This window comes from Ovis aries, chromosome 5 (assembly GCF_016772045.2).
Source record: "Ovis aries strain OAR_USU_Benz2616 breed Rambouillet chromosome 5, ARS-UI_Ramb_v3.0, whole genome shotgun sequence".
Lineage (NCBI taxonomy): Eukaryota > Metazoa > Chordata > Mammalia > Artiodactyla > Bovidae > Ovis > Ovis aries.
This window is the reverse complement of record NC_056058.1, coordinates 95,841,804-95,913,892: the sequence shown is the minus strand read 5'-3', so window position 1 is coordinate 95,913,892 and position 72,089 is coordinate 95,841,804. Positions and strand designations below refer to the sequence as shown.

The following is a 72,089-nucleotide window of genomic DNA, read 5'->3' as shown; positions in this document are numbered from 1 at the left end:
TAAATTAGAAAAATGTGCTCCTGCCTCAAGACACTTTAATGCCGTCTGCCAAAAATTGGCTAAAATGACATGCGTCACGTCAATGAGGGAAATACTGCTCCATGGAGTTGCGTAATGCAAAACTTCCACAACCAAGATCTGTAGCCCTGACCAGGAGCTGGAGACACGCGCTCTTGCCCTGGTGCTGTTGTTCTGTAAGATGCTAGGTATCCCTGACCTAACCTTTGTACTGCTCCAAATGCAGGCTCACCAACATCATCAACAGATGTCTAAGAAGTACCCACTTTGTACATATGGCTGAACAAGAAAAGACGATCTTTGCTCCAAATCAAATTTTCTCCATCTGATTGAAAAATAAAACACAGGGATCCTCAAGTTCTTTGAAAGGATAGAGCAACATTTTGAGCATTGAAAAAGGCTAAATGGTAAGAACTACCAGCCCTAAAATAATTTTACTACTGTCTAAAATTTTCTTTAATAAGTTCCATTGTATTCTCTTAAGAAATCCTTCATAAAACAAACATTATTTAATTAGGAGCATTGTATATCAATTCATGTGATGAAATAATCATATACAATGAGTTGCACAGAAATTTTCATATCCCATTAAATCTTGCAAGTACTTGAAAAGTATCTTGGAAGCTCGCTAGTAGGTGTCTGAGCAAATCCGTACTTCCCTCACATGTCTTCTTTTACAGTTATCACATGACTGTCAGTTTTACACATTGACATTTTGTTTGAATAAAGGGTTTTATTGTTTTTAAATGTTTGAAAGTCAATGCATTGATTGATATTATAATTTCTCTCTTGGCATGTACATGCTGAGTAAATGTTATACCCTAAGACAAGCGGAAAGAGTCATAGGGGCAAGGGCATTTGAAAAAAAAAAATGAAACCCAAGGAAAATGTGAAATTCATCAATTCCGTCATTAGAGGGAGTGCAAGGCAAGCATGGAACTCAGATTCCAAGCACTTACGGAAAATAGAAAAAAAAAAATGAGTATACAATTCCAATGAGATGAGTTGATGAAAGAGCTTCCCTTTCTATCTGCAAACTTGGTGTTTTTTGTATGCTGGAGCTGGCCCTGCAAAAGAAAGTTTCTTCTCCTAGAAGAAACTACATTCAGCATAAATCTTGGAGATTATCAAGAACTATACATTTGGCACAGACTTTATGAAGCTAGGAAGGATACAACTGTACTAGCAAGAAGTATACAAAGTGTATAAACTTAAGCACAGAGGATTTTGGGGGCAGTAAAATTCTGTATGATTCTCTAGTGGGGGATACATGTCACTATACATTTATCAAAACCCATAGAATGTAACCAGCAAAAGTGAACTCTATTGTAAACTACAGACTTTGGGTGATAATAATATGGTCATTTAGGTTATCAGTTGTAACAAATGCACTACTCTGGTGGGGAATATTGATGACAGAAAAGGCTATGCATGTGTCAGGGCAAGGAATATGTGAGAAATCTTGGTACCTTCTCCTTAATTTTACTGTGAACCTAAAATTGCTCCAAAAAATAAAATCTACTTTAAAAATTTGTGTTAGTTTTTCAGTCATGTGTCCTACTTTGCGACCTATGGACTGTAGCCTGCCACACTTCTCTGTCCATGGTATTTTCCAGGCAAGAATACTGGAATGGGTTGCCATGCCCTCCTCCAGGGGATCTTCCTGAGGATCAAACCCAGGTCTCCCACATGGCAGGCACACTGTTTATGGTTTGAGCCACCAGGGAAGCTTCTCAGTAAACTCAGTACCATACATGGATTATAAATTTGCTATTTGACCTAGAGACCTATGAATGACTCACTCCGAACCATTTCTCCTTCATTAAGATTGAGAACAGATCTTCATCAGGAGAGCTGGCAAGGTAATACAATGCAATCAATTACCTAAAAAATGCAAGTTAGAGTTTTACCCCCATCTAGATGGACAGTGGCCATAATATTGCCCTCTATTTACAGAACTCTCAAGAGCTGTAGGGTTTTTTAAAGCCTCAAAAGATCTTGACATGGGTAACCTGATTAAAAGACACTTACTTCTTGGAAGAAAAGTGATGACCAACCTAGATAGTATATTTAAAAGCAGAGACATTACTTTGCCGACTAAGGTCCATCTAGTCAAGGCTATGGTTTTTCCAGTGGTCATGTATGGATGTGAGAGTTGGACTGTGAAGAAGGCTGAGCACCAAAGAATTGATGCTTTTGAACTGTGGTGTTGGAGAAGACTCTTGAGAGTCCTTTGGACTGCAAGGAGATCCAACCAGTCCATTCTGAAGGAGATCAACCCTGGGATTTCTTTGGAAGGAATGATGCTAAAGCTGAAGCTCCAGTACTGTGGCCACCTCATGCGAAGAGTTGATTCATTGGAAAAGACTCTGATGCTGGGAGGTACTGGGGGCAGGAGGAGAAGGGGATGACAGAGGATGAGATGGCTGGATGGCATCACGGACTCTATGGACATGAGTCTGAGTGAATTCTGGGAGTTGGTGATGGACAGGGAGGCCTGGTGTGCTGTGATTCATGGGGTCACAAAGAGTCAGACAGGACTGAGCGACTGAACTGAACTGAACTGGACTGAACCTGATGTGGTCATCAAAATTATCCTAAAACATATGCAAATATCCATCACACGAATGAGAAAATCAGCCTCAGAAAGCTGTGATTTTCCCAAAGTTATGTCAACTGTATGTTGGTTCAACTCTTTTGTTCTTAGACAGATGTCAGAATTGGATTCTTATTCCACTACATCAGAGGGAGAAAGACACACAAAAAAAATCCAAGCCTGGGTTGATTCTTTGCAAATTTGGTAACAGAGAGGGTGGATGCCCTTCTTCCAAGGCAAATCCCTTACATCTTCATTTTAGATCCTATCCCTTCCTACTTCCCAGGAATTATAGTTAATCAATGATATCCTATTCTCATTTGTCTTCAATATCTTCTTTTGTTCCTGGATTTTTTTTCCTCCAATATATATGTGACTATCCCAAATCTCTCAAATCTCAAACAAATTAACCAAACTTTTCTTCACCCTATGCTCTACTTAGACTGTATTCTATCCTTCTCTACTCAGACTTTCAAGTTCAGTTCAGTTCAGTTCAGTCGCTCAGTTGTGTCCGACTTTTTGTGACCCATGAATTGCAGCACACCAGGCCTCTCTGTCCATCACCAACTCCCAGAGTTCACTCAGACTCATGTCCATCGAGTAGTGATGCCATCCAGCCATCTCATCCTGTCGTCCCCTTCTCCTCCTGCCCCCAATCCCTCCCAGCATCAGAGTATTTTCCAATGAGTCAACTCTTCACATGAGGTGGCCAAAGTACTGGAGTTTCAGCTTTAGCATCATTCCTTCAAAGGAACACCCAGGGCTGATCTCCTTCAGAATGGACTGGTTGGATCTCCCTGCAGTCCAAGGGACTCTCAAGAGTCTTCTCCAACACCACAGTTCAAAAGCATCAATTCTTCAGCTTTCTTCACAGTCCAACTCTCACATCCATACATGACCACAGGAAAAACCATAGCCTTGACTAGACAGACCTTTCTTGGCAAAGTCATGTCTCTGCTTTTGAATATGCTATCTAGGTTGGTCATAACTTTCCTTCCAAGGAGTAAGTGTCTTTTAATTTCATGGCTGCAATCACCATCTGCAGTGATTTTGGAGCCCCCAAAAATAAAGTCTGACACTGTTTCCACTGTTTCCCCATCTATTTCCCATGAAGTGATGGGACCAGATGCCATGATCTTCATTTTCTGAATGTTGAGCTTTAAGCCAAACTTCTCACTCTCCTTTCACTTTCATCAAGAGGCTTTTTAGTTCCTCTTCACTTTCTGCCATAAGGGTGGTGTCAGACTTCTCAAAGACAGTCTCTAATAATTCACTTTATGACCTCTTTTTTTGTCCTTCAGCCTAAGCCACTGTACCTTCTACTCCTTTCATGCCATTTTAATTATACCAATTTAACCAGTGACATTTCTATTAATAATCCAAATGAGAATTTCTCCATTACGAATTACTGGACATCTTAGCTGCATTTTACAACATTGATTGCAACCATTTTCTTGGCACTCTTTCCTTCCTTGGCTTTTGGGCTGGGGAAACATGGAATGAAAGAGGAACGGAAAGCTTTCAAGACAAAAACAACAATGTATGTAAAGACTTTAAGGCACAAGGGAAGTGATCCAAAGAACTAAAGGGCAGTCATTGTGATTGGAATATGTTAGTGAGAGGAAGCATAGCTGAAGATGGGCTGTGGATAGAAGCTATGATCATGCAGGTCATTTTTAAAATTTTAGATTTTACCCTAAAAAGAAAGACTAAAGGATATGATGGAAGGATATGATCCGATTTGTTCTTTAACCACTCTGGCTATACTCAAGAGAAAACATTGCACAGAGGAGGCATGGGCTTCCCTGACAGCTTAGTTGGTAAAGAATCTGCCTGCAATTCAGGAGACTCTAGTTTAATTCTTGGGTCAGGAAGATCTGATGGATAGGGATAGGCTACCTACTCCAGTATTCTTGGGCTTCCCTTGTGGCTCAGCTGGTGAAGAATCTGCTTGCAATGCGGGAGACCTGGGTTCAATCCGTGGGTTGGAAAGATCCCCTGGAGAAGGGAAAGGCTACCCACTTCAGTATTCTGGCCTGGAGAATTCCATGGACTGTATAGTCCATGGGGTCACAAAAAGTCGGACACGAGTGAGCGACTTTCACTTTGATGGAGGAGGCTAATCTTTCATATGACAGAGGATGATGATTCAAAGTGGACTTGTGGTTGTAAAGCTATAGAGAAATAACTAGATGCCACTTTATTCTAGTTTTAGTGTGATTTTTTGACCACTCTGTTTTTTCTGTGACTCCCAATTTACCACTCCTAAAATACTGATGTCATCCAAAATGGAGTTTGTATACAGCTGAACGTTTTCATTTTATTATTCACTATTGTTTCTAAATCAGTATCACCTATATAGCTTCCAAAATAAAATGTCCAGACTCAGTTTCTTGTAACATTTGTCATATGCAGTGGCCATGAGATCATGCCTCTCAGATCTCTGACAGCAAGGAGTATAACTTCCTTAGTTCACCGAGGGGCCTGGCGGCTTCTCACTGAAGCCATCACATTTGTACTGAGGCCATCACATTTGTACTGAGGCCATGCTGAAGGCCAGGCATTTCCCTAATTCATTAATTTCTTCTACACTTAACCCTATTGTGCCGTCTGTTTCTTGGCAACCCAAACTAACCCTAGGGGTACCAATAGTAAACCCAGATAAAGACAGTAAGATCAAGAACTGGGTGGTTGCCTCCTACCTGGCAGCTGAATTGGATGCCGTCCAGGTTAGTAGGGGGTCACAGTTCGTTGTTAACACAAGGTCTGGGCAGGTCATTCCAGTGGCTATTCTCTTGCTATCTGCACATGTCCTGCTTGACCAATCCCTGCTTCACTCATATGACTATCCAGTTCACTTAAGTACAGGGCTTAATCAACAACAACCTATGTGCTTGCCCATTCCCCAGCCTCTGGTTTCCCTGGTAACTGGTGAGCCAACCTGAGGTCAGTTCCCCCAAGAAATGGTAGCCTCTTTGTCCCCCAAGTAATGAAGATAGTTGCCATGTCCTGCCTGCTGTTGGCAATATGCACGGTGGGATGTCTCTCCAGGAGGACCGTTTGTTTTGGACTTGCAAGACCTGATTTCCAATAAGTCACTGATGTCTCTGTTACTATGTCTGAGCCCTTTCTTCAGTCCTGAGGTGGGCAGCTGCAAGGCTTCCAGGCCTGTGGGGTACAGCCCAATACACAAGGTGACAATATAAATGTTAAAACTTCAATAATAGTAATGTGGGGAAATACCCCAGAGGAGGAGAATGCCATGCTATGTGCAATGATGGGCATTCTAAAACACCAACCGTAATCCCTGCTAAGTTTTTCCAACACACTATGGAAGGATAATGAGAGACTGAGGGCTGTTAAAAAGCCATTAATGGCTAAAAGGGAAAGCACTATGTCCTCTCTAATAACCCACAGGAGGCTCTTTTCTCAGATAGAGGAAGGGCAGGCATAACTGAACAATAAGCTGAAGACCTAATTGTTAGTCTCAGAGTCCAAGAGATATTTGAGTGCTCAGCCAAAGCAGGTATGTTATGTAAAAGTCAAGTTCCTGGTGGGGAAATGTGGGACACTTAAGATAGGACCATCTGAATGGATGCCCCTCAGGCTGTTGTCCCTGAAACCTATGGATTTACATTAATGAACATTCTGTAGAGACCTCTCCCTCATAAAGCATTACCAGCTCCCCTCAGAAACATTCTGTTTGATCCACCAGAGAGAGAACCACAAGAGTTAAAGCTGAGCAGAACTTGACTGGAAACATAATGGATCCAATAAAAGACAAAAATAAACGATATGCCTAAAGAGTAGCAAGAAATAGTATTTACCAGCAGGAGCTAAGGGCAAATTCCTAAGACTGATTTAAGAATACTAGATCAAGTAGAAGAGAAGATAAGACCAGATAAGGAAGAATTCATTGATTTGGGGATGTTTCTTTGGACACAGAATTTAGCATCTTAGCAATGTCTCCAGGGAACGGCCAGTTCACTGCCAGGATGGCTTGTAGAGGCCTGGTAAAAATAATGGCCGCTGTCAAGAAAGTGGAAATGTCTGACTCATCCTAAAGGAGAACAGAGAAAGAAATAGGCTGGGAGAAGTGGAATAATATGTGAGGCCAGAAAAACTCGCACAGGACTTTGATCCATGGGAGGGCTCAGGGTACACTCACCAAGGCCATCAGGACTGTGCTGGTGAGAAGGGCACTCCCTTGACAGACCAGGTATGGTGGTAAGGAAGGCATTCACATAACGGGGCTAGTTAATGGGATTCTGATATAATTGAAGGCAGGTGTTACGATGCTCAACTGCCAAACCCAGGAGGCTACGATTATCATGAGGATCAGCAAGGTCAGAAGGGCAACCAAGGTCGCTGGACCTTCAGAGAATTGAGACAGTTAAGAGTGAGTGGTGCCCCAATCTGCAAAATTGATAGCCAGCCCACCTACTTGCTGCCTTCCGTCTGTCACTGGGGGATGGGGAGGTAAGCAAGAATGGAGGAGCAGGACTCTACACTGAAAGTGATGACTCTAATAAAAAGCCACAATCCTTTGCTCATTTTCCAGACCTGAGCTATTTTCCAGATCCAGAATAGGAAGCCAGTGGCTGGGGTGGCAGCCAAGGACCTAGGAAGAAGACCCTGCCTTCCACACTGTGATGACCCTCTCAGCCCTTCCCCTAAAGGGATATAGAGCCTTATAGGGTGAGTGAATGTCCTAGAGAAGAAAAGACACTTGCTGATGACCTGAGAGAAGGCAAGCTAGTAACAAGGCTAGAAGTGCTAAGGAAGGTTTTAAGGAAAAAGTGCACTGACTCAGTAGGACTAAATCTCATCTACTGTTTGTCATTTGGGGCTTCCCTGGTGGCTCAGATAGTAAAGAATCTGCCTGCAGTGCCAGAGGCGCAGGTTTGACCTCTGGGTCAGGAAGATCCCCTAGAGAAGGGAATGGCAACCCACTCCAGTATTCTTGCCTGGAGAATCCCACGGACAGAGGAGCCAGGCGGGCTACAGCCCATGGGGTCACAAAGAGTCAGACATGACTGAGCATGCACATCACCATCATCATATAACCCATGGACCAAAGAATACATCAAAAGAAAAGCAGTAGGGACTCCCCTGGTGGTCCAGTGGCCAAGACTTAGCTTTCCAATGCAGGAGGTGTGAGTTCAATCCCTGGTCGGGGAGCTAAGATCCTACATACTTAGTGGCCAAGAAACCAAAAAGCAAAACAAAGAAACAATGTTGTAACAAATCCAATTTAAAAATGGTCCATATTTTTAAAAAAAATCTTTAAAAGTGAGAAATAATAAAATACTACTGAAATAATGAAAATGAAAATGCAATATATCAAAATTATGAGATACAGCTATTGCCTACATAAATTTTCCCTTGTCTCCATATGTGATAATTTTATTTATGCGTATTCATTTAGCATCTAGAATATAAGCTCTATGAGGCAACAATCTCATTTTTTTCTCCACTGCACATGTAGTCCCTAGAATAATGCCCAGTCCCAATTAAAGAAATATATGTACCTGAGGGCTCCCCAGGTGGCCCAGAGTGGTAAAGAACCCGCCTGCCAATGCAGGAGATGTAAGAGACGTGATCCCTGGGTCGGGAAGATCCCCTGGAGGGCACGGCAACCCACTCCAGTATTCTTCCCTGGACAATCCCATGGACAGAGGGGTCTGGTCAGCTATGGTTCATAGGTTGCAGAGTCAGACACAATCGAAGCAATTTACCACACACATGCATGTAACATTAAAGGGTAATAAAAATACTCAAAGTCATTTAAAGAAATTGAACAAGCCAACTTTTTATATATATAATTTTTTCAAACTGGAAATTCTTAAAGTGAAAGTGAAGTGAAGTTGCTCAGCCGTGTCCGACTCTTTGCGACCCCGTGGACTGTAGCCTACTAGGCTCCTCCATCCATGGGATTCTCCAGGCAAGAATGAATACTGGAGTGGGTTGCCATTTCCTTCTCCAGGAGATCTTCCCAACCCAGAGATCGAACCCAGGTCTCCCACATTGCAGGCAGATGCTTTACCCTCTGAGCCACCAGGGAAGCCCTTAAATATACACCAAAATTCTTATATACACCAGGCGAAATTCTTAATTATACACCAAAAAAGAGAAAACAGTATAATGAACTTATCCATGTGTGCATAGTTGTGTCCAACTCTTGCCACCCTGTGGACTGTAGACCTCCAGATTCCACTGTCCATGGAATTTCCCAGGCAAGAATACTGGAGTGGGTTATCTGGTGGGCTATAGTCCATAGGTTTCAGAGTCCGATACGACTGACTTGACTTTGTACACACATACACACAAATACTTATATGAGTCCCATCACTCAGAAGCAACTACAACAAAAACTTATTTCATATCCTTCCAGAATTTTCTAGACATATATAAAGATATTTGTATTCTTTTTTTACAACAATGGACTAACACTATCCACATCAGCTTGTAGGCTGCATTTCCTCAACTAACAATATATTGGCAAGTTATTTAAGTGCAACCAAATGAAAATTTACATCAATTACTAGTGGTTGTATAGTATTCTATTATATAGATTTACCCTAATTTATTTAACTAATCTCTACCAATGGACATGTAGTTATTTCTGGGTTTTATAAAATTAATTTTTATTATAAAAAATGCAATAATTCACATATACCCACACATCATACTTACTTGACTATATTTTAAGGATAAATTTCTACAGGTAGAATGACTGGCTTAAAAGGCATGCACATCTAAATGTTGGCTACAAAATGACAAATTCTAGAAATAATATACAAATCTCATAGCACATTAAGCTAGTTTTTTTTAAGCTATTATCTTGATCTTGGAATCAAATATATGTTAATACTTGTATGTCTACTACATGCATAATTTGTCCCTTTTACTCCAATAATTGTTCAAATAACACTTTTTCCTTGCAGCGTCTTTGTGCATGTTCAGTTACTAAGTGGTGTCCACCTCTTTGTGACCCCATGGACTTGTAGCTTGCCAGGTCCTTCTGTCCATGGGATTTTCCGGGCAACAATACTGGTGTGAAGTGAAGTGAAAGTTGCTCAGTAGTGTCCAACTCTTTGTGACCCCATGGACTATACAGTTCGTGGAATTCTCCAGGCCAGAATGCTGAAGGGGGTAGTCCTTCCCTTTTCCAGGGGATCTTCCCAACCCAGGGATCAAACCCAGGTCTCTCGCACTGCAGGCAGATTCTCTACCAGGTGAGCCACCAGTGAAGCTCTGCAGCATCTCAGTAGTCCATTAACAAAATACTGATAACAACTGTGCATTTTAAGATTTGCCTAATATTTATAAGCCAGTTGTTGGTTTTTCAAATTGTTAATGAATCAACTACTCTACCAATAATGATTAACAGTTGAATAGAATGAATCTAAGCAAGCACTTATTTCACTTACTGTCACCCTGCTTACTTAACTTATATGCAGAGTACATCATGAGAAACGCTGGACTGGAAGAAACACAAGCTGAATTGCTGGGAGAAATATCAATAACCTCAGATATGCAGATGACACCACCCTTATGGCAGAAAGTGAAGAGGAGCTAAAAGCCTCTTGATGAAAGTGAAAGTGGAAAGTGAAAAAGTTGGCTTAAAGCTCAACATTCAGAAAACAAAGATCATGGCATCTGGTCCCATCACTTCATGGGAAATAGATGGGGAAACAGTGGAAAGTGTTAAGACTTTATTTTGGGGGGCTCCAAAATCACTGCAGATGGTGACTGCAGCCATGAAATTAAAAGACACTTACTCCTTGGAAGAAAAGTTATGACCAACCTAGATAGCATATTCAAAAGCAGAGACATTACTTTGCCGACTAAGGTCCATCTAGTCAAGGCTATGGTTTTTCCTGTGGTCATGTATGGATGTGAGAGTTGGACTGTGAAGAAGGCTGAGTGCCAAAGAATTGATGCTTTTGAACTGTGGTGTTGGAGAAGACTCTTGAGAGTCCCTTGGACTGCAAGGAGATCCAACCAATCCATTCTGAAGGAGATTAGCAATGGGATTTCTTTGGAAGGAATGATGCTGAAGCTGAAACTTCAGTTCTTTGGCCACCTCATGCGATGAGTTGACTCATTGGAAAAGACTCTGATGCTGGGAGGGATTGGGAGCAGGAGGAGAAGGGGACGACAGTGGATGAGATGGCTAGATGGCATCACTGACTCGATGGACATGAGTCTGAGTGAACACGGGGAGTTGGTGATGGGCAGGGAGGCCTGGCGTGCTGTGATTCATGGGGTCACAAAGAGTCAGACACGACTGAGCAACTGAACTGAACTGAACTGAAGCAAGCACTTATTTTGAAAATGCCTTAAAACTTGAGCAGATTATTTGACATTAAAATTACCTACTCAAGGTTAAAGTATTCTTTCTCCTCTCCTACAAATCCCTGTAGCTAATTTGAAAGGTAGGTACTCTGGGAATTAAATTCCAAGTCTAACACAGTTACTCCGAAATAGTGTTCGTTTGAGCCTCAATTTGTCCAATGACAAGATACAAATAACAGCACTTGTATAACAGCTGCATAACAGAAAAATGAGATAGATGTCAGATAATTACTGGAGTCCCCCATACTAGTTCCAGGCACTTTATACTACTATAAACTTCATAAAAGATCAATTGGCAACATCCATTGGATCACTGGAAAAGTAAGAGAGTTCCAGAAAAATATCTACATCTGCTTTTCTGACTATGCCAAAGCCTTTGACTGTGTGGGTCATCACAAACTATGGAAAATTCTTCAAGAGATGGGAATATCAGACCACCTGACTGCCTCCTGAGAAATCTGTATGCAGGTCAGGAAGCAACAGTTAGAACTGCACATGGAACAACAGACTGGTTCCAAATTGGGAAAGAAGTACATCAAGACTGTATATTGTCACCCTGCTTATTTAACTTGTATGCAGAATACATCATGAGAAACGCAAGGCTGGATGAAGCACAAGCTGGAATCAAGATTGCCGGGAAAAATATCAATAACCTCAGATATGCAGGTGACACTACCCTTATGGCAGAAAGTGAAGAGGAACTAAAGAGCCTCTTGATGAAAGTGAAAGAGGAGAGTGAAAAAAGCTGGCTTAAAACTCAACATTCAGAAAACTAAGATCATGGCATATGGTCCCATCACTTCATGGGAAATAGATGGGGAAACAATGGAAATAGTGACAGACTTTATTTTGGGGGGCTCCAAAATCACTGCAGATGGTGACTGCAGCCATGAAATTAAAAGACATTTGCTCCTTGGAAGACAAACTATGACAAACCTAGACAGCATATTGAAAAGCAGAGACATTACTTTGCCAACAGAGGTCCGTCTAGTCAAAGCTATGGGTGTTTTTTTTTTTTTTCCAGTAGTCATATATGGATGTGAGAGTTGGACCAGAAAGAAGGCTGAGTGCCAAAGAATTGATGCTTTTGAACTGTGCTGTTGGAGAAGACTCCAACCAGTCCATCCTAAAGGAAATCAGTTCTGAATATTCATTGGAAGGACTGATGCTGAAGCTGAAACTCCAATACTTTGGCCATCTGATGCAAAGAACTGACTCATTGGAAAAGACCCTGATGCTGGGAAAGATTGAGGGTAGGAGGAGAAGGGGACAACAGAGGATGAGATGGTTGGATGGCATCACTGACTCAATGGTCATGAGTTTGAGTAAACTCTGGGAGTTGGTGATGGACAGGGAGGCCTGTCGTGCTACAGTCCATGGGGTCTCAAAGGGTCGGACATGACTAAGCAACTGAACTGAAATGAACTGAATAATGGAACAAGTTAAAATCACAGACTACTTGATAGGATACAATAAAAAGAACACATCCTTACTTCTGGGTTTCTGTGATATTCCTGCCATGTATACAAAATCTAAATCAAATAATAGGAAACATCAGATGTACCCACATTGCGAAGTATTCTACCAAATAACTGGTCTCTAAAGGTCATGAAATTCAAAGACAACTGAGATTCAACACTGAAGGAGATTAAAGAGAAATGACAGCTAAATGTAACATGTGGGCCTTGACTGCATTTTTTACTGTGAAACATATTACTTGGACTACTGCCAAAACATGAATGGGTAAGCAACTAGCTGGAAGTAATGTAGCAATGTTAATTTCCTGGTTTTGATGATTATGTGGCATTTGGGTTCGAACATGTCCTTGCTTTTCCATTTACCCATTAAATATTGGAGTTAACATGCGTCATGTCAGTAACTTACTTTCAAATAGTTCATGCCAAGAAATTTCACTGTACTTGTAAATTTTACACATATTTAAAATTATTTCCAAGGGAAAAAAAAACTTAAGGGTATGATTTTTTTTTTCATCTAAGCCTTAAAATTATAGTTGAATGAGTCGGCACCTCAGACAGACAAGACTGATTATGTTGTCTTGAGTATTCCTGGTCAAATAACCAAACAAATTCTAAAAATGATGTGCACAATTTAATACGCCACTTTATGGAATTTGACGGTGCACAGCTGCAGCTGTTTCCTCGTTCAGATATCTATCACTGACACTGATGCATTTCTAATCTCCTCCTTTAGGGAACGCAATCTGCGTGGTGGACACCAGTAGCTGTCTACATAGTATCCATTACTCCTTTCTAACAAAATCCCCCTCTTGCTCAGGCAGAGAGATTGGTTCAGCTAATCCAATTAGATCATGGTAGTTGCCTAGCCTCAAAAATTGGTGCAGGAATTAGCTTGTGACCTACTATGGGCCAGTAAGTCCTGGAGCAACAACAAAGACTTCCTGTAATTTTTCATATGCTTAGTTACATGGAGCCTAGAACCTCAAGGCTCAAGAGGCATTTTTGCCACCTTGAGGCAAGTCAGCCTAAGCAAAAGCCCATCATACTAACAGCGACAAAGCCAAGGAAAGCACAGTAAATTGAGCTGTGTCCACTGAGTTAACCGAAACCTATCCTGCCCTTGACTATTACTTTGTGAGCCAATTTAAACGAGTGGGATTGAACTAAATTTTCTGTTACTTGCTTCCAAAAGTATGCTAATTTATACAGTCTTCAATTTCAGGTTTGAAAAGTGGCAAACACTGGCCAATCTTTTTAGGTAATTTCTTATTTTGTTCTCCCAAAGCCTAGTATGAGTAGAGGGAGAAAATAAGAAAGAGAAGGCAATTAGTCTATTAGTTGAAAAGAGGTCTAAGGTTAGATGGGCGTTTGCACATATATTTAGAAGGGGGATAAGTATTTTATTTCTTTAAGAAACATGTATATGGCAGTATATGTTTGGCACCATTTAAAGGTTTCATCATATTAACTTACTTGATTCATGTAACAAATTTATGAGGACCTGTTATACCTTTCATTCCCATTTTCAATTGAAGAAACTGAGGCATGTATAAGTTAAGTAATGGGCCTAAGGTCACACAGCTAGCAAGTTGCAGAATCGGGATTCAAATCATTAAGTATATTAATACTGGAGAAGAACAAAAAATCATCCAATGAGCACATTTCAGTTTTATATGTCTGTTACAGGATATGGCATGTAGTTAATTCATTTGGAAACATAAAATTTGCATCAAGAAACTAGATATTTCTCAACTATCAGAAAAAGAATAAATGGAACTATTAGTCATTTATCTAAAAAAAAAGATAATTACCAGATGTCTATGTTTATTTAAAATCAACACATGAGTAGACAGTACCACAAACTCAGTAATTAAGAAGTACTACAATAGAAAAGTCTATTAAAAATAGAAAAAGACTTTTGGACTCTGAGGGAGAGGGAGAGAGTAGGATGATTTGGGAGAATGGCATTGAAACATGTATAATATCATGTAAGAAACGAATCACCAGTCTATGTTTGATGTAGGATACAGGATGCTTGGGGCTGGTGCATGGGGATGATCCAGAGGGATGGTGCGGGGTGGGAGGTGGGAGGGGGGTTCATGTTTGGGAACTCGTGTACACCGTGGTGGATTCATGTCAATGTATGGCAAAAACAATACAGTATTGTAAAGTAAACTAAAGTAAAAATAAAAATTAAAAAAATAATAATAAATAAAATAAAATAAACAAAAAAATAGAAAAAGAAAAACCTCTCTTTTTAAAAATAGAGAGTGTGTGAGTTATATAGTGGGAAATCTGAATAATTACAGTTGTTAACTTGGAAACAGTACCAGATACAATTTTCTTTTTTGTCTATTACATTGGATATCTTTGCTCATTCAAATCTGCCTAATTGACACCTGAACTTCATGTCTCATCACCTTGACCCACTTAATCTGTACTTCCCATAGAAGGATGGTCTAAAGAATCTTCTCCAGGCTTGAAGGGGGAGGAAAACAAGAAGGTGGACCCCCAACCTGAGGCTAAAGAAAGTCTTGTGTTGCCCAACAGTTTGTATACAACTTAGGGGAGCTGCTTGTCTCTCCTTAAATAAATCCTCCCAGAATTTTCCCTTTCAAAGCTGTCCACCTTTTTTTTTTCCTTTAATTCTTTATTTACTTTAATATAAAATGACATTTATAATAAAATTCAATAAAAGCTCAGCAAACAGAAAGACTTAAGCCAACAAATGTGACCTAATTTACTAATGAGGTCACGTTTTCTTCATTTGCCAGTTTATCCTGTTTTATTTAAAAAAAAATAAAATAAAATAGAAAACTATCCCCAAAAAACTCTTTTCAATTTTTACAGTTAAGATTTTACAAATATGTCCATCATATTTGAAGTAGGTATAGAGAAGAGGCCTAAAATTAGAACACAGAGAAAAGGAGTAGGAAGGCATCTCCCTTCAACCCATCATGACTGAAGTGCTTAATGGTGCCTTTAATTATTCAGATGCTGCAATGTCTAAATTTTAAAAGGACAAACACAATATTGAGCACACAGGAAGGTTAACAGCACAATTTTAAATATTTTTGCTCGCTACAAGGAAACTGATCAGAAACAAATCACCAGGGAAACGTCCCTGTACAGTGTTTAAGCTGCCTGGCTCATTCCAAACAGTCCCCAAAGCTCAGCTAAATTGTAAGAAAGCAATCAACATTACTGTTAAACTGTTCTGTTGCTCTTGTAGTTAGCATCTTTGTTTTATCTAAGTCAGATGTTATGGAATTTGGGGGTTTTTTGGTTTGTTTTTCCATTTCTGTATGTCAGAAAACATGTCTCTATATTCCCCAAACTCAATAGACATGAGTTTGAGCAAGCTCCAGGAGTTGGTGATGGACAGGGAAGGCTGGCTGCTGCAGTCCATGGGGTCGCAAGGAGTCGGCCACAGCTGAGCAACTGGACAACAGCAAATATTCCCCATAGTATGTTGAATATGGGCTTCCCTGGCGGCTCAGGGGGTTAAGCGTCTGCCTGCAATGCAGGAGACCCGGGGTGAACATATGTTGAATCTAGCAGCTACTAAACGATCCCTCTTGAATAAATGAATTGAAAAGGCCAGGTGTCAGAGGAGTCCAGAGCAGAGGTCGGAACCCATCAGCCTTAACCGGCCGGCCGCTCGGCGGCGCCGCCTACCGGCGAACGCTGGTTGGCAGCCCGACCCGGAGCCTGACACTTTCCTGACGAATGACCGTCGCCTGGTTTCACTAACGGCGGGTTACTTGAGTTGCGAGTTCCTCAGAGTTGCGTCAACCTGTGGCCCTCTCTTCTCACAGTCTGGCCAAAGTGCATCTCCAAGTGTTCTTTTTGTGACGTAGAAGGACTATCAGCTAAACTCAAAGGGACTGGGTTTTAGTCCCAACTCATATGCTGACTTATGTGAAAGTTGCTCAGTTGTGTCCGACTCTTTGCGACCCCATGGACATACAGCCCATGGAATTCTCCAGGCCAGGATACTGAGTGGGTAGCCTTTCCCTTCTCCAGGGGATCTTCCCAACCCAGGGATCGAACCTGGGTGTCCTGCACTGCAAGCGAATTCTTTACCAGCTGAGCCACAAGGGAAGCCCTGACTTACTATGTAATCACGGACAAATTAACTTCTCAGAGTTAAGTAATTTCTTCGTCTCTTAAGTACCAGTTTGTTCCTTCAAGCCAAAGGTTGAACTGTTAAGAAACATTAGGAAACGACTTCCAACATGGTCCATATCCATGCTTTCTTTGATCACATATCGGGTGTATATGTGTCTAACATTTTAAATTACTTGCCCACATTTTAAGTTGACTGGAATTTTTTTAGTAGATTCTCAAAAATATAGAGATTCTGATTCTGTAACACAATTTTATTAGACTTATTATAGGTTTATCATTGTGTCTTTGCTTTTATAATGTGTTGCTAGTCACAGCCATGACTTATTTAATAGTGATTTAACTGAGCAGGAATGCAACTTCAACTTTAGATTCCTGTGGGAAAATGCAATGTGTTTATAATGCATTTTCCAGAAGAGAACTGGGGAAAAATGAGGATTACCCTGTGATTTTGTTATATTATAAACTCACATGCTCCCTAAACTAGCTTTTACTTTGTTTGTATAATTAGTTTTGATCTCAGAGTTTATGAGTTTGCTGATATGATAAAATTTAGATTGTAGCTAAGGTTGCTAATATTTTCTTAAAAGTAAGTTTGGTTGCTAACTGTGGAATATAAATAGCTGAAATTTGTATTAGGGCCAACTGAATTTGGTTCTGTTTTCTTTCAGCTGCTTGTCTTTAACATTAGAAAATAAAGAGGAAAAAAGCCAAAAATCTTAGGAATGTATCTGAAGTTAGTTTTCAAATGCCATTCAAACAAATTGGGGAAAGTGAAAATAGGCATAAAGGAGTAACAGAGATACGTGGAAAATTCTGCAGGAGAATTTTACTTTTAAATTTATTGCATGATTTAAATATGTATAAAGTTTGCTTGTATGTAGATTTCTGATACACATTAAATAACAAACATCAGATATATATGAGATCTTTAAATAAGTTGCAAATATATGATTAATGCAGTGGTGTTTTTATGCTGAAAATAGGCTGCCCTCTTGAAATTAGTTAAGATAATATCATCTTCCAAACTAGAATATGCTTTTATTAAATGAGTATTGGTTATCTGGATAAGTAACACCTTGAAATAACATTTTGTAATGCTAATGCTAGTGAATCTGGATAGTCTACGAAAATCCTTTCATGGAAACAAAAAAATAAATATAACTCATACAAAATAAACTTTAGTCTGCATGACATTTTTTTAATTAATTTATTTTTTAATTGAAGGATAATTGCTTTACAGAATTTTGTTGTTTTCTGTCAAACCTCAACATGAATCAGCCATAAAAAACTGAACTCAAAGGGTAAGAATTCCTTTGTCTTTGGTTCTGCCTTTTCAGAAAAATGAGTTCGCCGGTATGATGGTTGACTTTATGTATCAAATTGACTGGGTCACAGGATGCCAGATATTCGGTCAAACATTTTTCTGGGTGTTTTCTGTGAGAGTGCTTTTGAATGAGGTTAACATTTACATCAATGGCCTGAGTAAAGCCCTCCCTAATACGGGTGTGTCAGGGTAGGTTGAGGGGGCAGGAGGAGGGTTCATCCAACCCACTGAAGGCCTGTTAACAGAAAGGGTGATCCTCCCTGAGAAAAACATCATTCCTCCTGCCTGAATGCCTTCAAGCTGGGACTCAACTTTTTCCAGCTTCAGACTCAAAGTGAAACCTCAGGTCTTCCTAAGTCTGAAGCCTGCCAGACTTCTATTTCTCTCAGTTCAGTTCAGTCACTCAGTCATGTCCAACTCTTTACAACCCCATGGACTGCAGCATGCCAGGCCTCCCTGTCCATCATCACCTCCCGGAGTTACTTAAACTCATGTCCATTGACTCAGTGATGCCGTCCAACCATCTCATCCCCTGTCGTCCCTTTCTCATCCTGCCTTCCGTTTTTCCCAGCACCAGGGTCTTTTCCAATGAGTCTGTTCTTCGCATCAGGTGGCCAAAGTATTGGAGTTTCAGCTTCAGCATCAGTCCTTCCAATGAATATTCAGGACTGATTTCCTTTAGGATGGACTGGTTGGCTCTCCTTGCAGTCCAAGGGACCCTCAAGAGTCTTCTCCAACAGCACAGTTCAAAAGCATCAATTCTTCAGTGATTAGCTGTTTCTCTGCTGCTGCTGCTCCTGCTAAGTCACATCAGTCATGTCCAACTCTGTGCAGCCCCATAGACGGCAGCCCACCAGGCTCCTCCATCCCTGGGATTCTCCAGGCAAGAACACTGGAGCGGGTTGCCATTTCCTTCTTCAATGCATGAAAGTGAAAAGTGAAAGTGAAGTCGCTCAGTCGTGTCCGTCTCTTAGCGACCCCATGGACTGCAGCCCACCAGGCTCTGCAACAAGAGAAGCCACAGAAGAAGCCAACACACCACGACTAGAGAGAGACTCAGTTCTCTGCAGCTGGAGAAAGCACAGCCATCAAGACCCAGAGCAGCTAAAAATAAACAAATAAAATGAAATAATAATTTTTAAAAATCACTGGTTGTAATCCAGTACACACGCGCACACACACACACACACACACACATATACATAAGAGAACATATTTTTAAAAATTAATAAATCAGCTTCTTCACACTATCCCTATCTCTGAAAACCTAGTTGTTCCTCAACTCACAAAATAAAGGTGCTCAGAACCAAGGCTGCAGAGCAAATCCTAGGTTCAAGGTGGGCTCACATGGAATATACGCCCCCTATGGCCTCTCTGAAACGCAGCTTCAATCAGCTACCTCTTCTGTCCTTGTCCTCCACCCTTTATCTTTCCACTCCACCCTAACCCCACTGACATCACTAAATTTCAGAATTCTCCACATCATACAGTCTCTAGGGAACAGATGATGGTAAGCATATTCCAATTTAAATTTCTGATTCAAATTCATTAGTACTGGTGGCCTCACCCACTTTGTTGAGGATTAACCAGCAAGTGTAGACCATAGAGAGAAATGATTAATGAGCTATGCCTGCCATGGGTGAGGGAGAAAGTAGAGGCTGCGAAAGTCATGCCCTCACCACCTGTGCTCCAGACACTTAAGCTGACAGCCTTTCAAATAAACATGGAGAAAAGTGTTGCAGGGTAATTTTTTGAGATAATCATTTCTTCTGTTCCTACCCCTACATAATACTCTCAGAAGAAATATGATTTTTATTTCATTGTGGTTACCCAGACCCTTAGAAATAGGAACTCCAAGCATTGCACTCTGGTTTCCTTTACTTCTAGGGACTGTTAACAGCTTTGGGTTCCAGAAGCAGAAAGAGGAGTTGTCTGGCACAAAGAAGGCATGTCCTTTTTAGGCTTTTGTTTGGCTCACTAAGGCTGGGTAATCCCGGTGGAGAGAGGGAAGTGTGACAGTGCTTGTAGTGGTTTTGAAAATGGCTCATTCTGGAAAAGGAAGGATAGTTTCTGGGAGGACTCGTGAAGGGGGACTATCCAATTTTCATATCCAGGGAGCATGCACAAACCCCTGCTCCCAGTTCCAGAGACCAGGAAGGATAGAGGCCTTTTGGACATCTCCAGGACCCTGACTCAGAGTCCTAAGACTCTCCTTCACAGAGAATAGGGTCTCTGTGGTTAAGCCTGAGTCAGTACCGAAAACTGATGTCAGGCATCTGAATACCTCAAGAGCAACAGGGCCTGAATAATGGGAGAGACACAGCTTTCCTAGGAGCATCCCTTCACAGAAGGAACAGTAATGACAACCAACACAGTGATGGAGAATGAGAATCTTCTCCCATTTTTCAAACAAGCGCATGTTTGCACAAGTGGTCTACCGCCCTCACCCTTCAAAAAAAAGGGAGAGTTAGACTAAAGTTCACAATTTAAACCATGACGAATTCATATTTAAGCTATGACAAAATGTTATATATTGTTACCCAAGAATTGCAGAGCAAAATCATACATAATATACAAGATTTATAAACAACAGAAAAATAGAAGAATTTAAGATAGGTTCAAATTCATGGGCATCACTAAACTTCTGCAAAGCTGGGAGGAGGAATCAGAAGATATTAGCGATCCATGACGGGGATAAAGGAGCAGAACTGAGGCGATAATAGTTTAAGCCAGTTGTCCAAGATCATGTAGCTCGTATGAGAGGGCCTAATACTAACCAAGGTCTTCTGATTCCTGTGAGACTAGAAGAGCCAAGATGATTCGATATTAAACATAATTCATACTATAGTGTTTTGAACTCAGTAGGGGACAAGAGATAAGGTGGCTGCAAGCACTCCAAGGGCCCCTAAGCGTGTTAGGGAGGAAAGAGTAGCGAGTCATCAGGAACACGGTGGTGCAGGCGTAACGTCCTGTGGTGTGCATTGCAGCTGACTGAGAAACTGTATATGGATGGTCAGATATAATCAGGCAGATCTGAATTCTTATCCCTGCCTTTTTTTCTTTGCCTTTTAAAAACTTTTGCTACATATTGAGATATAACTAGCATACATTATATTAGTTTCAAGTGTACAGCTTACTGATTTGATATCTGCAGACACTATGAAGGGGCTTTCCAGGTGGCGCTCGTGGTAAACAACCAACCAATGCAGGAGACGTAAGACACAGTAGTTGAATCCCTGGGTCAGGAAGATCCCCTGGAGGAGGCCATAGCAACCCATTCCAGTATTTTTGCCTGGAGAATCCCATAGAAAGAGGATCCCAGCTGGCTACCGTCCATAGGGTCACAAAGAAACAGACATGACTGCAGTGACTTGGGATACATGCACTATGAAGTGATCACCACAATAACTCTACTTATTTATCACCATACATAGTTAAAGAATTCTTCTCCCCTGTGTTGAGAAATTTTAAGGTTTACTCTCTTAGCAACTTTCAAATAAGCAACACTGTACTGCTGACAACTATAGTTGCCGTGTTGTACATTATATGTCAATGACTTGTTAATTCTATAATTTGAGGTTTGTGTCTTTTGACTTCCTTTTATCAATTCACCTACCCTCTACCCTCTGCCTCTGGCAACCACTTAACCATTCTCTGTAACTACAAGCTTTATTGTTTTTTAGATCCCACACACGTGTCTTCTCACTTCTTTAAGAAATGTTTCTTAAACTCTGAGTTTTAAAAAATGCCTATAATGTGACCCAGGACATGACACGTCCTTAGATCAACATACTTTGAATAGAGGTACAGTGAGATCGAATCCAAAATTTGAGAAGGAATCTGCCACAGCAGATCAAAACATCACAGCAAATTTCTTGGAGAAGGAAATTGAGGAAAATAAGTATCTATTAGGGTAAGTTTTCATAGCTTTGACTTGTGGTTTGAGTTGAAAGGGGTTGCTTTTTTAACTTTTATTTATAACTTTTTATATTTCTATGTCTACATTTTGCTATATATTGCAATATTTTCCCAATTTATATTGATTTCCAAATTTCTATGAGACCCTGATCCTACCAACCCCAGTTCTGTCATGTCCATTAAATCCAGGAACATAATCCTGAAACTTGGCAGAAATTAGCAGGTACCAAATTTCACTGTTCTCTCAGTCTTTTACTAGACTCTCACTTGCTATGTGCTGCGCTGCACTAAGGCACTTCAGTCATGTTCAACTCTTTGCAATCCTATGGACTGTAGCCACTAGACTCCTCTGTCCATGGGATTCTCCTGGTAAGAATACTAGAGTGGGTTGCCATGCCCTCCTCCAGGGGATATTCCTGACCCAGGGATAGAACCTGCATCTCTAATGTCACTTACATTGCCAAGCAGGCTCTTTACCACTAGCGCTGGGAAACCCTTTGCTTTGTATCAGTTCACTTCAGTTGCTCAGTTGTGTTCAACTCTTCGCAACCTCATGAACTGCAGCACACCAGGCCTCCCAGTCCATCAGCAACTCCCGGAGTTTACTCAAACTCATGTCCATTGAGTGGGGGATGCTATCCAACAATCTCATCCTCTGTCATCCCCTCCTACTCCTGCCTTCAATCTTTCCCAGCATCAAGGTCTTTTCCAATGAGTCATTTCTTGACATCAGGTGGCCAAAGTATTAGAGTTTCAGCTTCAACATCAGTCCCTCCAATGAACACCCAGGACTGATCTCCTTTAGGATGGACTGGTTGGATCTCCTTGCAGTCCAAGGGACCCTCAAGAGTCTTCTCCAACACCACAGTTCAAAATCACCAATTCTTCGGTGCTCAGCTTTCTTTATAGTCCAACTCTCACATCCATACATGACTACTGGAAAAACTATAGCCTTGACTAGATGAACCTTTCTTGGCAAAGTCATGTCTCTGCTTTTCAATATGCTGTCTAGGTTGCTCATAGCTTTTCTTCCAAGGAGTAAGCATCATTTAATTTCAAGGCTGCAATCACCAACTGCAGTGATTCTGGAGCCCCCCAAAATAAAATCTGTCACTGTTTCCACTGTTTCCCCATCTATTTGCCATGAAGTGATGGGACCAGATGCCACAATCTTATTTTTCTGAATGTTGAGCTTTAAGCCAATATTTTCCCCTCTCCTCTTTCAATTTCATCAAGAGGCTTTTGAGTTCCTCTTCACTTTCTGCCTTAAGGGTGATGTCATCTGCATATCTGAGGTTATTGATATTTCTCCAGGCAATCTTGATTCCAGCTTGTGCTTCTTCCAGCCCAGCATTTCTCATGATGTACTCTGCATATAAGTTAAATAAGCAGGGTAACAATATACAGCCTTGATGGACTCCTTCCCCCATTTGGAACCAGTCTATTGTTCCATGTCCAGTTCTTACTGTTGCTTCTTGACCTGCATACAGATTTCTCAAGAGGCAAGTCAGATGGTCTGGTATTTCCATCTCTTTCAGAATTTTCCACAGTTTATGGTGATCCACACAGTCGAAGGCTTTGGTATAGTCAATAAAGCAGAAATAGATGTTTTTTTCTGTAGCTCTCTTGCTTTTTCGATGATCCAAAGGATGTTGGCAAATTGATCTCTGGTTCCTCTGCCTTTTCTAAAACCAGCTTGAACATCAGGAAGTTCATGGTTCACACACTGTTGAAGCCTGGCTTGGAGAATTTTGAGCATTACTTTACTAGCATGTGAGATGAGTGCAATTGTGCGGTATTTTGAACATTCTTTGGCATTGCCTTTCTTTGGGATTGGAATGAAAACTGACCTTTTCCAGTCCTGTGGCCACTGCTGAGTTTTCCAAATTTCCTGGCATATTGAGTGCAGCACTTTCACAGCATCATCTTCTAGGATTTGAAATAGCTCAACTGGAATTCCATCACCTTCACTAGCTTTGTTCACAGTGATGCTTTCTAAGGCCCACTTGACTTCACATTCCAGCATGTCTGGCTCTAGGTGAGTGATAATACCATCGTGATCATCTAGGTCGTGAAGATCTTTTTTGTACAGTTCTTCTGTGTATTCTTGCCACTTCTTCTTAATATCTTCTACTTCTGTTAGGTCCATACCATTTCTGTCCTTTATCGAGCCCATCTTTGCATGAAATGTTCCCTTGGTATCTCTAATTTTCTTGAAGAGATTTCTAGTCTTTCCCATTCTATTGTTTTCCTTTGTGTCTTTGCACTGATAGCTGAGGAAGGCTTTCTTATCTCTGCTTGCTATTCTTTGGAACTCTGCATTCAAATGTGTATATCTTTACTTTTCTCCTTTGCTTTTCACTTCTTTTCTTTCCACAGCTATCTGTAAGGCCCTTTCAGACAGCCATTTTGCTTTTTTGCATTTCTTTTTCTTGGGGATGGTCTTGATCCCTGTCTCCTATATAATATCATGAACCTCCATCCATAGTTCATCAGGAACTCTGTCTATCAGATCTAATCCCTTGAATCTATTTCTCACTTCCATGGTATAATTGTATGGGATATGATTTAGGTCATACCTGAATGGTCTAGTCATTTTCCATACTTTCTTCAACTTAAGCCTGAATTTGGCAATAAGGAGTTCATGATCTGAGCCACAGTCAGCTCCTGGTCTTGTTTTTGCTGACTGTATAGAGCTTCTCCATCTTTGGCTGCAGAGAATATAATCAATCTGGTTTCAGTGTTGACCATCTGGTGATGTCCAAGAGTCTTCTCTTGTGTTGTTGGAAGAGGGTGTTTGCTATGACCAGTGTGTTCTCTTGCAAAACTGTATTAGCCTTTTCCCTGCTTCATTCTGTACTCCAAGGCCAAATTGCTTTCTATGTTTGTAGTCAATTTTTTTGCCATAAAAATGAAAAAAAAAAAAGCAAAGGAAAAGGAAGGGAGAAAGATTGTCTGAATGTTTTTTCTACTTCATGATATGCAATTCCAATTGCTGATCAGACTGTCCTCTGAACTTCTTATATAAGAGACTCATTTCTTATATAAAATTTTTATATCTTTAGCAAATATTCAGGCTACATTTTAAAAGATTTAAAATTGTGCTCATATTTAGTTGTACTTACATTTATTAATTATGGATATATATCACAAAACTAGGTCAATAATGGATAGATACATATATCCTCATATATTTGTGCTTTAAAATCTCTATAAAATCAATAATTACCTTTAGTGGTCTCTCAAATTATCACACACAAACAATGTAACTGAGAAACAAGGAGCCTTCCATTTGAATCACCATTTTCTACTTGACTAGTCTCATTCACATATAAAATAAATTAGAATGTGGCTGAACAGTCAGCGTGTTAATTGCTCTCTGAACAAGTATTAAATGTGTCATTATTACCTAAATAATGAAAAACTGCGGTGCGATTTCAATATGGAATAACCTGCCCTTGCCTTTTATTTCTTGAGAGATGTAGTATCACTTCAATTGCTTTCAGTCAGATGTGACATCTTCTGCACACTGATAGATGTATTATTGATAGTCATGGTCTTGATATGATGCAACAGATTATCTCTTTTATCTTTGATTAAAGCGAACTATCACATTGCAACAGCTACTCTCCCACTTGTCAGTTGCACAGGCAGCTTACCTCTTGTTCACCACGCTACTTCAACTTTAAAACGAGCGGTCAGGGAACACATTTGTGCTTCTATGTGCGTAACAAGAAATATAAACTTCCCCTCCTCTACAGTAGAACGCTGTTGGTTTGGCCTGCCTTCCTCTACTCTCGTCACAACAGCCTGATTTTCCTTTGGCGAGTCTCCTCTGCCCTGCCTTCAGTCTTTGTGATATGAATGGGGCTGATGTTAACTGTCTCTCAATCACCTCATGCCGAAGACTAGGAATATGAGTAAACTTGACCAATGAGCTTACTACATGACCCATTCACAATGAGCGGCTCAGAGTAAGGGCCGCAACCCTGTCAGTGAATCATAATCATCCTCTGGACTGTGTTGGTACAAAAAAGAGTAAAACGGCCAGTTGGACTAAGAAAGAGACCCGCATCTTGATGACAGATTTTGATTCTTTGGATTTAGCTATGACTGCCTCTGAAGACCTCCCTGGAGAAGGGAATGGCAACCCACTGTAGTATTCTTGCCTGGAGAATCCCATGGACAGAAGTGCCTAGCAGGCTACAGTCCATGGGGTCACAAAGAGTCGGACACAACTGAGTGACTCACACACACACACACACACACACACACACACACACACACACCTCTGAAGGCCTACTCTTGGACCATTCAATTACATAAACCATTCAATTCCCCTTCTTTTTAAAAAACGGATAGAGATTTTCAGTCACTTACAATCAATAGACTTGTGATTAGTATGCCCATGGCCTGATTTTTTTTTCTCCTGTTTGGAGAGTGTATTATTCAAAATAGGATAAACTCTGATTACATAACAAATGAAATCTGAAATTTCAGTTATTTAACACAATAGAGATTTAATTTTGTTTATCTCATAGTGCAATACTGGTTGTACTACCTTCTTCAATGGTATAAGTATGTTATTAATATGTGGGCACCTACTTTCCAAGGTCCTCCCAATCGAGGATGGGGGAGAAGAAGGCATCCTGGCTCCTCAGTGGCTTGGACTACATATGACAGCATCCCTGCAGCTAACAGCCCATTGTCCAGTCTGATCACCAGATATCAGACTAAGGAAGGCTGGGAAAATGCAGGTGAGCACATATGTACTCACTGAGCGGTGCTCTCTGTATCAGTCAGGGTCCTGCAGAGAAGAATAACCATAGAGACATGTCTGCATGTGTATAGAGAGAAAGAGCTTAAGAAATTGGTTCATGTGATCGTAGGTGCTGGTAAATGTGAAATCCAAAGGCCAGCAGGCTGGAATTCAGACAAGCTCTGGTGAGGTGGGGTCACCTTAGAGACTGTGGACACGTGACCCCAGGTACAGGGTCTGGGATTAGTGTTACCTTGGAGCTTGTGGAGGGGTGACCCCCAGGGGCAGGGGCTAGGAAGAGGACCTCACCCTGGAGCTTGGGGACATGTGAGCCCAGGCTCAGGGTCTGGGAGGGGTGTCACACCACAGACTGGCTATGGGACCCCAGGTACAGGGTCTGGGGGTGGTCACCCTGGAGATGTGGACATGTGAACCCTGGGCAGGATCGGGAGGAGGTCACTCTGGAGACTATGGTTGTATGTCCCCAGGTGCATGGTATGGGAAGTGGGGTCACCCTGGACACTGTGGGTGTGAGACCCCAGATACAGGGTCTTGAGGGTGCGGTCATACTCTGGAATATATTCAATAGCATGAGCCAACTGGATGTTTAAGCCAAAGGTATTTCAAGCAAAGGACTGGCGTGATTCATGATAGGCACTCTGGGTGATTCATGATGCATACTCTGTAAGTATCAAGTTCATATGTACAATCTTGAACAATAACTCTTTTTTTAAGAAAACCTCAGGTTTTGCTCTTATGTCCTTTAATTGGATCGGGCCTAAAGTCAGTTGATTATAGATGTTTCACTCCTATGTGCTAAGTCGCTTCAGTTGTATCCGACTCTTTGTGACCCTAAGGACTGTAGCCCTCCAGGCTCCTCTGTCCATGGGGATTCTCCAGGCAAGAATCCTGGAGTGTGTGGCCATGCCCTCCTCCAGGGGGATCCTCCTGACCCAGGAACTGGGTCTTATGTCTCCTGCATTTGTAAGCAGGTTCTTTACCACTAGTGCCACCTTGAAGCCCCTAATATATGTTAACTAAATTGAGGCATCATTGATACAATGGACACGAGTTTGAACAAACTCTGAGAGGTAGTGAAGGACAGAGAAGATGGTTGTGCTGCAGTCCATGGCATCACAAAGAGTCGGACACTATTTAGCAGCTGAACAACAGCAGCAGCTAGATTAAGTCTGGTTGAATCACGATATACTATAGCCTAGCTAAGTTGACATATAAAACTAACCACCACACTATCTCTGCCAAAGATCCAATGCCCTTACTTTTTATTTTCTTCTCATTACATTGCTGTGGGAATAAGTATTTCTGGTGGGCATTATAGGTATGTCCCATTATTCAACATATTCTATGTATCTCCTTCTATTCCATGAGGCTAAATATATTAACAATAATAAAAATATTCTTCTGGTCTTCAGAATGCTAATTTGATTCTGAAATCTTAGCTAAATTCTAGGTCTATATTTTTAACTGATTTCATTTACATATTTATTAATTCATTCAATTAATATTTTTGAGTTATCTACTATAATCTAATACACCGGAGGTCATCTTTTCCTGTCAGATATCTGCAGCTTCACATTGAGAAGAAATCAATAACTGTGGCAAGAATTTATGCTCTGTCACAAAATTATCCCCACACGTGAAGGCTTAAAGCAAGAAACACTATGTTTCATGGTTTCTGTGGGTTAGGAATTTCCAAGCAGCACCACTGGGGAGTCTCCTGGGAGTGCAGTCAGATGTCGACGGGGCTGTGGTCATTAGACAGTTGATCGGGACTGCAGGCCCTGCTTCCAAGGTGGCTCACTCACCTATCTGGCAGGTTGGTGCTGGCTGCAGCAGGATTCTTTCCTTGTTCTCTTCATGGGCCTCCTCACAGGGTTTCCATCACTCCATACAGTAAGCTTCCCCAGAAGGAGAGATCCAGAAGATCAAGGCAGAAGCTTCATTGCCTTTTATCACCCAGACTTGGATGTCACACACTTTCATTTCCAATGAATCTACTGGTCACACAGACCAGCCCTGAACTATGTGGGGGAAGACCACAAAGGAACACAGATTCCAGGAGGTAAGGATCCTGGGGGGCCAGCTTGGAGGTCAGCTATCACAGTGAGGCATGCCAGTCCTTTGCTTGAAATACCTTTGGTTAAAGGATCCAGTTGGCTCACGCTGTTGATTATTATGGCTCCATAATTCACATATTCAGGTCTAACTAGATCATGAGTTGATGTTTTAGTTTAATTTAGCATAGATCTAAAACTGTGTAGATCACAAAAACAGTAGAAAATTCTTAAAGAGATGGGAATATCAGACCACTTTATCTACCTATTGAGAAACTTGTATGCAGGTCAAGAAGCAACAGTTAGAATTGGACATGGAACAACAGACTGGTTCTAAATTGGGAAAGGAGTATGTCAAGTGCCGGGGTCAGGCCCCGGTGGATCCAGGGTAATTCGAAGCGAGGATGGTGTGGCGAGAGAGATATATAGATTTAGAGAGAGATAAGGAAAGAGTTTGCAGACAAGAGAATAGAGGAGAGAAAGAGGCTGAATAACTTGGTTTATGTGGAAAGCTAATAAAACCTCGAGACAAGAGGTTTGCACCATCTACATAGGCCACCAGTGCCCGCTTGAAGAGCAGAGGGTGCCCCGCCTTGGGCTCCCTCTCACGTGGGTCTTAGAAGCCGGAGTAAGTAAGTATACATGGTGAGCCTCCACGCCCCAGATGGGAATTCAGCCAGAAAAGAAGAGAAGGAGAAAAGACCACACGGGGGAAACCAGTCTTTCCAGTGACTGGCCCATCCTTTATTGTCCGGAAAACTTTTATACTTTTGGTTGTACATAGAGATCAATGGATAATACAAAGTTATGCAGCGTCAGCAGCCCTGACTCTTATCGAGACCAGGCTTTCTCTCTGCATACCTAGCTGTATACTCAAGTCTTAGGTGATTTACATCATCTTCTGGCCAGAAGGCCAATTAACATTTTACGGCCCTTTTCTGATAAGGGTCTGTCAACCAGAAAACTTATTTGCGTTAATAGTGTTGTTCTTCCCAAAGTCTGGTGCCACTCTCAGAAAGCACTAAATAAAGTTACATTCTTACATAGCAAGGACACACAATTTATAACAAAGAAAGAGGAGTACAGTGATTTATAACAAAGAGAAAATTAATTAACTAAAAAGTCTAGTGTTGCTAACATCAAAACTACCCTATTCCTTTTTCTATATCCCAATTACATGTATTAATATCCTTCAGGTGCCTAAAAGATAAAGAATATGGAGGCCTGGCAGCAGTCATTGACTCAACAGTGAAACCCATCACCAGTATAATTTTTAGCTTTTTAGAAAAGGCTCTATATCTTTAAGATGCTTTAAGCTTCATGCCTCTCACGGTTGGGGGGCTGTAAACAATCACAAGTGTAGTTAAACCTGTCAGGCAAGTTAGAGAGCCATCAAAGGGGTATGAGCTGAAACACTCCTTTCATATGCAGGAGGCTAATTGGAGCTCTAAGTTAACTTTTTCCAGAGAAAGATGGTCAGGGATAGCGCCCCTGTAATGTCAGAAGAGTGGTAAGCACAGTACAATAAGGCAGGCAGACTCTGGTTTTGGGGGTAGATGTTCGAGAAAATTCAGCAAGGCTCCCTTAAGGCCAGACTCGCCTTTGCCTGTCGGACCCCTTAACCTCATGACCTTTGCCATGGCGGGACTCCTTGTGCTGGCTCCCGGCAGTCAAGGATGTATGGTCACCCTAATTATTTAACTTATATGAAGACTACATCATGCAAAATGCTGGGCTGGATGAAGCATAAGCTGGAATCAAGATTGCCAGGAACAATACCAATAACCTCAGATATGCAGATGACACCACTCTAATGGCAGAAAATGAAGAGGAACTAAACAGCCTCTTGATGAACCTGAAAGAGAGTTAAAAAAATGGCTTAAAACTCAACATTCAGGAAACTAAGATCTTGGCATCCAGGAATATTCAGGGATGATTTCCTTTAGGATGGACTGGTTTGACCTCCTTGTAGTCCAAGGGACTCTCAAGAGTCTCCTCCAACACCACAGTTCAAAAGCATCAGTTCTTCAGTGCTCAGCCATCTTTCTGGTCCAACACTCACATCCATACATGACCACTGGAAAAACCACAGCTTTGACTAGATGAAACTCTGTTGGCAAAGTAATATCTCTGCTTTTTAATATGCTGTCTAGGCTGGGCATAACTTTTCTTCCAAGGAGCAAGTACCTTTTAATTTCATGGCTCCAGTCACTATCTGCAGTCTCAAAGAAGATATAAATGTTAACAGAACCACATTTTATTTACTTTGTTGTAATGGGTGTAAGATTGATGGGAGAAATATCAATAACCTCAGATATGCAAATGACACCACCCTCATGGCAGAAAGTAAAGGGGAACTAAAGAGCTTCTTGATGAAAGTCAAAGTGGAGAGTGAAAATGTTGGCTTAAAGCTCAACATTCAGAAAACGAAGATCATTGCATCTGGTCCCATCACTTCAAGGCAAATAGATGGGGAAACAGTGGGAACAGTGTCAGACTTTATTTTTGGGGGCTCCAAAATCACTGCAGATGGTGATTGCAGCCATGAAATTAAAAGACACTTACTCCTTGGAAGAAAAGTTATAACCAACGTAGACAGCATATTGAAAAGCAGAGACATTACTTTGCCGACTGAGGTCCGTCTAGTCAAGGCTATGGTTTTCCAGTGGTCATGTATGGATGTGAGAGTTGGACTGTGAAGAAAGCTGGGCACCAAAGAACTGATGCTTTTGAACTGTGGTGTTAGAGAAGACTCTTGAGAGTCCCTTGGACTGCAAGGAGATCCAACCAGTCCATTCTAAAGGAGATCACTCCTGGGTGTTCTTTGGAAGCAATGATGCTAAAGCTGAAACCCCAGTACTTTGGCCATCTCATGCAAAGAGTTGACTCATTGGAAAAGACTCTGATGCTGGGAGGGATTGGGGGCAGGAGGAGAAGGGGACAACAGAGGATGAGATGGCTGGATGGCATCACCCACTCGATGGACGTGAGTTTGAGTGAACTACAGAAGTTGGTGATGGACAGGGAGGCCTGGCGTGCTGCAATTCATGGGGTTACAAAGAGTTGGACGTGACTGAGCGACTGAACTGAACTGAATGGTATGGGTACAAAAGTGAAGATCACGAGCTCTTGGTCTTGGGAGCTCTGATAGAATAAAAAATTGTGGTAACTGCCACTATGGGTATAATCAGTTTAGGCCTGGGTAATGTCAGCAGTTTATTTCTAGTTCTTACATTCATCAGTTATAGTGATAAACCAGTTTTTTATGAATATCTGTCCCAGAAAACAATTTAGATAGGAAAAAATGCTTTTTTTTTAAATCCACCATATAAATTCAGTTTTCTCCTCCCAATTGTACAGGACTTCTAAGACTATTTACATTTGGACCCCAACTCTTGGATTCAGAATATATTCAAGTTCAATATTAAACCAGGTAATTGAGCTAATAATGTCACAAAAGCTTAGTTAAAGAGTTGTTCAGAATAAACTATCTATAAAAACCTGAGTTAGTTGGCCAAAGAAATATCTAAAATTTTTCAAAATTAAATAATCAATGTTGTATTACTTATATGGAAAATTGATAGCATAATAAGTTTTAATGATCTAAGTGATGGAAAATTATAATAAAATTTCTTTAAAATTTTTTCAACATTCTGATATTTCTCCATATTTGTGACTATTGTATATACTTTCAAAGGAATTAATATCAATGGAAAAATTAAAGAATGAAAGTGGAGCTCATTTATATCCTATTCTCCTTTTCTCAAAGCTTTATGCTGCTGGTTTATGTAGTCTTTGGATTAAAGGCAGAAATTTTTTTTTCTTGGATAAAAAAATTAGCTTTTCTAGTTCTTTCAGAATAAACAGAAACTGCACAGTGGTAAATTATCTCATCATCATAAACCCAAACTTCAAAAGAAAATAATAAAACCATATCCAACTAATCTAAACTGCCAAATTGAAACAAATTTCCGTTTATTTCAAATATTCAGAACAAAAACAACCAGTGCTTCAGTTAAAACCAAACATGCAGCATAATTATATGACTATATAATAATGTATCCCATCAACTCTAGCTAAACCTGAATGATCAAATCTCTAGATTTTCTTCAGAGTTCACAGCAGGCAAGAACTTCACTGACAGTATTAAATCATCCGTAGAAATCTTGCAATGACACTGTTACTTCTATACTATATCAAGCTACACTCAACTATACTTGCTTGATTTTTTTAAAATATAAATAAAAGAAAATGTAAAACTTATCCTCAAGTTTCACATGTGTTGAGAATAATACAGAAGAAAAACTTAAGTGGTAAATATTAGTTGCCTATTGAAATGTAACAGATTACCCCCAAATTTACTGCCAGTAAACAATAGTACTATCTCACTGCTGTTCCAGTTCAGGAATCTGGGCACAGCTCAACTGGACCCGTGGCTCTGGATCTCATGAGGGTCATTTCTGAAGGCTACAGTCAAGCTGTCATCCAAGTCTGCAGTCAGCTTAAAACCTGACTAGTGGTGAAACTATTTCTCAGCTCATTTCAATGACTGTTGGCAGGATTCAATTCCTCTCCAGCTATTGGCTTAAGTGCCTTAGTTTCTCATTTACTGTTGGCCAGATGCCACCCTCAATTCTTTACCCCACACGCGCCTCCACAAGGTAGCTCACAACACAACAGCTTGCTTCATCAGAGCAAGCACATAAGTAGAACCAAAGCAAGACAGAAAATACAGATTTTGCCCCTTAACCCCAAAGTGACATCCTACCTCTTTTGACTACTCTAGGTATTAGAAGAAAGCCACTGGATCCAACTCACATAAAAGAGGAGGGGATTATCCGAGTGGTGAACAGGAGGAGGTGGGGAACTTCCCTGGTGGTACAGTGGATAGCAATCTGCCTGCCAATGCAAGGGACACAGATTTGATTCCAGGTCCGGGAAGATTCCACCTGCCATGAAGCAACTAAGCCAATGGGCCTCAACCACTGAGGCCAGGTGCCACAAGTACCAAGGCCCAGGCACCCAGAGACTGTGCTCTGCAACAAGAGGAGCCCCTCAATAAGCAGCCCATGTACCGCAATGGGTAGCCTCCACTCACCCGACTAGAGAAAACCCAGACGCAGCAATGAAGACCCAGCACAACCAAAAATAGACAAGGTAAGTGTTTTTAAAAAATAGTTTAAAGAGGAGGTGGGGATTTCAAAACACTCTACCATAGGATGCTACTCAACTAGAGGGGTTGTCTGAGTTTAATAATGTCCCCAGTATTCATATCCTTCCCAGCACTTTAGAATGTGACCTTATTTAGAACCAAGGTTGTTACCCTTGAAATTGGTTATGCTAAATTTAGGTCATAGCATAGTAGAGTGACCCCTCAATCCAATGACCAATGTCCTCATAGGAAAAGAAGAGATCCAGGAAGAATGCCAGGTGACAACAGGGACAGAGATGGAGGGATGCACCTACAAGCCAAGGAATGCCAAGGATTTCCAGCAACCCCCCGCATCCAGGAGGAGGTAAGGGAGGACCCTGGGCTTCCCTGGTGGCCCAGAGGCTAAAAAACCTGCCTGCAATGCAGGAGACCCAGGGTCAATCCCTGAATATTCTCAGACCTGTGCCTCCCTTCTAACAAACGGAATATAGCGAAAGTGTGGGCTATCACTCTCACGATCACAAGACGTCATATCGGAGTTCTGCCGGAGACTCTTTCTACTCTTTCGACTTGGATGAAACCAGCTGCTGTGACTCCCACAGTTGCAAGTAAATGAACTCCATGTACAACCTGAGAGAGCCAGGAAGTGGATTCCTCCATTCAGGCCTCAAGATGAGAACCTAGGCAAGCAGAAGCCCTGACTATATACCCTTCTGAAGTGCTAAGTGGGGCCCACAACAAACACGTGCTCAGACGCCTGACCCATAGAAACTCTGAGCTAATGAGTTGTTTAAAGCGGCTGTTTGTGGTAACTTGTTTCGCAGCAATAGATAAGTAATATCCAACTTGATTCTTCTTATTTGAAGCATGATAATCCCTCATTTGTGTTGTAATCGTCATGTTGTCATTAACTTTTTAAATATTTTTTTTTTATAGAGCAGTTCCAGGTTTACAACAAAAGAGGAAGGAGATACAGAGAATTCTCACATACCTCTTGTCCCCACACAGGCATAGTCTCTGTCATTATCAACAGTACTCATCAGAATGGTATTATCCATTTTTTTATCAAGGATGAATCTACACTGACACATCATGATCACCCCAAGTCCATAGTTTATCATAAGTTTCGCTCTTGGTGTTGTGTATTCTGTGAGTTTAGACAGATGCATAATGACATACATCCATCATTTGAGTATCATACAGATTACTTTTACTGCCCTAAAAATCCTCTGTACTCCTCCATTATTTTTAATAATATATTGCTTTTAAACTATCGATTGTTTTTTGATGAATCAGTTACCTAATGCTAACATTCAACACTAAACAGTAAAATAATTCCATTTAATTAAAAAGCCTTTTGTATATTACTGTTCGTATTAAGAGATTTCTCCAAGTTGGGAGGGAAATAACTTAGAGATATTTGTATTACTTTTAGCAACGTTAATATGATACTATCTTATGCCATAGAAGATTCAATTCTCCAGTAAGTTCTCTCAGTTTAAACTACTATGAAAATTCAAACCATACCGCACATCACAATGTCACTTGGCCTTCACTGAGTAAGATATAAGTTATATAAACATAAAGGCACACTCCACGGAAATCATGGAGCCATTCCCAGTTACAAGTGTTCAACCAGATGAACCAGATTATGTTTATCTTGCTTACATTACAACTTCAGATATTATATAAGCAAAACTACAAAATATAAAAATCCTCATTGATATATATTCAAAATTTTAGACTCTCCCAGTTGCACCTCTTCTCATAAAAATAGAATAAAAACAAGTAAAAGTGATAGTAAAAGGATAAACTGAATAATGCTAGTTCAGTTCAGTTCAGTTCAGTCGCTCAGTCATGTCCAGCTCTTTGTGACCCCCATGGACTGCAGCACACCAGGCCTCCCTGTCTATCACCAACTCCCAGAGTTACTCAAACTCATGTCCGTTGAGTTGGTGATGCCATCCAACCATCTCGGCATTTGTCCTTCAACCCCAATCCCTTCTTCTCCCTCCTTCAATCTTTCCCAGCATCAGAGTCGTTTCAAATGAGTCATTTCTTCACATCACATGGACAAAGTATTAGAATTTCAGCTTCAGCGTCAGTCCTTCCAATGAATATTCTGGACTGAGTTCCTTTAGGATGGACTGGTTGGATCTCCTTGCAGTCCAAGGGACTCTCAAGAGTCTTCTCTTGAGATAACAATGCTAATATAAGTTCTTGAATAATGCTAATATAAGGTTAAATCTGCTAGTATAAATAATATGCTACATTTAGTTCATTTATCATTACTAGTTATGTAACAGGCACATCTCCCCTTTGTCACCAGCCTGGGTTGCAAAGACAGGCCCCAATCCTATCCGTAAATCATGGGTTATTGAGGCCCTCCCCAAGTCCCATTAGTTTTCAGGCACTCCATAGAGTTTAACCAGGATCCTGGAAGTATCCCCATGTGGTGTTTAGGCAAGATGCTGCACTCATACCCCTGTGATAGGGAACCCTGACCTATTCATCAGTGTAGTGCTGATGTGATAGATGGGGTTCAACCTCTGCTCCTAGGAACTCCCTTTATATGCCACAGTCAGTGCTCAGATCTTATGACCCTAAGACTCCTCCACCTTCTTGGAAATATAGACCTGGAGGCCGCTGCTGCTAAGCTGCTTCAGTCATGCCCAACTCTGTGCAACCCCATAGATGGCAGCCCACCAGGCTCCTCTGTCCATGGGATTCTCCAGGCAAGAATACTGGAGTGGGTTGCCATTTCCTTCTCCAAGGCATGCATGCATGCCAGGTCGCTTCAGTCATGCCCAACTCTGTGCAACCCCATAGATGGCAGCCCACCAGGCTCCTCTGTCCATGGGATTCTCCACGCAAGAACACTGGAGTGGGTTGCCATTTCCTTCTCCAGACCTGGAGGAGCAGGTAGGAAAGAAACACCTCCCAACCCTCAGTAGTGACTAGCTTATCACTAAGGGCAGAAGGGTCTTCTTAATGAAGCATAAAAAATAAATACTATGAAAGTTTGTTTGGTGAGAACTTCCCTCTGCAATATTACATTTCTAGTAGCACATCTCAAAGCTGACAGCCACACAATACTATCTTATGATAACGTGGTTTTTTAAAGAACCTTATAGCTCAAATATACTTTCACATTTACTTGGTAGATTTGCAGAAAAACTTGAAATATCACATTTGAATGTATTATAAAAAGAACACTTAAAGGGAAGCTGCTCTAATTCTAGGTATTTACCTAAGAGAAACAAAAACATGTCCACAAAAAGATTTGTGTAGGGCTTCTGGCTTCCAGTCCAGCATGTTCGGAGCTTGAAGTCATCAGGCCATCATAACAGCAAGCATGAAGCTGTACATGCTGAAAATCAACTCTTCAGAGATTCATCAGAGAGTTGAGGTCACAGGGCAAGCCTTGTTAAGAAGAATGGAATGATCTGGTGTGTTTCAAACGGGCTCAAAATGGGATTTTTTTTCAATTTTCACTGTGAGAACCTGGCAGAGCTTTTGGAGGTAAATCTCACAAAAGTGTGGCCGTGCCCCCAGAGGCCATAGCTCTCAGCTTTGAGCCTGCAACCATTGGTCGGTTTACAGTTCAGGGTTTCTCAGCCCATACTGATTCCCGTGGAGGCTGCAACTCATGGGTTTCTGCTCCAGTAAGCGGTGGTTCTCTGTGCCTACCTGTATGTCTCTCCAATTTTTGAGGGCACAAACACGAAGTACTGTGTACATATCATCCTCATATCATCTTTACAGGTCTTCAATTATTTCCCCCCTATTACAATGAAGAAACAAGCTTAGAAAGTTTGAACCGTACCTAAAGTCTGAAGCAAAGCCAGGCCTTGAGTCTAGGCTGAGCCAACTCCAAAGCTTGCTGTTTGAACCACCATACTGAATGGCCACACTCATTTCCAAACTCATTTCTAAGTCACCAGACTTAGAACCTGAGTAAATTAGCCACCTTCTGATGGTGGGAGTGGGGAAAGGCCTTGAGGGAAGACATGGGTGGCAGATTGTTAAGGGGAAAAGTTATTACTTGTAATCCTAGACCTATTAATACTTTAGTATATCACCTTGCCTTGATAACTTTTTGAATAAAAGAAAAGAAAAAAATCCAGATTTTTCCCTTATGTTGGAATATAGTGTTGGGCTGGGCAGGATCAAAGAACGCTGAAATTCTGTGTTGGTGGTGGTGCGAGTGTGTGCACACACAAGAGCACATGCATTTTTCTGCGAAGGAGATCCAGGACTTTAGATTCTCAAGCAGGCTTAAATCCAAATAGTTTAAGATGATCTCTAAGATCCCCCTGAACTCCAGGAGTCTGTGCACCTTTCATTTTAAGTCACAATCCTTCTTTGCCTTCATTTCCATCCATTATATAGATAATTTGTATTCCTCCCAAAATATAACATTTTAGAGGAAAAGAATAGGAATAACTTCACATTTTTGAAATATGATGCTTGAAAAGCTCTCTGGTGGATGTTTATACTGTGTCTAAAAATTACATCTACATCTTTGAACAAATGCACTGGATGGATAAATATATGGTCATTTTCCCTATCACAATTACCTAAAATATTACCTAGGTGTACTAACGTATATTCACTTTATATAGTTAGAGAAGTTCTGGACAAGAGCAGAGGAGAAGAACCCAGTGGTTCCCATTTTCACAAACATGGTCAATGTACACAAAGTTAGAAAATCTGAAATATTTTTTTTAGCGAGTTTTAAGAAACTTTTATAAACCAAAGTGAAAAACCTATTCCCCCCCGCCCCCCGGAAGAAACGCTTCCTATGTTCTGAGAGGAAATGTTTTCTTAAGCATTTTTTTAGCCAGTTATGACAAGAATCTTCACATACTCTCAGCGCAACCCTGAAAAGAGTAAATAATCCAGAGCCAGATACTTAAGGCTGAATTTGTGAAACACAAGCATTTTGTGAGGATTCTAAGAAATAGCTGGGGAGGATATTCGGCTTCCACTAGTTGTACATGTGGGACTTGACGGTGTTCACTGAATTTTCAATACAGCTGAATCTCTCATGACAGAAACTCAAGAACACACAAGCTGTGATACGCTGGTAAATGTTTCACAACTGAGTTTCAAAAAAAACTGAAAAGCCCTGATTTGTCGTGTTTGCTGATTTCTGAAAAACTTTCTGAGACAGCAAGAGTAAAAATAAACTTGTCTTGAAAAACAAAAAGCAGCCCTTGCTGTTGAGCAGGTTGAAAAGACAAATGTATAAAGTCAGCAAAGTTAGGGAACAAATTGATTCTCCCAAGGTTATATGGCTGTGAAATGTCCTAACAATCTCCTCTACGAGTGATCACTACTTTCTCACCAATGACACTCCCAGATGTCTTTGGTTGTTCCCAGTCGAGAACATAAACCCTAGTAAATCCCCACTCTTTTTAATCCTGCCTCAGAAACAGCAGCCAACCCAGAAGGGATCTCCCCTGCCCTTAGGCCATCCTCAGAATCCTCTGGCAGGACCCAGCGCTTCCACCATTCTCTGCACCCCTTTGTTCAGGGTGGACTCCAACAGAGCTTCTTGGAGTGAGCTGCCTTACTGTGCCTCAGTCAGTAAATCAGAGTTTGCAGGAGGAGGAGGGGGCGACAGAGGATGAGATGGTTGGATGGCATCAACCATCCAATGGACTCAACCATCATGGCATCAACCATGGATGCCATGGGGCTGGATGGACATCAACCATCCAACTCAATGGACACGAATTTCAGCAAACTCTCAGAGACAGTGAAGGACAGGGAAGCCTGGCGTGCTGCAGTCCATGGGGCTGCAAAGAGTTGGACACGACTTTGCAACTGGACAACAGAACAACAACAGGCTAGAAGCCTTTGGCTAATGAGGTTTTTAACACTTTCATACTGCTAATATTTCCACCAGAGCTGATTGTAAGCTACCAATTGCCGTGTCCCTGAACACAATTTGGAAAGAAATGAGCACAATCAACAGAAGCGGGTAATCCTGGCTCCACTGCCGAGGTTGCACTCTCAACAACCGTGGAAGAGAGACATTTTTAATCTCCATCCTATAGACAAGGAAACAGGCTCAGAGTTTATATTAAACAGTATAAATTGTTTAAGGTCACAAAGCTGGTGGCAGAATCACTATTTAAATCTGTGTCAATTTGATTAAAATACTAAGATCCTTTAACTAACTCCACACTTTAATATGTTCAAATATTGTCTCTTCTTACATGAATGTCATGGGTATAGTTCTTTCCACAGACTGCACATTCCATTGCAGATACAAACAGCATTTTATAATTCTCTTGTATATCTTTCACACACTCTATGGTAGCTGTGTAACTTTAGGCAAAATATTTATCATCTTTAAGTCTCAGCTTCCTCATCTATAAAATGGGGATACAGTGCTTACTACATAGGACTGTTGAATTAATTTTAAAATTAATAAATGTATATTGTTTAGTATAACGACTGAAGTGAAAAGTGAAAGTGTAAGTCTCTCAGTCATGTCTGACTCTTTGTGACCCCATGGACTACATGTAGCCTGCCAGGCTCCTCTGTCCATGGAATTCTCCAGTAAGAATACTGGAGTGGGTAGCAGTGCCCTTCTCCAGGGCATCTTCTTGACCCAGTGATGAAAGCTGGGTCTCCCTCATTGCACGCAGATTCTTTACCATCTAAGTATTTTTAAATATTTGTTATTAAAATTATAATGCTGAATATGTAAAGGGCTGAACATCATACTTATGGACATTCAACCTAACAAGGCTCTATAATTCTCTTTGAAAGACTTTTAGATTTTCATATACAGGTGAGAAGGTTTAAAAAAATCTTTCTTAGGAATTCCCTGGTGGTTCAGAGGTTAGGACTCCAAGCTGCACTGTCAGGGGCCAAGTTGACTCCCTGATTGAACTAAAATTCCGCAAGTTGGGCAGCACAGTCAAAAAAACAAAAATAAATTAAAAATCTTTCTATAATCCGTTATCTATTGTTGCTTTACAAACCTAAACTTATTGGTTTAAAACCACAATGATGCACTATTTCCACATTTTTGTGGGTTGATTGGATGGTTCTAATCTATGTAGTGTCACCTAAGGGCTCTCATTTGGTGACATTCAACTGCAAACTTGACTCAGACACCTTGGTTTTCTTCCACCTAGAAGTGTTGTGTCCTCCTCCAAGGTCATTCTGTATGGCCTCTCTATAGCATCAGAGAGATGCTAGACTTCCTCACACTGTGATATCTGGGTCCCAACATGGAGTTTTCTAAGAGAACAACTTGAACCTGCGTGTTCTCAACAAGCCTTGTGTGGGTCTGGTTTTTCAATGTCCTTTGACTACAGCCACTTATGAGGTCGAGCCCAGAGCCCTTGTGGGAGTGGATACGCGAAGGCTTTAGTATCGAGAGGCCACCAGTGCAACAGCCTGCCACAGATTCCTATGCATATTCACGCATAGGTCTCTTTCAGAACCAATGAGAAGATGGCAAGCAACGGATTTTATAGAGAGAGCCTTTAGTCTCGTGAATAACGAAAGCAGAATTAGAACTGACGAAAAGTTCCCATCAGTCTGATTCCCTGTGCCATGTGTGCGTGGCCCTATCACATGATGAAAATGTGGAAATAACGGCAACGCCATTTTAATGAGCTAGGGGCATATGAATATATTACGATTCCACAGGTACCAATCTTAGTCTACCTCTTTATGGACAAAAACTAAGTGTCACAGATTATCTAACCATCCATCTAAGCACACACACACATAACATCATCGTCATTAGAGTTGCCATTATAATCATTACATTTTTATTAACATTTTCTCCCTGAAATTTCCACTTGAAAGCCAACGGTAATTTTATTTTGAAATCAGTTCTAACTATGAATGGCTCCATTACATATTTTGATTCTGAAATCAGCCTCCCATGATAAAACCTGACCTATTTTACTTTTTTCCTTATTCCTTCCTCTGCCCTTCTGGGGATAAAAACAAAAAGGCCATTAGAAAGAAAAGGAAAAACCAGCTATTATTATACATCTACTATAATTATAAACAAGATTCAATTACACTGCTCTAAAATATTCATTGCAAATTTATGATTTAAAGGTATTTCATTTCTTATTCATGTGTAGTTCTCATACTCACAGTATAAATATTTACATTTAATTATGGAAATTTTCACATATTAGTCCCAAGAGCATGAAAATATATTAATAAATTTACATTAATAAGTGATTCTTTGAAAAATTATTAGAAGTGGGAAAAGAAAAGACTTTCAAGTAACTATGGTAGCCAGAGGCTTAAACTTTGGGGCTCTTATTCACCCAGGGCCTTTCCAAGGCCATGTTCAAACAATTGTATCCTTTTGTAAAAATCACAGAATGAGGATATTTTATCTTAAGTTCCTTTGTCTCTTTCTCTGAATTCCTTTCCATCACATGTCCCCTCAAGTTGGGTGGCACTGGAGTGACTGTAGGGTTTTTAGACTCTGTAAGGAAAGTTAAGTTGGGATACATTTAGTTTGAGTTTTGCAGGATATATTTATATGCCTTACAGTCTCATGGATATGTAGTTAAGTGATTACTAGTCATCTCAGAAGAGGAAAGACTTTAAACAAAGTCATTCCAGTAAAGACCAGGCCTGCTCCCCCATCATGACAGGAAGGTAAAAGTCAAGGTCCCACCTCCATGTGACCGTATCTTACAGTGTCTGGCATGGAAGCTTGTTCACAGTGGAGGGTAAACATGATTTGAAATTTACAGACTAAATTATCTATATATTCTCAAGTGATAGTCAAAAATATATACTAAAAAACTATTGAGGGGGAGTAATGTACAGGTATATCAGGCCATTAGTTAATAAAAAGTGCATGTTTTCTTTCACTTTTCAATAAAAAGTGAATTTTGTTGTGCTTGCAGTATTTTTCAGCTTTTAAACTTTTGTAATTATTGTGATTCCTCTCCTCAACCTAAATATTCACTTCCATACCTAATCTTATAGGAGTAGTTTTATAGTCTCTTGAAGACAGTTCCCTAAACTGTATAAGCAAAACCTGGATCTGCTCCCAATCTGGCACTGTGAAATCCCCTTCTATGTGAAAGAGTGGACAAAAATAAACTCACGTTGAATAAATGATTTTCTTATTTTTGGACTTCTATTTTTCTTCTCTTCACTTGTGGAGACTGATTCATTCACCTACGAAATGGGACTCTAGTCTTTCACTTTCACTTTAAATGCTAACTCTAGGATTTTAAACGAATTTTGGCCAGAGGTAGATCATTAATCCTGACTGACTGATGACACTAGCCAGGATTTTCCTGAGCAACTCCAGATCTAGATCGAGAGAGAGAGAGAGAATAGATAGATGCTGGATAGATACACACATATACAGAAAGAGGGGAATTTAAGAAATTGGATCACATAATTACAGAAGCTGACAAGCATGATATCTGCACGATTTGATTTGTACCCGTCTAGGTCTGCATGCTGCAGACCCAAGAAAGAGGTGATGTTTCAGCTCAAGCCTGAAGGCAGCCTACAAGCAGAATTTCCTTTTCCTCATGGAAGCTGGTCTTTTTCTCTGAAGGCTTTCATTTGCAATGAGGTGACTATGACCCCCATTACGGGAGACTAATTTGCTTTACCCAAAGTCTACTGATTTAGATGTTGAACTTATCATAAAATACCTTCACAGCAATGTCTAGACTAGTGCTTGACCCAACATGGAACATCTGAGTCCTATGGCCTAGCCAAGTCGACACATCCAGTTAACCATCACGTGGATGGATACACGGTGAAGGCAGGAACCAGCATTGCTACATTCACCAAACTCATGGCACAAAAATAAATTTGCCATATCTGATTAATTTGTGGGAGGATAAATGCTATGAAACTGAGTATCAAAATCAACGAAAAGGGATCAGATAAAGAAAGTACATTTTGCTTGTGAAGCAAACAAGGTATCAGAACACATGAGGGCCTGACTGTAGATACAGAGTAGAATTCTGAGATCCAGGCCAGGTTATAACCTTAGGAGAGTCCTAGGAGTCACCTAGAATAACTAGAGTACTTCAAATTGTATTTCCCCTAACCCTTTAGGGGATTCCAGAGAAACAAAGAGATTGCAACCATGTGAACCAGCATCCCTTATAGTTCTAATATTCAACTGGATGTTATTATATAAGATTTAGCAAAGATGGGGGAGGAATATTGAAACAAGATTTGATAACAGCTCTACATTAGATGTGTTATGCTACCTTTTGACTTAAAGAGCCCATCTGTTAAATTATCATCTAAAAAGATAGCTTTGAGAGGCAAAGGAGGCTTAAAACCAGACACATTCATAGTCTATATCACAGTTCAGAGTGGCTGATTCTCTAAATAATGTTTCAAAGAACTGCTTGTAAAGTGACTTTTAACAAGTGCTGACAGACATTAAATACAAAGTAACCCCTCTTGATCATCCAAATCTTTAACATTATAAAAATGAATTTCATGGGGTGGAAAAATAATGCAAACAAATTTTATTATATGACATGTCATACTTAGCATCTTAGCAACATAAGAGTATATACATATATATATGCCTATATCTATATCTATATATATATACTCTTTTTAGATTCTTTTCCATTATAGTTTATCACAAGTATTGAATATAGTTCCCTAGGCTATAGAGTAGGCCCTGATGTTTACCTATTTTATATATACTAGTGTGTATATGTTAATTCCAAACTCCTAATTTATCCCTCACTGTCCTTCCCCTTAGGTAACCACAAGTTTGTTCTCTACATCTATGAATCTACTTCCATTTTGTAAATTAGCTCATTTGTATCATTTTTTAATTCCACATATAAATGATATCACATGATACTTGTCTTTCTCTATCTGCCTTAATCCACTTAGTTAATAATTTCACAAAAGACCTCAAATAGCCAAAGCAATCTTGAGAAAGAAGAACAAAAAAAAGTGGAGGAATCATGCTTCCTGACTTCAGACTATACTATGAAGCTGCTGCTGCTGCTGCTGCTGCTAAGTCGCTTCAGTCGTGTCCACCTCTGTGCGACCCCATAGACAGCAGCCCAACAGGCTCCCCCATCCCTGGGATTCTCCAGGCAAGAACACTGGAGTGGGTTGCCATTTCCTTCTCCAATACATGAAAGTGAAAAGTGAAGAGTGAAAGTGAAGTTGCTCAGTTGTGTCCAACTCTTAGTGACCCCATGGACTGCAGCCCACCAGGCTCCTCCGTCCATGGCATTTTCCTGGCAAAAGTACTGGAGTGGGGTGCCATTGCCTTCTCTGATACTATGAAGCTACAATAATCAAAACAATATTTTACTGGCATAAAAAAAGATATATAGACCATTATCCTTGTTAAGGGATTTATGAGTCTTTTTGTTTAGATTTTTCCAATGAGTGTCATACTCTTATTCACTAGGCAGCTTAATACGATATGGTAAGGTAATGTAGCCTATCAAACCCAGTCTCCAAAAACACATTCTCTTGTCAGTAAATTGATCCTCCTCTGTATTTTGGTTAAGGTCTGTCTGCATATCTTTATCCTTCTTCACTTACTCTCCAAGTTTATGTCCTATTTTTATCCTAATCCAAATCTAATACCTCAATCAAAGATTAGACCTAGTCTTAACCCCTTAATAAATGCAAATGCACAAAAGAGAAGCACCAAGATAATAAATCATTCAAATTTATAACAGTGGTTTTCAAACCATCCTCTTGCAAAACACTGGCTTCCCTCATGTTGATCTGTGACACTTTAACTATTAAAATCTTAACGTGGTAACTCTTCCCAATCTGCGCATTTAAAAATGTAGTTAGCAGATAAAAATTTTGATGTGAAAGAATAATTAACAGATAAAAATTTTGATGTGAAAGAATTCTTTCATATATTTAAAGTAAAACTTTAATGTCATCTAGTACCAACCAGATGACAAAATGAATGTATCAATAAATGAATATTCAGTTCAGTTCAGTGGCTCAGTCATGTCCGACTTTTTGCAACCCCATGAATCACAGCACGCCAGGCCTCCCTGTCCATCACCAACTCCTGGAGTTCACCCAAACTCACGTGCATCGAGTTGGTGATGCCATCCATCACTAAATTTTACACAAGCATTATCACTTGAAAATAATATTCCCCGTTGTACATTAATATGCCAACATTCTAATTATCCATTAGCTTCTTTTGAGTTTGGTTAGAAAGAATAAGTTTCTGACAAAAGCTCAAAGTTCACTAACAAATTGAGTTTCTTTATTCAATGTTTTAGCATTAACCTTGAGTTTTGACATCCCCACCAAAGTATCATCGTCATATGAAATCATACAGAAACGACCAGCCTTCCAACCCACTATTATCTCTCATTTTTAAAATGCAGTATGTATTTTTCATTTTCCATCTGTAAATTCTTCAAAATGTATGCATAGCTATGATTTTCCAGTCTTTGTATCCTCCACACCACTTATCATGTTACTGACATATCAGAGATGCTTAATAAATATTTATGACATTTATTTCTACCATTAAATGACACCCTTCAACTTTAGACGATCTACAGTTTTTAGTCCACTACCCACACAACCGCACATGTCTTCCCAGCACCAATCCTAGCTGCTAATCTCTTGAACAGCATAAAGAATAATTGCAGACCAAAGTTTTGCTTTGCCTGTTTCCCACAGTGTATTCAGTTTATCTCCTCACTCTCAGTACTGAAAAATAAACAAAAGAAAATGGTAACTTCACCCACCTCTTCTCTGGCAACCAGAGCTCTGGAAACCCAGCATGCAATGATTGAGAATAAGAACAGCATCAATAACATTAGGAGTAATAATTACCAGGACTTACCTGGTGGTCCAGTGGCTAAGACTCCACACTCCCAATGCAGGGGGCCCAGGTTCAATCCCTGGTCAGGGAACCAGATCCCACATGCCACAACTAAAAAAAAAAAAGATCCCACATCCTGCTGTAACAAAGACCCCATGTGCCGCAACTAAGACTCAGCTCAGCCAAATAAATAGAATATTAAAAAAAAAAGAATAATACTTTATTTTACTAGGTGCATAATTTATTTAGGCATTGTACTAAGCACTTTACAAGGATCATCTTGTTTATTCCCATTAATGCACTTAGAAGGTAGGTTTTGTAATTGGATGACTGCTCTCCATTAACCGTAAAGTCTGCATGGAAGAGAAAACTAGGGTACCTGAAGAGGCCCTGCAACTGGGATAAGAAAGAAACAGCAGCCTTGATAACTAAACCCCAGACAGGCAGGAGAACAACCCAGCTCTCATATGTTCCTACTCCCTTACCTTTGTTACAACTTAGAAGAAGGGGGAGCATTTTGTGTATATGGAGGAACATGAACCCTGAAAGGACTAAAGACTGTTTCTACAATAGATGGACTGAGGATTCATAATAGAAATTAATATCAGTTATGGAAAAGTAAATGTGTATTTCTTGCATGGGTTTCCCCTGCTGGCTCAGTGATAAAGAACTCATCTGCCAAAGCAGGAAATTCAGGAGATGTGTTTGATCTCCTGAATTTGATCTCCTGAAGTTTGATCTTCCTGAATTTGTCAGGAAGATACCCTGGAGGAAAGCATGGAAACCCACTCCAGTATCCCTGCCTGGAGAATTCCATGGACAGAGGAGCCTGGGGGGCTACAGACTATGAGGTCACAAAAGAGTTGGACACAACTGAGCAACTAAACATTTTTTGCACATCTGAGATTCTAGACCTAGGTAATGATATCACCCCTATGGTTCAAGGGGCAGGTAAAAAGCTGAGATTCAGACATTTGTGCAAGACCATACAGATATTCATTGATGGTATCTGAATTAGAAACCATAATATTTGAAACCACACTTTACTCTTTTGAGCATTGGATACATATAAATTTCACAAATTTAATGGGAATATTTTGACATTAAAAATGTAACCTGCCTCAGTATCATTTCTCCCAGAAGTTACATCCTTCCTGCATATCTCTGGGTCACCAAAAAATAAAGGCATAAGTGGCTCTGGATAATAGCTCTGTCCTATAGAAATATAATCCAATCTAAATATAATTTTAAATTTTTTAACAGCCACAAGTAGAAAAAAAAACTTCAAAAACAGAAGTCAAAATTAATTTTCATAATCTATTTCCTTGGTTGCTGCTAAGTCACTTCAGTCATGTCCTACTCTGTGCGACCCCAAGACGGCAGCCCATCAGGCTCCTCTGTCCCTGGGATTCTCCAGGCAAGACTACTGGAGTGGGTTGCCATTTCCTTCTCCAGTGCATGCCTGCATGCTAAGTCACTTCAGTCATGGCAGACTCTTTGCAACCCTATGGACAGCAGCCCACGAGGCTCCTCTGTCCACGGGATTCTTCAGGCAAGAATACTGGAGTGGGTTGCCATTTCCTTCTCCAAATGGACTTCTAGAACTGGGTTTTTAGAGATGAGTCTGTGTGTATGCTTACTCGCTCAGTCATGTCCGACTCTTGCGACCTGATAGACTGTAGCCTGCCAGGCTCCTCTGTCCATGGGATTCTCCAGGCAAGAAAATTAGAGTGGGTTGCCATTTCCTTCTCCAATATATTTCCTATAAAAATAACCAAAATATTATCATTATCAATATTTTAAATTTTCAAATAAATTATTCTACATTTGTTTTTACACCAAGTCTTCAATTCTGTTGAGTATTTTACACTAACATACATCTCAATTCAAATTAGCCACATTTCAAGCACTCAACAGAACGTGAAGCTAATGGCTACCTTTGGACTGTGCTAACCTAGATAAAATACAATAAAGTGGTAATTCAAATTCATCACCAAGGACACTTTTCCACCCCGAGTCACGTTTTCCCCAGACACTCCTTCTTCCACAAAGTGCTGTGCCCAGCCCTTGCGTCCATCTTTCCCAGAACCTTAACTTCCTTTGAAAAAAATTCTCAGAATTCTGGGGAGTCAAGCTTAGCTGTTTGTTTTAGCAAGACAATTTTTACTTGAAATTTTCTTCCCTCACTTTTATTAACAGCTTTATTGTGGAATAATTGGCATATAAAAACTCAGTTTAGTGAGAAATTATTCTGTTTTAGTAAGGACAAGAGTTTCTCGGGTCTTTTCTGCATGTCTTGTATTATGCTAGCTTTTATGAATAACCCTGGTGAAGTCTCACAACCTATGAGGAAGTGCTGTCAGTATTATTTATCCCATTTCATACATCAGGAAATTGAGGTTTAGAGGGCTAGTGTGACTTGTCAAAGTTATTTGCTGGTTAGTGGAGCACCTGGATTCAAAACTCAGCAGGCTGCCTCCACTAAGCAATCTTGTGTTCAGGCTACCTACCTGTAAATGCCAGTAAGACCTAGGTTTATGTTGCTGCACCATAAAACACTAGAAGCAGAGCTGAGGAAGTGCTAGAGCCTGTGATATTATTACCTAGAAAAACAGAAGAAACAGAGAAATGCAGAATTCTGCCTAGTCAAGCTAAGCTCCCTGTAGAAAACACCTCCTCACTCACAGAGGCTTATTTGACTTATTTGACTCTGGTCTCTTGCCGGCTTCCCTGGTGCCTCAAGACGGTAAAGAATCCGCCTGCAATGCGGGAAACCTGGGTTTGATTCCTGGGCTGGGAAGAGCCCCTGGAAGAGGGCATGACAACCCTCTTGCCTGGAGAATCCCCACAGACAGAGGAGCCTGGCGGGCTATAGTCCATGGGGTCGCAAAGAGTCTCTTGTAAACTTAATGTTTGTAAACAGGAACTTTACAATAATTCTGTGTTATTTTTGCTGTGTAATGGAATGCACCCACATTACAAGCTGGAAGTACGTTATGAAACAGAAAAAAAGCTAGAACATCATGTTTCATGTTCTCCTCTCATAATATACTCAAGAACTTTTGAAGCTATCCTCTGAATTTCATGACATGCATTCTCCCTTCAAGAACAACTGCTAAAACATTTGTGAAGCGAGAGCTCCACCAGAACCTGCCGTCTAAAGATAATCTCTTCTGCCTTAACCTGGCAGCCACCACGCCCCATCATCACCTCATCATCACTGGTGACTAGGGAGAGAGCCCCCGGGACGCAACAGACGCCGACGTGTCTGAGCATTTCTGCAAATGGAGGAATCCGAGCTAGGAGGAATCGGATTGAGATGGGGGAGTCTTTAGGCAAAGTAAGAGAAGTGAAGCTCACCGTTTCTTCTGATAAAAATAACCTGAGTAGCGAGTGAGAAGGGGAACAGCAGGCAAGTGCGGTCCCCCTTGCCTGGTGAGGTCCCCTCTTCCTCCTATTCCTGACTCTCCTGCCTCCGAGGGGGCACCTGGAGCCACAGGGGCAGAGCCTTTAACAGGAACGCAAGAGAGCTGCCTGGCTCAGAGGTCAGCACGACTCTGGGAAATCTGAAAGACATAAAACAAGGGTAGACCTTTTTGCCCCCCATGGGAGATGAAGCCAGAACAGATTTGAGAAATCCCAGTAGGGAGTGAAACCTTGGCACAGCTGGCGCTCCGGCGCACCCGCAGCGTCCGGGACGTTTCCGGCCACAGGGTGCAGCTGAGTGACCCCAGCTGCCTCGGCGTGTCAGAGGCTGCATCCTCTGAACATACATTCATCAGCAGCCTACACCCACACCCACAGGCAGCCCCAGATGGCCTGTGCATCCTCGGCAGCTGGGGGAATGAGGAAAGCACGCGCGGCCCAGTGGCCGAGAGAACGGACTGTGAGCTCCTCTGGGAATTTCGGGGAACACCCAGGAGTCGTTGGGAGACATCTGGAGGGTCCACAGAGGCAGGTACAAATAGAATCAGAGAAATCATCTACAGGTTGAGAGCCTAATTTTATTCCCAGCTTTGTGTTATTAGGCATATAAGCATATCTCTTTACCCGTTACTCAAACTCCAACTTACATGCTCAAGGTCACTAAATTAATTTTCCCGACCTCAGGAAGAAAAGGAACATGTCAGTGGAGAAGAGGCCAAGGGAGACCTCTGTGTAGGGAAGGATGGGCACTGGGGTGGATTGTGAAGTTGTGTCCGCAGGGACACACTTTCTGACAATGGTGAGTCCTGACCCTGAACCTGAGCAGATAAATGCTGAATGGAAGCCTCCCTGTAGCCAATTTAGGCAATGGTATTTTGCCAATTAATCATTATCAGTACAAGTGAGAACAAATGATTCCATCTAATAAAGTTTTAATAGGAATGTTTTATCAGAATTTTTTATAATGTCTCATGTTTTTTTCATACAAATTTACCTAACTACTCAGTCTTATAGCTGAGCAAGTAGTGAGTCACATTTGTTTCAGAAATTCAAATCATGTTGTACAAATAAACAGGAAACTGATTCATCCTTTCAGATTTCCACAAACTGCAACTGAGCTGCCAGTAAGACTAATACCAGGAGCATTTCTCCACAAGAGGGCGCCAGAAACTGACGTTTCTTAATAACATAATCTTGCCAAACAAGTGAATATTTCTGAGTTTAAAGACAAGGTTAAACTGGCCTGGAGAATTCCATGGACTGTATAGCTCATGGGGTCGCAAAGAGTCAGACACGACCCAGCGATTCTCACTCACTCACTCAAAAGAGAGAAGGAGTCAAATACATAGAAGCAATTGGCAGATGTATCAGCTTCATATTCTTGCTTTTTGCTAATGCTTAAATAGTTTGGAAATCTCCATAATAGTTCAGGACGTTAAATATGTAAATAGCAACATTTGAGCAAGGGAGATCATGGTGTCATTCTTCTTGAGATTGCCTTGCTGAGTACAGTGGGGGTTTTGTAATGAATTAATTTTAATAGGTTTTCTCCACTTAAAAAGTGACTCAGGATGGTATTTCAATTATAATCACTGGTACATATCCTTTTATGCAATGGCCAAACTGTTACATTAAACAACAGAAAACATAACAAAGTATCTATTATGGTATGTCATTGTTAATTTGCTAAGGAATGCCAATTTTAAGGATTTGGCTTTTAAAATGACGTAGAATACAGATAGAGTGGTTAGAATATTCTATTATCAAAATAGAGAGCAACACATTTGTTTGGGGAGGGAGGCAAAAATATGATCCAAATTACAATAGAAATGTATTTAAATAAACTTTTTTTTTTTTTAAGAAAGAAGAAAATGTCAATAGTACTGAGGAGAGAAGAACCAAGATACTTTCAACAGGAAAATGTCAAGCTGATGATTCTTAAGACAAGTACACACAGTAAGTTTTATTCAGATTACTCAGTCTCTCACATCTGTATTATTCTTACATTTAAGCAGTAACAGTATCAATGAGCTATGTTCCTTCACTGTCCCCTGTATTTCTCCTTTCAGCACTTAAAACTGTAACCAGAACATCAGACCGTTTGTATGAAGGATGGGGAAGAATAGCGTGTGACTTCTAAGCTGATTCAACTGTGTCCGACTCTTTGCGACCCTATGGACTGTAGCCTGCCAGGCTCCTCTGTCCGTGAGATTCTCTAGGCAAGAATACTGGAGTGGCATTGCCATGCTCTCCTCCAGGGGATCTTCCCAGCCCAGGGATTGAAAACATGTCCCCTGCGTTGACAGGAGGGTTCTTAACCACTAAGCACCACCTGGGAAGCCTGGGGAGTATAGTACATAGTCCTAAAGGCCTGGTTTGAGCTACTCAAACAGTCACAGAGAATTCAAAAGAGCAAATAGTTCACATTAAAACAGTGTGTTCACCTCCTGCAGAACGCACAGGGCAGTGGAAACTTGGAGTGGATCCCGTTTAATTCATTTCCTTATGTATTAACTATCTATTGTCACATAATAAATTACTCCAATGGATAATGATTTAAAACAACACAGATATATTACTAACAGTTTCTTTGGGTCAAATAATCAGCAAAAGCTCAACCAGTGGTTCTAGCTCAGGGTCTCATGAGGTTGCAGGCAAGATATTAGCCCAGGCTGTAGTTATCTGAAGGCTTGACTGAGGCTAGAAGATCTGCCTCCAAGATTTCTTACTCAAAAGGACTCACCTATGGACCTCTCCAATAGAACTGCTTGAGAGTTCTCGTAATGGGCAGCTGGATTTTCCCAGACTGAGTGGTCCAAGGGAGCAGAGCAGAAGTCACAAATGTTTTACAACCTTGACTACAAAGACACACTCAATCAGTTCTACAATATCATATTGGTTATATAAGTCACTTTTCCAAAGTGGGAGGAAACCGCACAAGGACTTGAATACCAAGGGGCTAGAATCATTGCGGACTGTCTGGAGAGATGGTTCCATGCTCAGCTCCTCTGGATACTCACATTCTACATATGCATGGCACTCCCAATCAGCCACCCAAGATGTAAGCAGACAGGCATCTCAGCCAAGGGTCCTTTTGTCTCTCCCTCCTCCCACAGCCTCTGATTCTCTTTATGCCCCCTTTCTCCTCATGCTCATCTCCTTCAACCAGACCCACAGAGTCTGTCACTGGATATCTCCTTATTCAGATCCTTAATGTTTCATTGCCACATCATTCCAGAGCTTTCCATCACTGAGAGCAGAAGAGAAGGGAAAACGATTTTTCACTGAGATCAGTCTTTTAGAATCTCAGTATAAAGCCATTATCAACTTCATACGGCCAAGATACAACTTTCAGTGTATCTCCTACACTTGATAATGCTAAAGAACATCTGTCTCCTCCTCGAATCAAATTTCAAAAGACACCCTGTTTTCTTGGCCTCAATATGAGTCAGGCTCCAGGTTGGATGGGGGAGGGGTTGTGGAATGAGGAAGGGGGAAAAGGAAACAAAAACCATATAACTATGCAACAGTTGCAATACAAAAATTACTAGTCAATTATTCCTTTGAGGTACATCTTACCTGATAAAATATATACTCTCCAAATGCAAACAGTGTCTACTTCTATGCCACTTTAATCCTAGTACCGGCCACAGTGTCTGACACATAATAGATACTCTGTTAATCATTTAGTATAAAATAGGCAGTCCACCCAGTCTTCTAAGCCTGTTAGACACTCTGCCAGCCCCAGTTCCCCTGACTTGCACTTTCTCTTAAGGCTTGTCTGCATCCTGCCATATCTTCAAAACTCACCCCTTCTAAAATAAATCCTCCTTCTTTAATTATCTGGTGAAAGCTGCCTGGTTTTTGTTGTAGTTAAGTGGTCTCCTAGAGAAGAAATGTGACCATCCACAGCCAGCCTCACCCTTTTCCCTCCCTCAGGGGAGAGCACCCCCGACAAGATAGCACCGAGACAGGAGAGCTTTGTTTTATTTCTCTCTGAATCTTTTGCAGGGAACATAGCATTCATCACAAGTAACAAGTCCCTAGGAAATGTTTTGTGGGAACTGAACCAGACCACTCCTCCCCTCTCCCCACACTCAAGCTGTGATAACTGGTAGGTCCCCACCCCCAACATGAGAATGATAATATGAAAGGTTCTTCCTAAAAAAATTAGAGAGTGAGAGAGAAAGCCTGTGCTGTGAACTCTACATTTCCACCAGATAAAAGCCATGGGAGGTCCCTGAAGGAAGGCATCCTCCATATTTATAACACAAAATCATCGTTGGCTAGGATCACTTGGTAGTCAAAAAGCAGGGCTGACTTTCTCCTTTTTTTTTTTTTGTTTTAAATGTGTTGAACAGCCTCTATTTTCCTTGTGTAGTAGGCAGAACTAGGTTATAAGGGTTAACCTGTGTCTTGCACTGCTCATCATTCCCTACCTCAGTCATAGATTTCCAAGGAGAGAGATACATCTTCTAACAACTAACACCTACATAGCTCCCATCATCATTAAAAGTCATGCTATTAATGTAAAACAATGCAAAAAGAGTAATTTATGATTTTTCAATTGTACACACATACACAAATACACACAAAATAAGCATAAAACAGAGATGTGCTTATATATATGTACACACACATATATGTACACAAAACATACCATTTACATATATATATACATACACACATACATATACACCAAAAATACCATTTACAACATGTGAAGATTTCAGATGCTGATTTTTCTCCTGTAAATGATTCCATTTGATAAAGTAGGTATTCTAAGCTAGAGGAATCTATATTTATTTCCACATGACTCAGTAATTCTATTTTTATTTTTCACAGCAAAAATGTCACTTACAAAAGAAAAATTATTGTATTATTAGTTGAGACTTAACCAAGTCTGTGTAAAGGTAGAACTGAGTTGTTCGATACAGTCCTAGTCATATGTGGTTATTTAAATCTAACTGTTAATTAATTAAAATTAAATAAATTTAAAATTCAGTTCCTTGGTCACATCAGTCACATTTCAAATGCTTACTAGCCATGTGTATCAGATGGTGCCGAACATTTGCATCATCACAAAAAGTTCTACTGGAGAACTGCTGAGCCCTGAATAATGACCTCTTTGGATTCTTCCAAAATTAAATTTTGAAATTTATATGACTAAAATTAAAAATTGATCACACGTTAGAAGAAAAGGGAATCTTCCTATACTATTGATGAGAATGTAAACTGGTACAGCCACTATGGAGAACAGTATGGAGATTCCTTAAAAAACTAAAAATAGAGTTACCATATGATCTAGCAATCCCACCCCTGGGCATACATCCAGAGAAGACACCAATTTGAAAAGATGCGTGCACCCCTGTGTTCATAGCAACACCATTCACAACAGCCAAGACATGGGAACAACCTCAGTGTCCACTGACAGATGAATGGATGAAGAGGATGTGGCATGTAGATACAATGGAATGTTACTCAGACCCAGAAAATGAAACAATGCCCCCTGCAGCACCATGGATGGAGCCAGAGATTATCACACTGAACTAGGCAAACCAGGAAGAGAAAGACAAATACCAGGACATCACCTCTATGTAGATTCTAAAAAGTGATACAAATTAACTTACTTACAAAACAGAAACAGACTCATGGACATATAAAAGGAATTTACGATTACCAAAAGGGAAAGGGTGGGTTGTGGGATAAATTAGGAGTTTAGGATGAACAAACTACTTCACATAAAATAGAGAAACAACAAGATCCTACGGTATGGCACAGGGAACTTTATTCAATACTTTGTAATAAACTATAATGGAAAAGACTGAAAAAGAATATATACCATATATCCATATATGTATGGATTCTATCTGAATCTCTTTTCTGTACACTAGAAACTTACAAACATTATAAATTAACTATACTTCAATAAGAAAAAAATAATTATTTTTTTTTAAAAATGACCACCCTTTGGCTAAGTCATTTTGTCCAGGGCTGAGGTATGATCACAACAGTATATTCCAACTATTAATAATGGCTATTAACATGAAATCTTTGATTTTTAGAAAGAAAGCTAGTATTGCCATATCAGCTGCTCTTAAGTTATATTTAACAGGAATGATATAAAGTTAAAGTGCATGGGATTATGGGGATTTTTTTTTAAGCTCGTAATTTCTCTCTACTCATGTAAAAGAGGTTCTATAATTTTTTTAAAAAAAATTAATGCCATTTCGCCAAGTGAAATCATTTACTTATTTCTGTGTTAATGTAACAAGTGTGATTCCAGGTAGCAAGAACACAGATATTTTGAGACTCTATCTGCCACATCATTCAGTCCTTATTATAGCACAAAGTATGACTAAACTACTTATAGCACGATGTGAAATAGGATGTTTTTTGTGGACTTCAGATCTGGACAACAGTTGAGAAATGCATGAACATCCTACATTCTATACATGGCTGCACAGGGGAGCCAAGGGGATCTTGAAACTATCACACCCAATGGCCCACTTAGGGAGGGGAAAATTTTACATTGGAAGCAAGATTAAGACGTTGTTTTAGAATGGACTTTTTTTTTTTTTAATATATACCTGTTAATGACTGACAAGCTACAAAGTCTGTTTGAAATGCTAGCAAATACTGGAGAAGGAAACGCCTAAAAATCAGGTGTGGGAGAGGAATAAAGCTGTTTTCAGACTGTATACCCCTGAACTTCGAGCAGTTGATAAATATTTTGTTTTTGTAGTTATTTTTGATGGTTTGAAACTGACAAATTTTTGCTTATAGCTCTGCCATGCACGTTGATAAATAAACTCATCAAAGTGGAGCCAAGATTAATTTTAGTCGTAGGTTTATCAATATATGAATCTGAAAGGACCTTGAGAAGCCATCCATCTATAATCCTTTCAACAGACTGTGTGAAGTCTAAACCAATAATGAAAAGTGGCTGGGCATACTCTGCAAATGAAATAGACAGGAAAAATGACTAATCGCCATAGAAGTTTTCAAAGGGTAATTGAAACTTAACGAGTATCTAATAACACAAAAGAATAAACTTATAGAATATCTATTTGCATGTCTTTTCAAATCTTAAAAGTTCAAAATTTGCAACTCCAAAAATTATATTTCCTTATCAATCAACTCATCCTTACACTTCAATCCTGGCAGTAAGATAAATGACTTAAAACAAACTAATAAAGACTGTAGGATAAATGGAAAAATATTCTAACTTCCAGGAAACTACAACTTACAGAAGTTTGAAATAAATTGGACAAAGAAACTTTCTCTTTTGTCTACCCCCTAGAAAAACATAATTCTTGAAAATTCAACAGATTTTCCAAATGAGATTTCAAATGTGTAATATCAGATTACACACTAAAACTCTCTCAACAGTTACTGAGGGGGAAAAAAATCTGTCAAAAACATACTGATATTTCAGACCAGATAATGTTTACCTGAAAGTCTACTCATTATGGTAAAACTTGATCAGTATTTTTTTATTTAGTAAATGACTTTCCTAAGACATTTCACATTATAAAAATGGTCTCAAGAAGAATATCGTGTTAGAAAATCAAAAATGTCTATAGAATCTTTAAAGTTGACTAATCTTAAAAAGGAGGTAATCTCCGGAGAAGAAAAAAGAAGCATAAAGACCTGAGATAATTTCAAAGGGCTGAAAAAACCTAAACAGTGGCTCAGTGTGGGGTTTGCAATTATGCTCATAGAAGGCACAAACAAAATAGCTACCTCATCTGCCTTTCTTCCTGACTTAGTGCAATTTTCAAATGTAATATGCTTTCCTAAAATTAATTTTATCACTGCTGCTGCTGCTGCTGCTAAGTCACTTCAGTCGTGTCCGACTCTGTGCGACCCCATAGACGGCAGCCCACCAGGCTCCCCCGTCCCTGGGATTCTCCAGGCAAGAACACTGGAGTGGGTTGCCATTTCCTTCTCCAATGCATGAAAGTAAAAAGTGAAAGCGAAGTCACTCAGTCGTATCCGACTCTTAGAGACCCCATGGACTGCAGCCCACCATGCTCCTCCATCCATGGGATTTTCCAGGCAAGAGTACTAGCTTCCCATTTTCAACTGAGTGCAAAACTTAAAGGTGCCAATTCTAACTTTTTGGCATGACAGCCATAAAATACCTAGGCCGCACCTCCAGATACTCTGATTTGCAACTGATCTTGAGTGGACTCTGGACGCTAGCATTTCTCAGTAGTCTCCCTGAGATGAGAACCACTGCTCTGTCTTATTTGTATATGTATATGTGTCTCTGTTTCCTTTACTAAAAATACCTTCAATCCAAACCAAAAGAGAGTAGAGAGACGTAAACCTCCAGTTAAATCTACAAGTGGAACTGGTCTTGCATGTTCAACATTCCTGCAGTTCGGTGATTGTGCCCTTTCCCGGCCATTCACTGCAGTCTTCCCAGCACGATACATATCACAATTGTAAATTATAACTTTTTACAGTGAAAATGAAAGTGAAGTCGCTCAGTCGTGTCTGACTCTTTGTGACCCCATGGACTGTAGCCTACCAGGCTCCTCTGTCCATGGGATTTTCCAGGCAAGAGTACTAGAGTGGATTGCCATTTCCTTCTCCAGCGGATCTTCCTGACCCAGGGATGGAACCCAGGTCTCCCACATTGTAGGCACACACTACCGCCTGAACCATCCTAAATAGAAATCTGAAGCTGTTTTATAAACTGTTAAACACATTAGGTGCCCAAATACTTGGTACTTTCTGAGCCTTTGATAAAACTGAAATCAGAACATTGTTTTTACTTCAAATGACCCTCCTTGCGCATTTATCTACTGTTCATTGGAAAGACACTTTTTGTAATAACATTTGCATTCATATGCATTCATATTTATTTCTATGGATAATCCATTTTAAGTTGCCATTGGTTAAAAATTAGTTGATGATTAGTTGATTCTTCAGTTGCTTAGTTTGGACCTGAGCCCAGTCCTCATTGCTTTCAGAGAAACTCTAAGGTAGCTATAATCAGGATTTCTGAGTCCAAATAATAGTTTCTTGTCTCATTTGCCACCTTAGCCAATCATTATTTCAACTGAATTTTCACTTGGTGAGAGAAACAGGAGAAAGCTCATTCTCCAATTATAATACGCCATGCAAACTGCATGGTGATGGCCAAGAGAGAAATGGAAACCATAGGAGAAGTCAGTTTCCTTTTTTTAAATATCAGGGCGGTTTTTCAATCAGCAAGTTCATTCAGCCTTTCACTCAACTGCTGATCTTAAAATTAAATATTAAGTGTTGATACCTTTCATTCAACAGAAATAACCCTGATTTTTTTAACCAGCACTTATATTATCACTCATGCATCTTCTCATTCCCACGGCAAATTTATGAGGCAGAACATCCACCTTTTATAGACTTGTAAGGTGAAGCTCAGAGATATTTAATGATTTTTTTTTCCAGTGGCAAAGAGAAAAATTATGGCAAGGCAGGACCTAATTCTTAAATCTAATTCTTACTTCATCCCTAAAGTAAATGGTAACATATGTGAGTCAAAAGAAGGATTGTTACTCTCAGCAATTGATAGAAAAAGTATTATTTGCCTAGCCCTGTGTCATCAGGCCCTACAAGGATGTAAAACAGTAATAAGAAATTGACCTCATAGACTTTATAGTCTGGTTGAATCTAGCTAAATTAACTTACTAATTTCAGCAAGTTAATTTAAATTTTCAGTAAGTTAAATTTTAAATTCTGATTTTTTTCAGTTAACATTTTCAATAACACCATGGTGGGTATTTCCTTCTTGCAGAAAGAAATGGCAACCCAATCCAGTATTCTTGCTCAGGAAATCCCATGGACAGAGTCTGGGCCTGGTGGGCTATAGTCCTTGGGGTTGCAAAGAGTCGGACACGACTTAGCAACCGAGCATGCATGCACGTGGTGGATATAACCAGACAAACAAGAATGTGAGAAATACTACAAGACTAGTGATCCAATTTTTTTCAACAAACGAAAAGCATGGGGGAAAAGAGGGAAAGAAGCCAATAGATTAAAGACTGTTAACGAAAATTTTGACCAAACTTAATGTGTGTTTTTTGTTTTGATCCTAATCTGAATAAGCCTACTAAGGGAATATGAACATTGGGCATTTCACTAGAGCAAAGAATCATTAATTTCTTTAAGAAGTTATAATGTACTTAATCCCATTTTTTAAATGCTCCTTCAACTTTTAGAAATAAAATTTAAAAGTTAGCAACCAGCTAACAATGGCTAGCCTTTCATATGTTCCAAGGACTATCTGAAGTATATTACATGTAGTCTGACGCAGGATGCAGCATGCTTGGGGCTGGTGCATGGGGATGACCCAGAAAGATGTTATGGGGAGGGAGGTGGGAGGGGGGTTCATGTTTGGGAATGCATGTAAGAATTAAAGATTTTAAAATTTAAAAAATAAAAAAATAAAAAAAAAATAAAATAAAACTTATAACACTACACATTGAGTCCCACTTTACAGATAAAAAACTGAGATTCTGATTCCTTAAGGGCAATAACCCAAATCAGAGAGCTATCAAATGTGTGAGCTGGTATTTGAATCCAAGTCTGTTTGATCATAAAGCTCATGCCTTAAGCAATCCACCTGTAGTTAATTGTGTGGTTTTGCTTGTTTTTTGTCTAGTGCAGCACAGGCTATGCTTTGAAAGACCAAAGGAATAAAGAAACTTTGTAATTTTCATTCTAAAACCTGAACAATAAAAACTTTTACTGCTGCTGAGTATGTAAGAAGTGTCTCACAAAGCACAACTCCAATTTTCTCTTGATTGTCACTGTAAAGAATTTGAGGAATTTCTTACGGGAGGCAGAAACATTGTTCTTCTCCCAAACTGGTTCTATAAATTCAGCAAGTTGAGGGAACACATTTAAGAACAAGGGATGTGGCAGAACAGGCATTTAAATCACGTCAACTTCAAAATGTGTTGTGCTCTCTAAATCCTTTTGATCATTAAGCCAGCAGTAAGTGGATGTCTAAATTAGAACATTTGGAAAAATATTTTCCAGAAAGTGTGTAAGAAATATTGCTTCTCTGAATTGAATAAATTTCCCCCCGTAATTTATTTGAAGGCAGATAAGCCACTGCTCCAAGGAGATAGCCTATTGTCACTAATGTATTGAATCCTTTACTATGTTTTAGAAAATAATTGGATGTGCTAAAACTTGAGGAGCAGAGAGATAGTATTGAAGAGATGGTACTTAGAGATTTAGAACCTGCAATGTCCTTCAAATGAACACATTTGTCCTAACATTGCCCCCGTTTGGGAAAGTACTGTGAACTGGCATTAATGCATTTTTTAAACTTTGGAAGAGAAGAAAGAGCCTGATCTCCAGCCGTCCTCTTCTCCATATTTGTACCAAAGTAGTATGTGCATATTATTCAGCATAGCAAGGCTATGCACATGCAACAATTTGTGTTTATAAAATTTGTGTAAGAAAGCACCAGCAGAGATGCATTATATCCATCCTAGAGTCCCAGTTACTGGCTGTCATCTCCATCTCTAGCAAAAAAAAAGGTAATTGAAGGTGAATTTTCAGATGAAAGGAAGTACTTCTCTTAGTACTTTCTTCAGTAGTGAAATTTTAGATCTCTTACCAAAGATTCACAGAAATTTAGAACTGGAAATGGTTCTAGAAATCATCTAATCAAACTGTCTTATTTTTAATGTAGAGAACGTAACCTCAAAAAGAATAAATAATTTGCCTAATGTAGCAACAGTGAGTGAGTGAACAGTGAAAGTCACTCAGTCATGTCCAACTCTTTGTGACACCATGGAAATCTCCAGGCCAGAATACTGGAGTGGGTAGGCTTTCCCTTCTCCAGGGCATCTTCCCAGCTCAGGGATCAAACCCAGATCTCCTGCATTGCAGGAGGATTCTTTACCAGCTGAACCACAAGGTAAGACCAAGAATACTGGAGTGGGTAGCCTATCCCTTCTCCAGCGGATCTTCCAGACCCAGGAATTGAACCGGGATCTCCCGTGTTGCAGGCAGATTCTTTACCAACTGAGCTATCAGGGAAGCCCACGTAACAATAGCATTGGTGAATTAAGACAAGAGCTGGGACTAGAACTAAAGCTTCTTTATTTCCCAGGACCATCTGGAGCAAGGGACTGCCTGGATATCTTGGGACATGTAAACTTATATCTTTAAGTTTATACTTAAACCATCAGGGTAACAGTGGACATTTTAGCTAAATCTTGCTTTATGAAATAAACACTTTAAAACCACTTTATGTCATGAGAATAGCCCAGCTCTGGAAAATATTTTTCTCCTTTTCAAAAGGAAAACATTAATGACACATATAGAAAATATTTAGAAAGAACTAAGGTAGTGACAGTTTTTTTTAAGAGGCAATGCATATCAAACTATTCTGTAAAAAATGGCCAGCATGGAACACTGCAAGCATTTTAAAATATACTTCCACCAGGAAAATTCTTTAAGGAAGTCCTGTAATTTAGCATTTCTGAACAATACTGGATTGTTCATCTGAAAATCCCTGTGGTATTTTAATTTTTTTTAAATCGCTAGTTAATTCAGAATTCTGAGAGTACATTACATGTCATAACATCTAATTTAAAACTACATATGAAAAAATATCCTAAGACACTCAGCACTAAGCAGAAGCATTGAAAAAAATGTTGCAGATAAAGTTACACTAAGCAGCAAATGCCAATTTAAGGTTCATTATTCCCATTCCAATCTTCAGTAGTAGACTTTGCATTTAATAAGAATTTTTCTTTAAAAGACATAATTTACCATGGCATATAAAAATATCAACCTATACATACATAGGGACTTCCCTTGTAGCTTAGTTGGTAAACAATCTGCCAGCAATGCAGGAGACCAGGGTTCGACCCCTGGGTCAGGAAGATTCCCTGGAGAAGGAAATGACAACCCACTCCAGTATTCTTGCCTGGAGAAACCCATGGACAGAGGAGTCTGGCAGGCTACAGACCATGCGGTCACAAGAGTCAGACATGACTTAGCAACTAAACCAACATACATACATATAGGCTTCCCTGGAAGATCAGATGGTAAAGAATCCACCTGCAATGCAGAAGACCCGAATTCTACTGCTGGGTCTGGAAGATACCCTGAAGAAGGAAATAGCAGCCCACTCCGGTATCCTTGCCTGGAGAATTCCTGGAGAAAGGAGCCTAGCAGGCTACAGTACAAGGGGTCTCAAAGAGTCAGACATGACTGAGACACTAACACTTTCACTTTCCTACATACATATAAATCTTGCCTTAAAGACATTGAGCAGACCAAGTAATTGTTTCAAATTACTAAATCATTCATATTGGTAGGAGATTCATACAGGAGATAGCAAAATAGTAGCAAACCTGAAGGTTAAATCTTCTAAGATATAAAATCAAGAGAAATTAAAATATAATGGATATATATGATCATGTCAAAAGCACAAAGGAGATATAGCCTGTAGGGACTCTCTCTGGTCAAATATGGGACAATCTGACATCAAAATAATAATAATGCTAACGAATTATTATGCACTGAAAATTTTCACAACCCATAGTATTAAAGAAGAGAGAGACAAAAAATTTGAGAGAGAGAAGATAAGCACTAGTTTGGCAAAGTATGATCTAAGGTCATGAAAGTGGGGCCCTCATGAATGGAATTAATGCCCTTATAAGAGATCCCAGAGAGCTCCCTCATACTTTGCACCAGATAGGAAAGAGTGAGAGGTCAGCAGTGTGAAACTTGCAAGAGAGTCTCCATCAGAATCAGACCATGCTGGCACCCAGATCTTCCAGCCTCAAGAACTGTGAGAAATAAATGTGGGTTGTTTAGAAACCATCCAGCCTGTAGTGCTACGGTAGCCTAAACTGTCTAAGACATCTCTAACCTTTTCATCTGGATTCTTCCTCAGGACCACAATCATGTTCAAGTTTCATCCCTGGAAAAGAATAAGAACAGCTTGCTCTGTACGCAGCCATTCCTCCCCTCCAGCCACTGTTTTTTCTTTCCTTTCAGGGGCAAGTCTGTGAAAGAAGTAAAGTATACATGTTATCTGTGGAAAAAAAAAATAGAAACAATGATAAGTGGGCATAACAATTTGGATGAAATTAAAATCATGTAGGAAAAAATTTTTAAATGATCCCATATATATTAATATACATCAAGAAGATGTTGTAGTCAACAATAAAAGATTTAGTCACATAATAAAAAGGTATTGAAATTTTAAAAAAAAAATTGGCAAGTCTAAGTGAGAGATACAGAGAGATTCATGTTACTACTTTTTTAACTGTACTATAATATTTTTTTAATTTTCAAAATAAAATGATGGGGAAAACAGCATTTCTTCCCCTCTACAATATTTATAGATAAAGACATAGACCAGAGAAGGCAATGGCACCCCACTCCAGTACTTTTGCCTGGAAAATCCCTTGGATGGAGGAGCCTGGTAGGCTGCAGTCCATGGGGTCACTAAGAGTCGGACATGACTGAGCAACTTAACAGCAGCAGCAGCAGCATAGACATAGACATAGATGTAGATACAAATATAGATAAACAGCAAGGAGGGAAAAGCAAGGGATAAGGTCAGACATTTTTTGGTAGAGAACTAAAATTCAAATAAAAGGTGGAAGCTCAGAATAGTAAGCTCAGACGGTTAAGCATCAGTCTACAATGCAGGAGACCTGGGTTCGATCTCTGGGTTGGGAAGATCCCCTGGAGAAGGAAATGGCAACCCACTCCAGTACTATTGCCTAGAAAATCCCATGGACAGAGGAGCCTGGTAGGCTACATGTAGTCCATGGGGTCGCAAAGAGTCAGACACGACTGAGCGAAGTCACTTCACTTCACTCAAAATAGTAATAGGATTAAGTGATTAGGTTATAGTCATAACAGGGAGGCTTAAACCCAAATCAATTTTATGGACATTAACTTTTTTCTTTTTAAAGAATATATAAATAAGAATGGAGTAGTCTGCTTATTATGTGTAAAAGGCTAATTTTAAGAGTCTAATTTTATGGCAGAAAGTGAAGAGGAACTAAAAAGCCTCTTGATGAAAGTGAAAGAGGAGAGTGAAAAAGTTGGCTTAAAGCTCAACAATCAGAAAATGAAGATCATGGCATCTGGTCCCATCACTTCATGGCAAATAGATGGGAAAACAGTGGAAACAGTGTCAGACTTTATTTTGGGGGGTTCCAAAATCACTGCAGATGGTGACTGCAGCCATGAAATTAAAAGACGCTTACTCCTTGGAAGAAAAGTTATGACCAACCTAGATAGCATATTGGAAAGCAGAGACATTACTTTGCCAAGAAAGGTCCCTCTAGTCAAGGCTATGGTTTTTCCAGTAGTTATGTATGGATGTGAGAGTTGGACTGTGAAGAAGGCTGAGCACCGAAGAATTGATGCTTTTGAACTGTGGTGTTGGAGAAGACTCTTGAGAGTCCCTTGGACTGCAAGGAGATCCAGCCAGTCCATTCTGAAGGAGATCAACCCTGGGATTTCTTTGGAAGGAATGATGCTAAAGCTGGAACTCCAGTACTTTGGCCACTTCATGCAAAGAGTTTACACATTGGAAAAGACTCTGATGCTGGGAGGGATTGGGGGCAGGAGGCAAAGGGGACAACAGAGGATAAGATGGCTGGATGGCCTCATGGACTCGATGGACATGAGTCTGAGTGAACTCCGGGAGATGGTGATGGACAGGGAGGCCTGGCGTGCTGCGATTCATGGGGTCACAAAGAGTCGGACACGACTGAGCGACTGAACTGAACTGAACTGAATTTGACTGAAACTCAGTTTCCAGCCCTCTCTAGAGGACAGATGAGTCTGACAAGCATAGACTTTGTGTTAATTTTATGGTTAAACCACCGTAATGGAATTCAATATATCAGGTACCAGCTATGGTGGCACATTCATTAAAAGTATCTAATTTGCTAAGATGGCCGAGGAATAGGATGGGGAGACCACTTTCTCCCCCACAAAATCATCAAAAGAACATTCGATGTTGAGTAAATTCCACAAAACAACTTCTGAATGCTGGCAGAGGACATCAGGCACCCAGAAAAGCAGCCCATTGTCTTTGAAAGGAGGTAGGAAAAAACATAAAAGATAAAAAGAGAGACAAGAGATGTAGGGACAGAGATCTGTCCCAGCAAGGGAGTATTAAAAAAGAGAGGTTTCCAAACACCAGGAAACATTCTCACTAGCGAGTCTGTGGCGAGCCTTGGAACCTCAGAGGGCAACATAATCAAGAGGGAAAATAAATAAATAATTAAAGCCCACAGATTAGGAGCCCAGTGGTAACTCCCCCAGTGGAGAAGCAGCGCAGATGCCCGCATCTGCCACTAGCAAGCGGGGGCTGTGCAGGCAGGTGTGGGCTGCATTGCTTAGAGTAAGGACCAGGCCTGAATGCCCCGAGGGCAATCTGAGAGACCTAACTTAAGATAGCAAACCAGACTGTGGGATAGCTATCACGAGAAAAGCCCTAACCTAAGACACCGCCAGGCCTGCTCACAGAACAAAGGACTGAGCAGAGCTAGCCAGCTGCATACTGGCCCATCCCCCACCAGATGCAGGCTGCTGAGGGAAGCCAGAGCCTGAAGGGGCAATTGTGGCTCCAGAGAGGCATCATCTACCTAACTGCAAGCAGGCTTCGTTGCTACCCAAGACTCCCTGGGATTCTGGATGGTCAACATCCGCTGGGAGGGTGGAAGCCAGAGATCAGCTCCCCAGAAGAGACACACGGCACACCTGCGAAGGCACGCCCGTTGTACACCACAAAAACCGAGCAGCAGGGCTGGGGGAGGCGATAGGTCGCAAAGACCAGGCTCGCCAAGCACCTGGTAACCTGAGCTGCTTGGACCTGTTCAGTTCAGTTCAGTTCAGTTCAGTCGCTCAGTCACGTCCGACTCTTTGCGACCCCATGAATCGCAGCACACCAGGCCTCCCTGTCCATCACCAACTCTCGGAGTTCACTCAAACTCATGTCCATCGAGTCAGACATGCCATCCAGCCATCTCATCTTCTGTGTCACCCTCTTCTCCGTCCCCCAATCCGTCCCAGCATCAGGGTTTTTTCCAATGAGTCAACTCTTCACATGAGGTGGCCAAAGTACTGGAGTTTCAGCTTTAGCATCATACCTTCCAAAGAACACCCAGGACTGATCTCCTTTAGGATGGACTGGTTGGATCTGCTTGCAGTCCAAGGAACTCTCAAGAGTCTTCTCCAACACCACAGTTCAAAAGCATCAATTATTTGGTGCTCAGCCTTCTTCACAGTCCAACTCTCACATCCATACATGACCACAGGAAAAACCATACCCTTGACTAGACGGACCTTTCTTGGCAAAGTAATGTCTCTGCTTTCCAATATGCTATCTAGGTTGGTCATAACTTTTCTTCCAAGAACTAAGCGTCTTTTAATTTCATGGCTGCAGTCACCATCTGCAGTGATTTTGGAGCCCCCCAAAATAGAGTCTGACACTGTTTCCACTGTTTCCTCATCTATTTCCCATGAAGTGATGGGACCAGATGCCATGATCTTCGTTTTCTGGATGTTGAGCCTTAAGCCAACTTTTTCACTTTCCACTTTCACTTTCATCAAGAGGCATTTTAGCTCCTCTTCACTTTCTGCCATAAGGGTGGTATCATCTGCATATCTGAGGTTATTGATGTTTCTCGTGGCAATCTTGATTCCAGCTTGTGCTTCCTCCAGCCCAGCGTTTCTCATGATGTACTCTGCATATAAGTTAAATAAACAGGGCAACAATATACAGCCTTGATGTACTCCTTTTCCTATTTGGAACCAGTCTGTTGTTCCATGTCCAGTTCTAACTGTTGCTTCCTGACCTGCATACAGACTTCTCAAGAGGCAGGTCAGATGGTCTGGTATTCCCATCTCCTTCAGCATTTTCCACAGCTGATTGTGACCCACACAGTCAAAGGCTTTGGCATAGTCAATAAAGCAGAAGTAGATGTTTTTCTGGAACTCTCTTGCTTTTTCCATGATCCAGCAGATGTTGACAATTTGATCTCTGGTTCCTCTGCCTTTTCTAAAACCAGCTTGAACATCAGGGAGTTCACGGTTCATGTATTGCTGAGGCCTGGCTTGGAGAATTTTGAGCATTATTGTCCTAGCGTGTGAACTGAGTGCAATTGTGTGGTAGTTTGAGCATTCTTTGGCATTGCCTTTCTTTGGAATTGGAATGAACACTGACCTTTTCCAGTCCTGTGGCCACTGCTGAGTTTTCCAAATTTCCTGGCATATTGAATGCAGCACTTTCACAGCATCATCTGTCTGGATTTGAAATAGCTCAACTGCAATTCCATCACCTCCACTAGCTTTGTTCATAGTGATGCTTTCTAAGGCCCACTTGACTTCACATTCCAAGATGTCTGGCTCTAGATGAGTGATCACACCATCGTGATTATCTTGGTCATGAAGATCTTTTTGTACAGTTCTTCTGTGTATTCTTGCCACCTCTTCTTAATATCTTCTGCTTCTGTTAGGTCCATGCCATTTCTGTCCTTCATCGAGCCCATCTTTGCATGAAATGTTCCCTTGGTATCTCTAATTTTCTTGAAGAGATCTCTAGTCTTTCCCATTCTGTTCTTTTCCTCTATTTCTTTGCATTGGTCCCTGAGGAAGGCTTTCTTATCTCTGCATGCTATTCTTTGGAACTCTGCATTCAGATTCTTATATCTTTCCTTTTCTCCTTTGCTTTTCACTTCTCTTCACAGTTATTTGTAAGGCCTCCTCAGACAGCCATTTTGCTTTTTTGCATTTCTTTTCCCTGGGGATGGGCTTGATCCCTGTCTCCTGTACAATGTCACAAACCTCCATCCGTAGTTCACCAGGCACTCTGTCTATCAGATCTAGGCCCTTAAATCTATTTCTCACTTCTGCTCTATAATCATAAGGGATTTGATTGAGGTCATACCTGAATGGTCTAGCGGTTTTCCCCACTTTCTTCAATTTAAGTCTGAATTTGGTAATAAGGAGTTTATGATCTGAGCCACAGTTAGCTCTTGGTCTTGTTTTTGTTGACTGTATAGAGCTTCTTCATCTTTGGCTGCAAAGAATATAATCAATCTGATTTCGATGTTGACCATCTGGTGATGTCCATGTGTAGAGTCTTCTCTTGTGTTGTTGGAAGAGGGTGTTTGCTATGATCGGTGCATTTTCTTGGCAAAACTCTATTAGTCTTTGCCCTGCTTCATTCCGTATTCCAAGGCCAAATGTGCCTATTACTCCAGGTGTTTCTTGACTTCCTGCTTTTGCATTCCAGTCCCCTATACTGAAAAGGACATTCTTTTTTGGGTGTTCGTTCTGAAAGGTCTTGTAGGTCTTCATAGAACCGTTCAACTTCAGCTTCTTCAGTGTTACTGGTTGGGGCATAGACTTGGATAACTGTGATATGAATGGCTTGCCCTGGAAACGAACAGAGATCATTCTGTCATTTTTGAGATTGCATCCACGTACTGCATTTCAGACTCTTTTGTTGACCATGATGGCTACTCCATTTCTTCTGAGGGATTCCTGCCCGCAGTAGTAGATATAATGGTCATCTGAGTTAAATTCACCCATTCCAGTCCATTTTAGTTCGCTGATTCCTAGAATGTCGACATTCACTCTTGCCATCTCCTGTTGGACCACTTCCAATTTGCCTTGATTCCTGGATCTGACATTCCAGGTTCCTATGCAGTATTGCTCTTTACAGCATCGGACCTTGCTTCTATCACCAGTCACATCCACAGCTGGGTATTGTTTTTGCTTTGGCTCCATCCCTTTATTCTTTCTGGAGTTATTTCTCCACTGATCTCCAGTAGCATATTGGGCATCTACTGACCTGGGGAGTTTCTCTTTCAGTATTCTATCATTTTGCCTTTTCATACTGTTCATGGGGTTCTCAAGGCAAGAATACTGAAGTGGTTTGCCATTCCCTTCTCCAGTGGACCACAGACATTTGCCTAATCCTATTAGCACCAATTGATAAGACTTGATGGAATCAGTAATCTCATTAGGGCTTGCAAAATACTTACAGCTGTAATTATATCATTTTGTCACAGTTCTTAGCTGACTTTCTTCTATCAGGTAGACTATCTTCAGCTGAGGCTATTTTTTATTTTACATGACAGCTCCCTCTGAAAAGGTGGAAGAAATGTTAACTCATTTCTTGGCCTCTAACGTTTGAAAGTAATTTATTGAGCAGATATCTGTCTTCAGAACTCCACCTGACCCTGCACAGTGTGACTGCTTTCTAATGCATAGTCTGTTAAATTTAAAAAATAATTCCTATTGTGCTTGTGCCAAAGTGGCTTTCTGGGAACAATTATTATGGAGTATTGCATTTCCTATTTGTTTCCTGTTGTCATGAAAGTTCCCTCCGTGTCTGAAGATGTAGTAATCACTGCTTTTACTCTAGGTACTATATGTCTTGCAGGGATTACTTGATTCATGTCCTGACAGTATTCCCATGATGTTCCATGACCTCTGCTGTGTTTCAGTTATTTCATTTACAGCACTTATTTGGTGCTAAATGGGTTCTCACAAATATCCAGTGCTGTATCCTGCTCCTTCCCATTCTTCCATCACTTAACATTCTCCTCAGTATCCAAATAAATCATGGAACTCTCTTGTAGGTGGCTTCAGAACCAACTCATATGGCCAATATTAAAAAAAAAAAAAAGAAGAAGAAGAAGAAGAAAAAAAGATCTAGCACATTGGGTAGAAAATAATTAAATTTTGTTTGAGACAGATATCTGCTCAGTAAATTACTTCCAAAATTTAGAGGCAAAGAAATGAGTTAACATTTCTTCCACCTTCCCAGAGGGAGCTGTCATCTGGAGCAATAAAAATAGTAGCCTCAGCTGAAGATAGTTTACTTGACAGAAAAAAGTCAGTTTATTGTTGTGGTTCAGTTGCTCAGTTGTATCTGACTATTTGTGACCCCATGGACTGCAGCACTCCAGGCGTCCCTGTCCATCATCAACTTCTGGAGCTTGCTCAAACTCATGTCCATCAAGTCAGTGATGACACCCAACCAGTTCATCCTCTGTCCTCCCTTCTCTTCCTGCCTTCAATATTTTCCAGCATCAGGGTCTTTTACAGTGAGTCAGTTCTTCACATCAGGTGGCCAAAGTCTTGGAGCTTCAGCTTCAGCATCAGTCCTTCCAATGAATATTCAGGACTGATTTCCTTTCGGATTGACTGGCTTAATCTCTTTGCAGTCTAAGGGACTCTCAAGAGTCTTCTCCAACACCACAGTTCAAAAGCATCAATTCTTTGGCACTCAGCTTTCTTTATGGACCGACTCTCACATCCATACGTGACTACTGGAAAAACCATAGCTTTGACTAGATAGACTTTTGTCAGCAAAATTATGTCTCTGCTTCTTAATATGCAGTCTAGATTGATCATAGCTTTTTTCCCAAGGAGCAGGCATCTTTTAATTTCATGGCTGCAGTCACCATCTGCAGTGATTTTGGATCCCCCCAAAATAAAGTATCTCACTGTTTCCACTCTTTCCCCATCTATTTGCCATGAAGTGATGGGACCAGATGCCATGATCTTAGTTTTCTGAATGTTGAGTTTTAAGCCAACTTTTTCACTCTCTTCTTTCACTTTCATCAAGAGACTCTAGTTCTTCTTTGCTTTCTGCCATGAGTGGTGTCATCTACATATCTGAGGTTATTGATATTTCTCCTGGAAATCTTGATTCCAGCTTGTGCTTCATCCAGCCAAACATTTTGCTTGATGTACTCTGCATATAAGTTAAATAATCAGGGTGACAATATGCAGCCTTGACTTACTCCTTTCCCTATTTGGAACCAATCTGTTGTTCCATGTCCAGTTCTAACTGTTGCTTCCTGACCTGCATACAGATTTCTGAAGAGGCAGGCCAGGTGGTCTGGTATTCCCATATCTTTAAAAATTTTCCAGAGTTTGTTGTGGTCCACATAGTCAAAGGCTTTGGCATAGTAAATAAAGCAGAAGTAGATGTTTTTCTGGAA

General features: G+C 40.4%; 2 long non-coding RNA genes across 2 annotated transcripts; one reads left to right on the top strand and one right to left on the bottom strand.

Moving 5' to 3' along the window:
* Positions 1-17,772: 17,772 nt before the first annotated feature.
* Positions 17,773-51,701, bottom strand: LOC132659907 (uncharacterized). Its single transcript, XR_009600940.1, has 4 exons — positions 50,005-51,701; positions 48,285-48,406; positions 46,666-46,755; positions 17,773-19,012 (listed from the first exon to the last, which is right to left on the bottom strand). It is a non-coding gene; the product is annotated as an uncharacterized LOC132659907 (long non-coding RNA).
* On the top strand, positions 50,381-55,074 carry LOC121819738 (uncharacterized). The gene is made up of 3 exons (XR_006060080.2): positions 50,381-50,602; positions 51,932-52,026; positions 52,140-55,074. It is a non-coding gene; the product is annotated as an uncharacterized LOC121819738 (long non-coding RNA).
* Positions 55,075-72,089: the final 17,015 nt, after the last annotated feature.